We start from the raw sequence: 72,089 nt of genomic DNA, 5'->3' as shown, positions 1-72,089 counted from the left end.
GCCTGACGTTTGTTATTGAGTTGGGTTTGGACGTCTTCTGTGAAATGTGCGTTTGAGTGGAAGGACTTTTTTTCTTATTTTTCTTCTAAGGGTGCAATGGTGTTGATTACATTGGTGAGTGTGTCCTTGAGGATATCTGCTAGGATGTTAGGGTCTTGCGAGAATGGTGGAGCTAGACATGGGATGTCAAGGAGGGGCTGTATGTTATCTGAAGTTAGTTTTTTTGGAACTTCTTGCTGTAGTAGCAGATTTTTGCATGGTGGTTTTGGAGGTTGGCTTTGTGGGGATAGTGAATTGAATGCAGTTGTGATCTGTCCAGGGGTAGAAAGTGTTGGAAATGATGGACGAGTTGCAATTATGGTCAGCCAACCAGTCCAGAATTCTAGCTTTGGAGTGGGTGGGGGTCATGATTTTCTGTGAGAAATCTAAGTTGGTGAGATCCTTTAGGAGTGAGATAGCCGCTTTGTCATTAGGGTCATGAAAACCTAGGTTGAGGTCACCTAAGAGTAAAGTTTTAGTGGATTTGTTTATGTTTTCACTGAGTAGGTGGGTGACTTGTCCTTGGAAGTCTGCCGGGAGTCCAGGAGGCCAGTAGATGACATGAATGTTGATAGTGTTGTTTTGGGAGAGGCACAATTTGGCTGATAGTATGTCTAAGTTCCCTTCCGATGGGTGTGGAATATGCCTGAGATGAGAAGTGTTTTAAAAGATAAGGGCAACCCCCCACCTAATTTGTTGGGTCTATCTTGTCTTTGGATAGAGTAGCCTTCAGGAATGGCTAAAGTGATAGTGGGGCTGGAAGCCTCATCTAGCCAGGTCTCAGTAATAGCTAATATGTCTAAGTCCTGACTAGAGATGAGGTTGTTTATTTCCAAGGCATGGGCGATGAGAGAGCGGATGTTGAGTAGGGCACCTTTGAGGTTAGGTGCCATGTGGTATCTGATTGGATGTGGCTGTTTGGCTAATGAAGGCCTGGGAATTAAGGGTTTGGGATTATTGAAATGGCCGTTGTACTATTACGAAGGTGGGTGGAGAGCGTTCTTAAGTGTGGAGTGTTGAGTCTGCCAGATGTACGGGTTCCCAGCCTGCCATTTCTGAGACAGGTTGGTGTGGACCAGGAGCTAATGAACAAGGGTAGGGTACGCGATCTGAGTCTGCTAGATCTAGAACTGCTGTTGGGTACATAGGTGGTTGTATGCGTGATGTGTAGAGTAGGCTGACTGGGTGTTGTGATGTTGGTCACGGGGCGGCTCATGTTGCTAAGTGTGTCTAGGTCAGTGAGTGGTGACAACAAAACATAGAACACTAGAGAAATAAGAGAGAGTATGGTGTGCATAGTACTCCTTGGAAGGAGTGCATGCAACATGGTAGTGCAATGAGTTTGAGAAAGTGGTGTGAGGCTTGTTTAGAGCATGACTGAAACATTAATCATCATACTATCTAATTTGAAACATATACAGAAGGTTATTATAGTCACTGAAGCCAGTAATTACAGTAGTTACTGAAGGGGCTTCTGCATTACAGGAATTGACCATGAGAATAGGCAACATAGAAGTACAGAAGAGCTAAGAGGGGTCTTTCTAGGTGCGAGTTGACAAGGGGGTCAGAGATGACAGACCAAACCTTAGTAATGACCTTAACAGCAGGCAATAACACAATACAGTTGGCGGAGGTAGGCATACATGTATACAGTAATTGGTAATAGGCAGCAATGGTTAAGTGTACACCAAGAACTATATGCGTGGTGAGGTCTACTTACGGTGTGTCAGCCCGATGAGTATTTGCTCCCCCAGCTCCCGTGGTGAACAGGGGCAAACAGGAAGGTGCCTTACTCTCTGGGCCTTCCTCGAGTGGGCCGGACTCAGGGCAAATTCGTAGCACATTGCTAGGCAACGATGTAAACAGACTTGCCGGCTGTCATTTTAGGAGGCTCTGTGCGGCGTGCAGGCAAAATTGAATACGTAATCTGTGTATGAACATAAGCAAAACTTCAACTTCAAAACTGTGCACAGTTATAATACGCCAACATGTATCTAACTGCCCCAAGATTCTGCAACAAGCAAACAGATAAATAAATACCACTAAAATGTAACAAGAAATACACAGTTAGAATACATCAACAGGTATGTAACTGCCCCATGATCCTGCAACAAGCAAACAGATAAATAAATACCATTAAAATAAAACAAGAAATATACAGTTAGAATACGCCAACAGGTATCTAATTGCCCCAAAAATCTGCAACAACCCAACAGATAGATGAATAGCATAAAAGTAGAAATAAACAATTAGCAACTTAACCATAAATACACAGCCACGACCGTGGACTGTGTAATATATATTACATGGCCTGCGGTAGCAGCCATGTAGTTATGGTTAAGTTGCTAATCCCATAGGAAGAACACTTTTTGGGTGGCTTATAACTTCGCTCCACCTGGACGAATCCTCACCAAAAACAGTACATGGCCCACTCTGAATTTTCCTGCAAATATTGGTGAGCTTTGATCCAGGGGGGGCAACGTTATAGGAGCGGTCCCAAAATGTTTGTTTTCCCATAGACCGCTGGACGGATTTCCACCAAATTTGCGGCACGAGTGGCGGCTTAGTCCCGAAAGTGGCTTTTGTTAATTTGGTGTAAATCCATCGTGTAGTTTTTCTTTTAAATGACCAAAACATAAGGCATACAAATGGCAATAGTAAGTATGGCAATAAAAGGCATAGTTTTCTAGGGTATTTAGTGTTGTGGTTTGTTGACACATGGGTAGTGTCATATCATGTACGTCCAGTACGTCCAGTTTATCTGTGGGGCAAATTTCAATTATTGATTTTCTTTTTTCAACATTGTTTCATTGAATTTTGAACAGCTTGCAAGAGTTGGCATCAAGGACATGCAATTGACAGTTGTGTGTGCTATTTGTTCCATGGCATCAGTAGCACATGAGTTATGGCCATAGAGTGCATGGTTGTGCCTGGTTTGTAATATTACTTGTGCTTCTTGAGATAGTACACCAACTCTAATACTTTTTAAAATGTTGGCGTATGTGAGGTCTGCAGACTGGCGCATGTTTTCTGTTAATTTTCTGTATTGGAAATGTTGCCAAAGGTTGACATTTCCTAAGCTGCCAAGAGTTTTACGGCACAGTTTTCTGTCCTAAGGTTTTAAAAATAGGTTCAGCTTTCACTGGTGCCAATTGAAGAAGATCTCAGAAAGCAATGATGTGTTTTCCTACAAAGAGCTTTTCGTAGTCTGTTTTGAGGACCTATTGTAATCTAAGGTGAATCAAAGCCAACATTAGGTTGGAGACCATGCTCACCTCATCTATTAGCAACATTTTCATTTGTTTTAACACTCTGCGTAGTTTCATTGCAGCTTCTGTGGAAAGTTTGTAATAGTCTAATGTGTTTTGGTGTTCTACTGGAAGGATTAGTAATCGGTGTAAAGTGACACCACCTATGTTGTAGGCAGCTAAACCTGTGGGGGCAGTTACAACAGCTGACAGTTTGTTGTTTGTCAATTGTTGAAGGAAATTGCTGATGATTTTGATTAAGAATGTTTTGCCTGAACCAGCTTCACCACTCACGTTTAGCAGTATAGGTTTGTGTTCTTGACAGATACAGTTTTTATTTTCATATTCCACACCATGTTCAATTTGTTTTGTTATTTCTTGGAAAATGCTATGCTGCTCATTGTTCAGTTGTGATTTCAATACAGCAAATTCTGCCTCATTTGCTATTAGTGGCTGTCCAAGTGGTTCTTGGCTTCCTGTTACAGAAGGCTGACTACTGTCGGGAGTGTCCACTTGTAGTTGGGCCTGCAGTTCTTCTTCATGTTGCTGTTTATTGTGCAACATTGTTTGGTATTGTGTAAAGTTTACATCTATTATAGTGCTTTCATTTGCTTTGAAAGCGTCCTCATAGGAGTCATATGTATTCAGTACCTCTTCTTCTTTTGTCCATGGTTTAAAAAGTTGTAGCAGGGACATGTAATACAGTTCTTTATGTTGGGGAGTTTTTAATGACAATTTGATATGATTAATTAAGCTGTGTTTGGTAAATTTCAGTAAGCTGCCTTCACAATTTACCACTCTGTATCTACCTTTCTTTTCATCTGGATTAACATTATATTTGTATGTGAAGTTTTGGGCTACGTGGTAGAGACAAATGGTTACTAAAGTGGTACTCCTGTTTGGGTAGTATGTGTCTAGTAAATTGTTTTTCAAAATGGCTTGGCTATTGGCAATCATTTTTGGCTATTGTTTCTATATCTTCATATGATTTGAGAACTCTTTTTCTAGATTTAGCAGGACCAAGACTTAGCCATACTATACTTTCAGATTTTCCATACAAGGCAGTACCGGTTAAACGCTCTACAGCTTCATATCAGCCACATTCTCTATGAGAGAGCATTTTTATGCCTAAGCTGTACAATTTCTGTGATAGTGTTTTGTCAGATGATATGTCATACCAGAGGTCCTGAAGCTCTGTTTTTTCTGCTTTGGTTAAGTAGTCTGTGACATATCATGCAGCTGCAGTGGAATTGTCTGCAATGTACTGCACATCTATGTTTGCATTCCATAGGAGGGCAATGATTGCATTGTAATCATTGATTTATTTTGATTCTTCTGTTCTTTTTATGTAATATGTGTTCTTAGGTGATTTACCTTTGACACTATGTCTGACTGAAGACATGAAGTTGTTTACTTGACCTGTTGCTGAAACTGGTCTAGGGAAACTAAGGCGGCATTTGGTGTAGTATTTCCCTTTATTTTTATATTTGCGATGACAACATTTCCTACATTTGTGTCTTTAAAATTGTCAAATTTGTGCATGAAGGTCACTATGTGTTGTTTGTGAAGTGATTTCACATGTGACATATTTTTGAATGAACTGCAAAAAGTGGCATCACTGTCCTGACCAAATTTAGGAGCATATTTAATCAATAATAGCATGTGGATGTGTGGTGCTCCTCTGGCTTGGAATTCTTTTCGCCAAAAGAAGTGTTGAACTTCTCTGAGGGGAGGAACAGTCTTATTACAAATAAAGTGTAGCATAGCAATGAAGCGATGATGTAAATATCTTGATACATTTACAGGATCTAGAGAGCAGAGTACTCCTGGTGTTTTTATATCTATGTTTGTTTTATTTTTGTTAGCTATGCGTAGGAAATCATGTAAATCTTCCCATGCATATTCTGCACAACTTAATGTAACAAGCCAAGTAGGTGGGCCAAGGTTTCTTATCATACAGCGTACATCTCTGTGATGCCGGAACAATTATTCTTTTGTACCACGCATGTTTGCTAAAAGAATTGTAATACTTTACTGTAAAACGTCATCTTTTCTTGCACTTTTTGTAATAATTGTGTAGCTAAGATATTTTGAAAATGGATACCTGATTTTAATGTGTGTGCAACTTCGTAGCATAGAGTTGCTAGTTCACTTTCAAAGAGAAGGTGGAATACGTATTCCACATTTTGTCTGAATCTGGGGTCGTCAGAATACAATCGTAGAGAGAGATATTCTGATGCTGTTATCTGTGTGAGTTTATCATCGTACCTTACTCCTTTACTAGTAGGAAAGAGCAGAGGAAAAGCCTGTGCTTCTATACGTTTTTCCCATATGCTGATTGGAGATCCTTTGGCTTGTCGCATTTGATACATTTCGAGTGCATCATCTATAGTGTCTTTAGAGTGTAAAGGATGAATTGTATAATGGTCTAAAATATTGGATTCTGTAGCAGGATTTAGAAGTTCAAATTGACCAGTTTCTGGTGACTCTTGAATTATTTCAATGGTTTCTCTCAGGTTTGCTTCAATATTAATTAATTTGTAGTATTCATTGTTGTTTTTTAGATATTTCAGGGCTTGTCTAACTTTATGTAAATCCACGAGTTGTTGCCAAATTTTTTTGTCTTAGGTATGCCATTTACTAAAACAATTAAAGGTTGATCTATTGGCCGTTGTACTCCTAGAGTGTGTACATTTTCTTTGAGATCTAATGGTAAACAAACTACTTTGCCACAAATGCCTTTAACTAATTCAAAGGGAGGTAATTTTGCTGTTTTTGGTTGGAGGCGTATTATTGCTTGAAATTGGTGCACTGTTTGATTATGATGCTCTCATATAAATTTAGTTGTTGCAGTGGTTTTGGTAGTGGGAATAATTCCAAGTTATTTGTGATAGCACGTGAAGGTGTTTGGTTGTTGTCAAGTTTTGCAGTGCAGTAATTGCAAAGTATTAAGGGGTCAATAATGTCGTATTTGTTTTCTGCTATAAGGTAGAGGGCTAATTGAAACCATTTGAAATCTTCATTGTCTTCTATTTTGTACGTCATATCTATAGTTTTTGTGGTACTTTTATAAGAAGTCCTGTGGCAACACACACACACATGGTTTGGTACTTCAGCTGAGGTACTTTTAAACTTTAGTATTTCTTTTTTGTATGTCTTTAATTGAAGGTTGCTATTTGTATTGTAGTTGCTAGTTTGTTGTACATCTATTTCATTTTGTAAGTGGCTTTCAATTCCAAAATATTTTCTCTGGATATGCTCTATTTCTTCGAGTAGTTGCTTGGCTGTACCATGTAGAAGATTGTTATATAAATTGACTAGTGCTAAAGCAGGGCTTTAGCATAGTAGAGTTTTTTAACTAGATTTCTTATAGTTGAATGATGTTTGATATAATTTTGATATGATGGAAGGTGCTTTTGCAAATAGGTCCGGAAATGCAGGCTAATGAATGTCCTTGTGGTCCTGTGTATTTGCGCACTGCACAGGCATCCATATTTTGTAGTAGCTTCATTTTGATTTTGTCTTTGTTTTTTTACATACTGATTGAGGAACTGGCATAAAGATTTGAAAGATTTTTTTGCAATGTTACACATTGATGCGCACGGCCATTTGTAGACTGGACATTTTGGTTGAGTAGAATGGGGAGGTGATTCTGAGTTTTCTGGGGATATTTTTGTGAGCAGAGTTTCTTGTTCCATAATGGTGTTATTAAGCTTTCCATACCCTCATACACTGCTATGTATGGCAATTGGGTTTGTTTGCTTTTGTTAATATGCTTCTTCATTAAAATATGGTTCTATGGTCATGGTGTGACTCCATTCACCTTCACAGATGTTTAAAAAGCTATTTTTGTTGATATCCGTTAATTGAGAAGTCTTTTTTTAAATTTAGTAGTTAGTTTTGTTAGTGGTTTCAAAATTAAAATAAATAACTTCCTTTTGAGAAGGATTGCACTCTCTACAAGAGCTTCTAGGATTAATTTTCTATGGTAGGCTTTAAGGGTTGTGCATGATTTCTCTCCTGTTATTAAAAGGTTCTGAGGGACTCTGTGGAGGAACATTTTTTGTAAAACATTTTTTTTTGTATGCTTACTTGTCACTACATCAAGATTTATAGGTGCAATGTTAGCAGTAGTGGTAGCTGAAGTCTTGTTAATCACTTTCTGTTTGGTTTTACATTTTGATAGAGGAGGGAACGTTTCTGTACTGGAAGCTTGTTTTGTTTCGCTTAATGACTTTATTAGCTGTTTTGTTTGAACTTTTTGTACAAAATCTGCTGGAGATGGATGCTTATTTTGGACACTTGTATTTTGACTTGCTCTACTTCTGCGTTGCTTTCTATGGAGTTGCTTTTTGGTAGGTATTCTTTGGGGTCTGTTGTAGAAAAAAAGAAAGTGTGAGTTGGGCTGTTGTGCAGTGTATGCGTACTTTGTGCATGAGTGCCTGAGTATGATGGTAAGTATGATTGTGGAGGTGTGTGATTGTGCAATGGGTAGCTACATCAAGTTGGGAAGGCTATTCTTGTATTTGTGTTTTACTATGATGGGCTACAAAGGACAATATAAAGTATGGAACTGTAAGGGGAAGCACTAATACTGCATCTAATGGTAAATGGTCAATATATTTCTTTCTTCTGCAATACTAAAATGCAAGTGTGTTTGAGTAACAGAACATTATGTTAGTTTTGTATTTACTTTTTTGTATGGAAAGAGTAGGTTTCTTTTAAGTCATTGTTCGTACTTCAGACACTTCTGCTTTTCAGGAGAGAGGTCTTCACTGAAATTTTAAAAGAAAGAAGTTAGTGAATATGTGTGTTTACAGCACTTTTGTTAATGTAGACTTTATTTTGCACTTTCCTTTGCCTATGTGCAGCCTGTATATTTTATTTAGAATCTGTTAGTTGAATATGTTTTTAAAATGAGTATAATAGTAAACGTATAGAGCACAATTGTTTTTTTAATGTTATTTTAATGGATGTTAAGAGATAGAAGAAATGATCATATGCAGTTTTTGCTATTTTTACAGGGTAAATGGCAGAGATTGTACATAAAATCATTCAATATATGGCTTTGTAAAGGTGTGGGTAATAAAGCAGAAGGATTTCATATAGAGGCAGTGGTGTTGTTTGATCTGATAGCCTTTCTAATGATATTGGGCCTCATTACGACCCTGGTGCTAATGGGTTAACGGCGCCGTAAAAGGCTGTGGCGCCATTAACCCATTAGCGCCTGATTACGAGGTCCCTTTGCAGGACCCGACCTTAACGGCTGGTCTACACCAGCCGTTAAAGTAGGGACCTGCAAAGTGACCTTGGTGCTAAGTACGGTACCGCAATTTGCGGTACCGTACTTAGCGCCTTCCCCATTCCCATTGAGCCCTATGGGGCAAAAATGGGAATGGGGAAGGACCATGGAGGAAGGGGGAATTACCGCCCCGCCAACCTTGTAATGGGGTGGTAATACCCCTTTCTCCATGGCAGAGTCGGTAAGTTACCGGCATGGACCATGGTGCTATTAGCACCATGGTTTTCCGCCTGGGTCGTAATGAGGCCCGTTGTCTGCATGTGTGCTTGAATGAAGATGTATTTACTCATCCTGGCTACGTGTAATTTTACAATACACTGGACAGTCTTTTTCATAATTATACTGTTATTTGTCCCATCTTATATTTTTTTAGATAGGTGTTTGTGTAAACAAAAATTTGGAAAGCTTAAAGGTTTGCAATTGCTACTTCATCATAGCAGATGGGAGAAATGACAGTAAGTTCATTTTACTGTTTATACAGGGTAAGTGGCAGTTACTCTGTTCATATATTTATTTATTTCATTTTACATTTTTAAAGCACTTACACAGCCCGTGGGCATCGAGGCGCTGATTCAGGAATTGTTTGTTTTTTAGTCACGTAATTATTTTGTCTTAGTTGTGTATTTATAACGCTCTTAAACACCCAGAGGTTTCTAAGCGCAGACCCGGGGATCGAATATGTGTTGCTTTGTGTCGTTTTGCTTTCAAGGTGCGCACGGTGCCGCTGAGCTATGCTCCCGGGATGTATTGTATTACTAGAAGAGGTGTACATGTACTGTGTAGAAAATATTCATACCTGTAGTCTGTGTTCATGCATGTGGATGTGCATGAATCTGTAAGTAGAAATCTTGAGGAGTATTATAGTAGTTATTGCTGTAGGTCCTTTGCAGTCACAGCCGAATTGTACTGAGAGTGATCAATAGTACTGATCTGTGATGACAGAGTTAGATGTAGAGTTCTTGGATGTGATTGGTGGATGATTGTGTGACTGCCTAACAGTAGCCAATGAGTAAGTGGTACAGAGAGTGCAGTGGAAAGGGTAGAAGGGTTGCCCCAGTGTTACTTACGTGCTCCGCGCACAGCGCGGTTGTTCGCAGACAGGACATGCCTCCTCCGGGCTTGCCAAGCATGAAGTGGGAGTGTATTTTGATGATTAGCCTATCGGGTGCTGAGGTTCTGCTTCATATTGAGAGGGGCTGTGTGTAGTGAAGATGGTGGAGGTGCAGAAAGTCAGGGTGTTGGTGGTTGGAGATATGTTTGTGAATGGTTTGCACCAGTATACTAAATTTTGGAATGTGGCTAACCATTTTGGCACAAAAGGAGTGGATGTGGTCTGGAACACTGTGCCTGATTTGAATTTGCAGGCAACTCTAGTAGTTTGTCAGGATATGGCTAGGTGTTATAGTCCACATGTAGTTGTCCTACACTGTGGTGCTGTGCTTTGGGCTATGTCAGTGCCCCTACTTTGCTGCAAGATCTGCAAAACTTGGTTCAGGCAATCATGAAAGTCTTTCCCAATTTTTTCTGCTTTGTTACCTAGAGCAGTATGGGACAATAGTTGTGTTTTTTGTCATCAGCAAAATATTGCTAGGTGTGTAATCAACCATGACATGTTTGCTTTCATGCTTAGAGCTGGTATGTTCTTTTGTAACAATGAGAAGATTGATTCTGATAATGTTGTTTATTTCAAAGAAGATGGCATTTCTTTATATTTTATGGGAAATGTCATGCTGTTTTGGAACATAAGGGTTGCTTTCGAGAAGCTAATTTGAAGATTTTTGGAGGAAAATAAGAAAAGAAAAACAAGAAAATACAAAATAAAAGTTGTTTCTGAAGCATCTGCAAAAACCAAACTCAATGGGGCAATGGGGCACACTATTTACATTTTCATTTCCCACGCTCAGATTTTTCAATTTGTCCACGGAGAGAGCAGTTGTCTGCGGACAGCGCGTATTACATAGGTGGATTTTGGTGTTGAGAGGCATGCAAATGAGACTGAGCAGAGCAAGGGATTGGTCAATAAGGTTTACTTGGTGTGTTGTGTAAGGAGAGAGTTTGTCAGTAGGTATTTTTCCTGAGAGAAGAGCAGTTAGCTATGGCTGTGTGTTTCAGAAAGCAGATTCTTTGGATTTTGGGAGATTCGTGGATAAATTGGTTGGAGGTGCATGCACATCGTGGATTCTCTTATGTGGAAGTGCACTGGCATTGAGTGTGTGGAATGAAGTGGGTGGATTTGGTACTTCTGTCCTTCTTTGGTGACACAGCGTCATCCAGACATTATTATTATTCATTGTGGAGGGAACAGTTTAGGTCATGTGTCTGGAATCTCTTTGCAATTTGCAATGAAAGAAGGACTTGGGAAAGTCATGGACATGTATCCTAACTCCAGAGTAATTATTTCCTGTATTGCGCAGAGACAAATGTGGCTACGTTCTTTTTCATTTGGACCACAAATGGAGAAAGCAAGGCACAATGTTAACAAGGCTGCTTGTGCCTTTTTGAGAGATGTTGGTATGTCCTCTTTTCAGAATGAAAATATTATGTTTTGTAGCACACACATTTTTCGCAGAGATTGAGTACATCTTACTTATTCCGGCAATCAGATTTTTCTGCAAAATATACAAAATGCATTGCGACCTTTTTTGGAATAACAGCAATCCATTTTTAGTCGGTGTCGACCATTTGAAGTTTCTGAAACACAAAAAAACCACAAAAAGGCTCTTTTCAGAGCCACCACTTCCTCCTAGAGAAAAGTGCAATGGTTGTGACAGGGCAACACTGCACAGTTTTTAGATGTCCGCAGACTTTTAAAAAATGGACAGGACCCCGCACTATTTATTTGTCACTTCTGTTTTTTAACTGTGAAAGGCGGCTCTGAAAATAGCCTCTGTTTTTGTTTTGTTTTTGTTGTTTTATATTTTTTGGGGGTTTTTAAACATCACACACAAGGAAAGGAGGGGGAACGAGGTAAGGATGGGACACCAACTACGGGGATAAGAAAGGGCAGATGGAGAGAGGAAGATGTAGGGTGGGCCACATTCAGGTAGGGTGCAGATCTTCTGCTGCTCCTTGATCGCAGTCTCGAAAGCAGTTCGAAGGTTCTCCCCCCTGCAGAGTACTGTGTCGCAGTACATGCACAATATTGGGACCCTTGAAAGGTAAGGGTCAACAGCATCATGAACGGCCTGTGAGACAGCTGAAGGGATGCACTGTTCCACAGGAGTGTCTTTCATGGTGACAGGATTGGAAATGGAGGATACTGCAGAGGAACTCAACCTAGTATGTTTATCGCAAGGTACAACCTTACGAATAGCCCTACCGTTGAATGACTTTAGGTGTGACTTCATTGATGTAGTACCAAAGCTATACGAACCAGCCTTGCCACGACTCAGCACTGCGTACACCCTAACTGCCTTTTTAAAAAAAAAAATAAGACACAGGGATATACTAAGAACACACTTATAATGTTATTATTGTTTAACAGTAGAACAATTAGGAAAGAGGGGGGAAGCAGAAACTGAAACAAATACAGGGGAATTAGGGGTATGGATATGATGTATGAGAGGGGAGGAAGGGATGGAAGTCTCATTGTACCGTTTTTCTTGGTGGGGAGGGTTTGGGGATAGTTGTCTGGGACATGGAGTGGGGGAACAGGTACATGTGGGACAGTGGTATTTAATGTTATCTTTAATGTGGTCCACAAGACACTCTTTTAGTTGATTGAAGTGTTGCATTAACACATCCATTTTTAGTTCCAATCTTTTCAGAGGATCTTCTAATATCTCTTCTGGTATATTATTTTTATTGGTTGTCTGACCTGTTAATAATCATTTTTTGTTAAGTACACTTAAGTACACATAAAGTAATGGTTATTAATTGGCTTATATAGAGAAATGTTGTGTCTACCATTATTAGCACTGTCTTCACTTATTTCCTCTCTTGGGAAATTTTCTTCCAGTCATTCCAAAGTAATGGACGTTTCGTTTAAAAAAAAGATATATTAGTTTTAGTGTACATAATATAGAAAATGTATAAGGATATGAAACAAATGTAGTGCACTTACTACTTTTTTATAAACTGTTGCTGTTACTGCTGTGTAAGTATGTTCTTGCTTCTTGCTGTGCAGTTTCTGTGAGGTAATTCAGTTGGAGGAATAGTTATTCTGTTTTGATAGATTCCATTATATTGGAAATGCTACTTCAGCGGATGGTTGGTGTCTTACATATACAGTTTCCACTTCTTATTTATTATTAAATGTAATGTATTTATGTGGTGCTTTTTCAGTATGTTTGGTGTTTTATTGTATGATACAATAATGTAAGATACCCCCTGAGTTTTTGGATAGTGCTGATGGTGATGCGCAAGGTCAGCAGACATCACAATCAGTAGCGGGAGAGGGGGTTTGGTATATTCTATGTTATATAAATGTAAGGTAAGGGAGTCCTAGTAAACATTTATCACATTTGCATTATCTATATCTATATTCAGTGAAAATAACTTTTTTAAAGGGTTGTTATGATTAAGCTGTGCTACTAAAAACCTATGAAATTAAGTGAAAAAAACGTTGTTAAAGGAACGTTATGGTTCGAAATAAAACTGAAAAACCCCTGAAATTCACCAGTTATGATAAGCTAAGCAACCATAACTCGCACCACCACTGTGCACTGCTAAGACTAACACCCAGGACATCAAAGATGACATCACAAATGTCATTGATGACATCACGGATGACATCACATGTGCATTTACTTTTCATGAACAGTTTGTACAAGGGATTCTTATAGTAATGTTGATAAAAACTGTGAAGGATTATTGGACTAAATATCATGAGCTACGTAGTGCATTAAGTAATGCATTGATATGACTGCCATTCTATTATCAGGTTCTTTCCAGTATACTAAGCTACTCATGCAGAAACATAGGCACTGTGTGTGACATACATGATGGATGTGCAATATTATTAATCTTACCATGTTGAATAGTAAAATGATAAATGCTTTTTATTACAGCTTTGTGTACTGTGCAACATTTAATAACTACGTAATAAAACCCACTTAATACATAATTGTATTATTTGAAACAAAAAACAAATAGACAACAACACATACAAATATGAGCATATACAGGGAAAATGAAGTAAACAACAGTATTACCAGCCAATCTTCATACTCCAACTGATTAACTTTATACACAGAAAAGATCGCTCTGCTTCAAAGCTACTACTTTGCTATGTATAACTATAATATAAAGTGACTGGACCCTAAGGAGTGTAGTGTACATACAATGTATACAAATATGAGCATATCCAGGAGAGTAAAGTAATAATAGAAAGGCAGAACTATAAGAAAGTGTGATAACCTTACTGATTATCTTTATACACACAAAGCCTTGCTGTTTTCCAAATCTGTGTTTTCCCCTATGTATATGTTTCATATGCTGTGAGTGAACCCCAAGTGAATTACTGTAAGAACATATTTGAAGTATAAGTCTATAAATATAGTACTTGAATATGAATTATGAGTATATTCATTTTTAGTTCCTGACTGTTACTGGCCTAGATATGTCAGTAAAGGAAAAACGAGTGATCCAGACATGTGATGTCATCAGTGATGTCATCAATGATATGTGTGATGTCATTTTTGATGTCCTGGGTGTCAGTCTTAGCAGTGGTACGAGTTATGGTTGCTTAGCTTACCATAACTGGCAAATTTCAGGTTTTTTTTGGTTATATTTTGAACCATAACGTCCCTTTTAACAAATATGTTTTGGCTGAATTTCATAGTTTTTTAATAGCGCAACTTAACTATAATGTCCCTTTAACAAAGTTGTTTTCACTGAAAATATATATATAATCAGTAAAAAAAATTGTTAAAGGGACGTTATGGTTAAGTTGCGCTACAAAAAACCTATGAAATTCAGTAAAAAGACTTTGTTAAAGGGACGTTATGGTTCAAAGTAAAACCGAAAAACCCCTGACATTCACCAGTTATGGTAAGCTAAGCAACCATAACTAGCGCCACCACCGTGCACTGCTAAGATTAACACCCAGGACATCAAAGATGACATAACAGATGTTATTGATGACATCACAATATTTATAATGGTCTAAAATATTGGATACTATAGCAGAATCTAGAAGTTTAAATTGACCAGTTTCTGGTGACTCTTGAATTATTTCTGTTGTTTCCCTTAAGTTTTCTTCAATATTTCTTTCTTTGTAGTATTCATTATTGTCTTTTCGATATTGCAAGACTTGTCTAAATTTATGTAAGTCTACGAGTTGTTGCCAATTTTTTTTGTCTTTTGTAGGTACACCATTTACTAAGGCAATTAAAGATTGTTCTTTTGGATGTTGCACTCCCAGAGTGTGCACATTTTCTTTTAGATCTAATGGTAAATAAACTACTTTGCCACAAATGCCTTTCACCAATTCAGAGGGAGTTAATTTTGCTGTTTTTGGTTGAAGGCGTATTATTGCTTGAAATGGGTGCACTGTTTGAATTATGATGCTCTCATATCAATTCAGTTGTTGCAGGGGTTTTGGTAGTGGGAATAATTCCAAATTATTTGTGATAGCACATGAAGGAGTTTGATTGTTGTCAATTTCTGTAGTGCAGTAACTGCAAAATATTAAGGGGTCAGTTATTTCGTATTTGTTTTCTGCTATAAGGTAGAGAGCTAATTCAAACCATTTGAAATCTTCATTGTTTTCTATTTTGTATGTTACGTCTATAGAGTTTGTGTTACTTTTATAAAATGTTCCGTGGCAACACACACACATGGTTTGGTACTTCAGCGGCTACACTTTTAAATTTTAGTATTTCTTTTTTGTATGTGTGTAGTAGAAAGTTGCCATCTGTACAATTGTTGCTAGTCTGTTGTAAAGCTACTGCATTTTGTAAGTGGCTTTCACTTCCAAAATATTTTTTCTGGATATGCTCCATTTCTTCGCGTAGGTCTTTGGTTGTACCATGTAGAAGATTGTTATTTAAATTGGCTAGTGCTAAAGCAGGACTTTTAGCATAGTACAGTTTATAGACTAGATTTCTTATAGTTGAATGATGTGTTGATATCATTTTGATATGATGGAAGGTGCTTTTGCCAATAGGTCCTGAAATGCAGGCTAATGAATGTCCTTGTAGACCTGTGTATTTGCGAAATGGACAGGTATCCATATTTTGCAGCAGTTTAATTTTCATTTTGTCTTTGCCTTTCATATACTGATAGAGGAACTGGCATAAAGATTTGAACATTTTTTGGCAATAGCCAAAAGCATGTGCGAACAAGGTCACCTGCAATCAGTGCCACATTGGTGCTGAGTCGTGGGAGGCCTGGTTCGTACAGCTGTGGTACAACATCTATGAAGCGACACCTAAGGTCATTCCACGGTGGGGCCGTTTGCAAGGTTGTACCTTGTGATCAAAGTAGTAGGCTGAGTTCCTCTACCACATCCTCCGTTTCCGCTCCTGTCACCACAAGAGACACTCCTGTGGGACAGCGCATCCCTCCAGTTGCCTCACAGACTATTCACGATGCTGTTGACCCTTACCTTTCAAGGGTCACAATATTGTGTATGTACTGAAACGCAGTACTCTGCAAGGGGAGAGTCTTCAGAGTGCTTTCGAGACTACGGTCAAGGAGCATAAGAAAGTCTGCCCACCACCTAAATAAGGCCCACCCTACATCTTCCTCTCTCCACCTGCCCTTTCTTATCCCTGTGATTGGTATCCCTTCCTTACCCTCCTTACCCATCCTCTCCTAGTGTGTCTTGTGTAAAAAAACAAAAAAAAATAAAACAACAAAAATCCAAAAAAAAAGCTCTTTTCAGAGCCGCCTTTCACAGTCTAAAAATAGAAGTAGTAAATAAATAGTGCAGGACCCTGTGCATTTTTTAGAAGTCAGCGGACAGTTCGCGGAGAACTAAAATTTTGGGGTGCTGCCTTATCAAAACCATTGTACTTTTTTCTGGGAGGAAGTGGTGGCTCTGAAAAGAGCCTTTTGGTGGTGTTTTTTTGTGTTTGAAAAACTTGAAATATCAACACCTATTGCAAAATGGATGGCTGTTGCTCCAAAAAAGGTTGCAATGCATTCTGTACAATTCTCAGAAAAATGTGATTAGCAGCATAAGTAAGATGGACTCCCTCTCTGCGAAAAATGATTGTGCTACGAAACATAATATTTTCATTGTGAAAAGAGGACATGCCAACATCTCTTAGAAAGGCACAAACAGCCTTATTGACATTGCGCCTCGCTTTCTCCATTTGTGGATCAAATCAAGAAGAACGCTGCCACATTTGTCTTACGTGGAAAAATTACTTGGGAATTTGGAAACATGTCCATGACCTTCCCAAGTCCTTCTTTCATTGCAAATTGCAAAGAAATTCCAGACACATGTCCTAAACTGTTCCCTCTTCAATGAATTATAATTATGTCTGGATGATGCTGTGTCCAAACTGGCACAGAGAGGTACCAAGCCCAGCCACTTCATTCCACACACTCCATGCCAGTGCACTTCCACATGAGTGAATCCAAGATCTGCAGCTACCCCACAGCATTCTGCATGCACCTCCAACCAAAGTATCCATGAATCTCCCAAATCCAGATAATCTGTTTTCTGAAACACACAGCCATACCTAATTGTTCTTCTCTCAGGTAAAAGACTTTCTGACAAACTCTCTCCTTACACAACACACCCAGTAAACTTAACTGACCAATCCCTTGCTCTGCTCATTCTCATTTGCATGCCTCTCCACCCCAAAATCCCTGTCTGTAATACGCGATGTCCGCGGACTACCGCCATGTCCGCGGACATATAAAAAATCTGAGCCTGCTGAATGTAAAATTAAATAGTGTACCCCATTTCCCCTCTGAGGTTGGCTCTGAAAAGAGACGTTTTTTGTGGGGGGGTTTTGCAGATGCTTGACAAACACCTGTTATTTTGTATTATTTTGTTTCTTACTTTACTACTAAAATCTTCACATAACCTTCTCCAAAACAACCCTTACATTCCAAAACAGCATGGCATTTCCCTAAAAGATAAGAAATGCCATCTTTTTTTTAAAATAAACAGCATTACTGGAATCAATATTCTCATTATTACAGAAAAACATACCAACCCTAAGCATGAAAGCACACATGCGTCGGTTGATTGCACACCTAGCAATGTTTTGCTGAGGTCAAAAAACAGAACTATTGTCCCGTTTTGCCCTAGGTAGTAGTCCAGAAAAAATTACCTTGGCATTTGGAAGGATGTTCATTACTGCTTGAACCAAGTGTTCCAAATCTGCCAACAAAGTAGGGGCACTGACATAGCCCAAATGGAAAGCACCATAATGCAAAACTACCACATGGGGACTGTTCATCCTGCCCATATCTTCACAAGCATCTACAATTCCCTGTATATTGCAATCAGGCACAGTGCTCCACACCACCTCTACTCCTTTAACATCAAAATTGTTTGCCACATGCCTGCATTGAGCATACTGCTGTAAACCATGCACAGACATATCTCCAAGCACCAACTCCCTGACTTTCTCCACCTCTGCCATCTTCACTACACACAGCCTATTTCAAGACAAATCCACAACCTCAACACCTGATTGGCTAATCCCTACAGTCCCCTTTCCATGCTGCATTTTCTGGAAACCCTGGATTTGTCACGCCCTGTCCGTGGACAGCCGCAGTGTCCGTGGACCGCATAACACTTGCACAGACCTTCTACCCATTCCACTTCACTCTCTCTGCCATTCCGTCATTGGATACAGCTAGGCAGTCACACAACCATCCACCAATCACATCCAAGACCTCTACATCTAACTCCATCATCAGAGTTCAGCATTCACTCTGAGTACAAGTCTCATATCATTGGAAAGCACCTGCTACAAAAACTACTGTATAAGTCTTCAAGATTCCTACTTACAGCTGCATGAATACAAACTACAGGTATATATATTTTATTCAGAGTACATGTACGAATGCATATAAACAGTAATGCCACTAAACCTGTATAATCTATAAAACAAACTTATTGCAATTTTTCCCATCTGCTATAATCAACTATTACTTCCAAACCTGTCTGCTATCTACAATTTTTTTTTACAGACACACCTATCTAAAAAATTCGAATATTAGAAGATAACAGAAATAACAGTATAATTGTGGAAAAACACTTAGTAGTGTATTGTAAAATTACACACAGCCAGGAAAAGGTCATGCATCTTCATACACTCACACACATAGACACTATCATTGAAAAGCTCCCATCTGCAATAACACCACTGCCTATAAATCACATTCTTCTGCTTTATAACCCACACCTTCACAAATGTATACATTGCATAATTTTCTATACAGATTCTGCCATTCACCTTAAACAAATTTCAAAATAAATATATCATTATTTCTTCTTTCTCCTAACATTCTATAACACAGCTTTAAAAAACCAAGTGAGTTCCATATACTTAGTATTCAACTCATTTGCAAAATATGTTGAACTAACATATTGTAAGTAAAATATAAAGGTTACACATAGTCAAAGCAAACTGCATGCACACACTATGTTCAGTTATCAAACAAGAATACTACTACACAAACTTAAAAATCAATGTCTAAATTAACATCAGTACTATAAACACACACAATTACTAACTTCTTTCTTTTACAATTGCAGTGAAGACCACTCTCCTGAAAAGCAGTAGCATCAGAACTACAAAAAACATCTCCGAAGAAACCTGCTCATTCCACAAAAAAAAGAGTAAGTACAATACTACCTTAATATTCTCATTGTTACTCAAACACACTGTGTGGTTCTTTCATGTATTTTCTTCACCAAAAACCATTCTGCCCACAAACCCCCATTTATCAAACATTAACAGGCAGAATGGCACACAAATCCCCGTTTTTGGAACACAAATAAAATAACTCAAACCCTACAATGTTAGTATTACAAAACAAAGAACTGTTTTAATTTCAAACCATTAGATTTACTATTAGTGCTTCTCCTCACCACTAGCTCACTTTCTACTGTCATCTGAACCGCAGTATAGTAACACACAAATAGAAGAATAGCCTTCCCAACTAATTGTAGTTGCCCAATGCACAATCACACACCACCACATATATCTTTGCCACCATACTCAGACACTTAAGCACACAGCACACATACATTGTAGAACAGCCCAACCCATACCTTTTCCTTTTCAACAGACCCCAAAGAATTCCTACCAAAAAGCAAGTCCATAGAAAGCAATGCAGAAATAGAACAAATGAAAATAAAAGTGTCCAAAATAATCATCCATCTCTAGCAGAGTGTGTACAAAAAGTTCAAACAAAACAGCTAATACAATCATTTAGCGAAACAAAACAAGTTTCCAGTACAGAAACTTTGCCTCCTCTATCAAAATGTAAAACAATATAGAAAACAAGAATTCAGCTACCACTACTGCTAAAACTGCTTCTATAAATATTGATATAGTCGCAAGTCACCATACAAAAAAAAATATTTTAGCAAAAATGCTCCGCCACAGAGTCCTTCAGGATCTTATTTATAAAAACAGGAGACAAATCATGTACAACGCTTAAAACCTACCGTAGAAAATTAATCTTAGAAGCTTTGATCAACAGTGCTTCTTAAATATCTTTGGAGGTGAATGGAGTTACAACACCACGAGCACTAAACCATATTTTAATGAAGAAGCATACAAAAAAAAGCAAACAAGAAATACTGCTTACAAAAATATCCCCAGAAAACTCAGTATCACCTCTCCATTCTACTGAACCAGAACGTCTAGTGTACAAATGGCAATGCACGTCAATGTGTAATATTGCCAAAAAATGTTCAATTCTTTACGCCAGTTCCTCAATCAGTATGTGAAAGGCAAAGACAACATTAAAATTAAACTGCTGCAAAACATGAATACCTGTCCATTGCGCAAATACACAGGACTACAAGGACATTCATTAGCCTGCATTTCAGGACCTATTGGCAAAAGCACCTTCCATCATACCAAAATGATATCAACACATCATTCTACTATAAGAAATCTAGTCTATAAACTGTACTATACTAAAAGTCCTGCTTTAGCTCTAGCCAATTTAAATAACAATCTTCTACATGGTACAACCAAAGACCTACGTGAAGAAATGGAGCATATCCAGAAAAAATATTTTGGAATTGAAAGCCACTTACAAAATGCAGTAGCTTTACAACAGACTAGCAACAATTGTACAGATGGTAACTTTCTACTACACACATACAAAAAAGAAATACTAAAATGTAAAAGTGTATCCGCTGAAGTACCAAACCATGTGTGTGTGTTGCCACGGAACATTTTATAAAAGTAACACAAAATCTATAGACGTAACATACAAAATAGAAAACAATGAAGATTCCAAATGGTTTGAATGAGCTCTCTACCTTATAGCAGAAAACAAATACGAAATAACTGACCCCTTAATATTTTGCAGTTACTGCACTACAAAAATTGACAACAATCAAACTCCTTCATGTGCTATCACAAATCATTTGGAATTATTCCCACTACCAAAACCCCTGCAACAACTGAATTGATATGAGAGCATCATAATTCAAACAGTGCACCCATTTCAAGCAATAATACGCCTTCAACCAAAAACAGCAAAATTACCTCCCTCTGAATTGGTGAAAGGCATTTGTGGCAAAGTAGTTTATTTACCATTAGATCTAAAAGAAAATGTGCACACTCTGGGAGTGCAATGTCCAATAGAACAATCTTTAATTGCCTTAGTAAATGGTGTACCTACAAAAGACAAAAAAAATTGGCAACAACTCGTAGACTTACATAAAGTTAGACAAGTCTTGCAATATCGAAAAAACAATAATGAATACTACAAAGAAAGAAATATTGAAGAAAACTTAAGGGAAACAACAGAAATAATTCAAGAGTCACCAGAAACTGGTCAATTTGAACTTCTAGATCCTGCTACAGTATCCAATATTTTAGACCATTATACAATTCATCCATTACACTCTAATGACACTATAGATATAACGTACCAAATGCGACAAACCAAAGGATCACCAATCAGCATAGGGGAAAAAAAGTATAGTAGCATGTGCTTTTCCTCTACTCTTTCCTACTGGCAAAGGAGGAAGGTACGATGATAGACCTATTCAGAAAACAGCATCGGAATACCGCTCATTACGAATGTATTCTGAAGATCCCAGATTTAGACAAAATGTGGAATACATATTCCACCTACTCTTTGAAAGTGAACTAGCAACTCAATGTTACGGAGTTGCACACACATTGAAATCAGGAACCCACTCTAAAAATATGTCAGCTACACAATTACTACAAAAAGTGCAAGAAAAAGATGAAGTTTTCCAATCAAGCATTACAAATCTATTAGCAAACATGTGTAGTACTAAAGAGTACTGGTTCTGACGTCATGGAGATGTACGTTGTATGATAAGAAACCTTGGCCCACCCACTTGGTTTGTTACATTAAGTTGTGCAGAAGAGGAATGGGAAGATTTACATGATTTCCTTTGCTTATCAAACAAAAACAAAACCAACATAGATATACTAACACCTGGAGAACTTTGCTCTCTATATCCTGTAAATGTTTCAAGATATTTCCATCATCGTTTCATTGCTATGCTACCCTTTATTTGTAATAAAACTCTTCCTCTCCTCGGAGAAGTGCAACACTTCTTTTGGAGAAAAGAATACCAAGCCATAGGAGCACCACATATCCACATGCTTTTATGGATTAAAGATGCTCCCATATAGTGATCTTCTTTCACAAATTCTACAATTTCAAAGACACAAATGCGGCAAATATTGTCGTCGCAAATACAAAATCAAAGTGAAATACTACACCAAATGCTGCTTTGGTTTCCCTAGACCAGTTACAGAAACAGGTGAAGTGAACAACTTCATGTCTTCAGATAGACATAGTGTTAAAGGTAAATCACCTAATAACAAATATTACATAAAAAGAACAGAAGAAGCAAAATATATCAATGATTACAATGCAATCATTGCCCTCTTATGAATGCAAACATAGATGTGCAGTACATTGCAGACAATTCTACTGCAGCTGACTATATGTTACAGCCTACTTAACAAAAGCAGAAAAAACAGAGCTTCAAGACCTCTGGAATGACCTATCATCAGACAAAACACTGTCTCAGAAATTGTACAGTTTAGGCATAAAAATGCTCTCTCATAGAGAATGTGGCTGCCATGAAGCTGACAAACATTTAACTGGTACTGCTCTGTATGGAAAATCTGATAATATGGTATGGCTAAGTCTTGGTCCTGCTAAATCTAGAAAAAGAGTTCTCAAATCATAGGACGACATAGAAACAATAGCCAAAAATGATCCCAACAGCCAAGACATTTTGAAAAACAAGTTACTAGACACATACTGCCCAAACAGGCGTACCACTTTGGAAACCATGTGTCCATACCACATAGCCCAAAACTTCACATACAAAAAAAATATAAAACCTGATGAAAAAAAAGGTAGATACAGAGTGACAAATTGTGAAGGCAGCTTAGTGAAACTTACCAAACCAAGCTTAATTAATCATATCCAATTGTCATTAAAAACTCCTCAACATAAAGAACTATATTGCATGTCCCTCCTACAACTTTTTAAACCATGGAGAAAAGAAGAATGACTAGATATCTATGACTCCTATGAAGACACTTTCAAAGCAAATGAAAGCACTATAACCAATGTAAACTTTACACAGTACAAAACAATGTTGCACAATGAACAGCAACACGAAGAAGAACTCCAGGCTCAACTGGAGCTAATATCAACCAACTTGGCCAAAACGACTCATCATTTGTTATCGACAATTACACTATTGCTGTGGCCAAGGAGGTAAAAACCCTTGGCTTTTACCTAGATTCCAAATTATCTTTCAAAAAACAGGTAAATGCAATGGTCTCCGCCACTGCCTATACCTGTAAACTTATCAGAGCAGCCAAACCATCCCTATCCTCTAACAACTGCATTACCCTGGCTAGAGCTCTGATCCTATCCAAGTTGGATTACTGCAATGCCCTTTATGTAGGTAGCAATAAATACATCATAAACAAGATTCAAATCCTGCAAAATAACGCTCTAAGAGCAGCCCTAAGTCTCCCAAAGAAAGCCCATATCTCAGACACCAGAAGATCTGTCAACTGGCTCTCCACGAAAGATAAGATATTCCTTAAATCTGTCTCTTTGATTCACAAATGCCTTCACGAGTTGGTCCCTAAATACCTCATATCGAGATTCACCAGACAGTCATCCTACCGCCCTCCTAGAAAGGCCAATGCCAACCTACTATTAGTACCAAGATACAAACGGACTATGACTGGAGGGAGCAGCTTCCAGGTCAAAGCAGCATTACATTGGAACTCACTACCACCACCCCTAAGCGAAAACCTCCCTTATCCACAATTCAGGACGAATCTCATCCAATGGATTAAGGATCATGATAACTAATACACTGGCATCCCTCTTGCCCTGCTACTCTGACTTAATTTAAACTTGTAAATTGTAATTGTGAATTTCTTATTTCATCATATGTATAGTGAACTACTGTAATTACTCTATCTATATATGTAAACTGTCATGGATAACCTGTCGATTGGTACTTGTTACCTATGTTGTCAATGCGTCCTTCACTGTAACCATATGGGACGTTATCTAATTTGCTCTATGTAACCAAGATATACAATCCTCTTGCTACTCTTGCGCCTTGTTACCCCTGGGTTATGTGCGCATTACAAATAATAAAAACAAACAAACAAACTAGATAAGGACACTCCCGACAGTAGTTAACCTTCTGTAACAGAAGCCAAGAACCACTGGGTGAGCCACTAATAGCAAATGAGGCAGAATTAGCTATGACAGAAGTAGAAAACTCCATGTGTCACTATGAAGTAGCTACAGAAGACTTAACTGTACTACAATCAAAATTGAACAAAGAGCAGCATACCATTTTTCAAGAAGAAACAAAAGAAAATGTACATGGTGTACAACATGAAAATAAAGAATGTACCTGCCAAAATTACAAACCTATACTACTATATGTCAGTGGTGAAGCTGGTTCAGGCAAAACATTCTTAATCAAAATCATCAGCGAGTTCCTTCAACAATTGACAACAAACTGCCACCTGTTGTAACTGCCCCCACAGGTTCAGCTGCCTACATGATAGGTGGTGTCACTTTACATTGATTACTACTCCTTCCAGTAGAACACCAAAACAAATTAGAATATTACAAACTTTCTACAGAAGCTGCAATGGAACTGCGCAGAGTGTTTAAACAAATGAAAATGCTACTAATAGATGAAGTGAGCATGGTTTCCAACCTAATGTTGGCTTTGATTCACCTCAGATTGATTACAAACTACGAAGAGCTCTTTGGAGGAAAACACATTATTGTTTTCGGAGATCTTCTTCAATTGACACCAGTGAAAGGTGACCCTATTTTTAAAACCTTAGGACACAAACTCTGCCGTAAACCTTTTGGCAGCATAGGAAATGTCAACCTTTGGCAACATTTCCGATACAGAGAATTAACAGAAAACATGCGCCAATCTACAGACCTCACTTACGCCAACATTTTAAAAAGTATTAGAGTTGGTGCACTATCTCAAGAAGCACAAGCAATATTAAAAACCCGGCACATCCATGCACTTCATGGCCATAACTCATGTGCAACTGATGTCATGGAACAATTAGCACACAAAATCATCAATTGTATATCCTTAATGCCAACTCATGCAAGCTGTTCCAAATTCAATGATACAATGTTGAAAAAAGAAATGCAACCAATAATTGAAATTTACTCCACAGACAAACTAGACATATATGGTATGACACTACCCATATTTCAACACGCCACAACAAGACTAAATACCTTAGAAAATTATATCTCCAACACAGCTGGTTTGGAGAAAATATTCAAAATATCTTTAAACTGTAGAGTAATGCTTAAACGTAACCTTGATGTGGAGCAAGGACTAGTTAATGGAGCACTGGGTACAGTTGTTGGCTTTCAAACATACCCATGTGACAACAACATTCAGTTTGTCAATATTCTCTTTGACAAACTTTCAGAAGTAAAAAGGATAGGGCGCTCAACAGCTCGATTCCTTCTTTTCAAAGACATGTATGTACGCGGAGAGCAATTGTCTCTAACTCTAGCATACGCAGTCACCATTCACAAATCACAAGATCTTACCCTAGATAAAGCATTGATAGATATTGGGAACACAGTCTTTAAAGAAGGCATGAGCTACGTAGCACTATCACGCTTACGTACACTTGACGGTCTATTTCTAATCAACTTTGATGCAAGTAAAGGAAACACTGATATTCCTTGCATTTTAAAATACAATAGACTATGTTCACTATACACCGCCATCTAAAAACACATCCTGTGCCACAAAAAGGAAAACGGTGTAAAAGAAAACTACTTCAAACAGAAATGCAACAGGATCTCACTGCAAATCATCCAAAGAGCTAATACTTCATCAATAACTGCAACCAAAGAAGAATCTATTACTCAAAGTAACTCAGGTACTTCTTCAAAGAAGCAACACACACTCCGAAAAAATGACTTGGACACAGAACTACCTGGTCCATTCAAATTTTCAAATTTTCAAATGTAACTGGTGTAAATTGCTAAGCAAATGTAGCAATCAATATTCTATTTCAATTGCCACCAATTGTTGACAACATTTACTTACACAGTACAGACCAATTGTGTTTGCAAATGTTAGTCCTTCATATAAATGCAACCAACAATCCTGACAACACATATCCAGGGTAATTCATAGAATTCAGCGCACAAGTAGCGCACGCGGCTGGCGCACAGCGTGCGCGTGCGATAGTCTGCGCCAGCCGCGTGCGCCAAAACCGAATCCGGCGCACAGCGTATTCATGGATTTTAGCTTCCCCAGGCAGCCGTGGCGCACAGTGGCGCAGCGACTCGCTGCAGCGCCAGTTACGCCCCCAGGAACGCCCCTTGCGCTGGGAAATCTCATAAAAATCACAAACCAGCGCAAGGGGCTGCGCTAACCCTGGACCATCACGGCAAGCGGCCCATGCGATTTTCAAGGGTGCGCGGGAAGTTTCACACATCAAATCCCAGGCTACGTCCATTTCAGGGGTGCGCGGGAAGTTTCACACGCGAAAAGCTAGGCTACGGGAGTTGCAGGGGTGCGCGGGAAGTCCCACACGCGAAAAGCCAGGGTACGTCCATTACAGGGGTGTGCGGGAAGTTTCACACGCGAAAAGCTAGGCTACGGGAATTCCAGGGGTGCGCGGGAAGTCCCACACGCGAAAAGCCAGGCTACGTCCATTTCAGGGGTGCGCGTGAAGTTTCACACGCGAAAAGCTAGGCTACGGGAATTGCAGGGGTGCGCGGGAAGTCCCACACGCGAAAAGCCAGGGTACGTCCATTACAGGGGTGCGCGGGAAGTTTCACACGCGAAAAGCTAGGCTACGGGAATTCCAGGGGTGCGCGGGAAGTCCCACACGCGAAAAGCCAGGGTACGTCCATTACAGGGGTTCGCGGGAAGTTTCACACGCGAAAAGCTAGGCTACGGGAATTGCAGGGGTGCCCGGGAAGTCCCACACGCGAAAAGCCAGGGTACGTCCATTACAGGGGTGCGCGTGAAGTTTCACACGCGAAAAGCTAGGCTACGGGAATTGCAGGGGTGCGCGGGAAGTCCCACACGCGAAAAGCCAGGGTACGTCCATTACAGGGGTGCGCGGGAAGTTTCACACGCGAAAAGCTAGGCTACGGGAATACCAGGGGTGCGCGGGAAGTCCCACACGCGAAAAGCCAGGGTACGTCCATTACAGGGGTGCGCGGGAAGTTTCACACGCGAAAAGCTAGGCTACGGGAATTGCAGGGGTGCGCGGGAAGTCCCACACGCGAAAAGCCAGGGTACGTCCATTACAGGGGTGCGCGGGAAGTTTCACACGCGAAAAGCTAGGCTACGGGAATACCAGGGGTGCGCGGGAAGTCCCACACGCGAAAAGCCAGGGTACGTCCATTACAGGGGTTCGCGGGAAGTTTCACACGCGAAAAGCCAGGGTACGTCCATTACAGGGGTGCGCGGGGAAGTTTCACACACGAAATCCCAGGCTACTTCCATTTCAGGGGTGCGCGGGAACGTTTCACACGCGAAATCCCAGGCTACGTCCATTTCAGGGGGGCGTGGATAGTTGAACACGCTACTCCGATCGTTGGGTCTTCACAGGTCTTCCCTGTACAGCCTCCACGTCCCCTGATTGCAGTCCACACCACAGGGGATTACCCTGCACACCTGCTCATGACTCCCACCCCCCAGCAGTCATGGGGCACCCTCCACCAGGCCCCCACCCATGTCTCCCACCACCCCCACCCCCCAGCAGTCATGGGGCACCCTCCACCAGGCCCCCACCCATGTCCCACTCATGCCTCCCACCACCCCCACCCCCCAGCACTGTGGGGCACCTGCCAGCAGGCCCCCACTTATGTCCCACTCATGCCTCCCACCACACCCACCCCCCAGCACTGTGGGGCACCTGCCAGCAGGCCCCCACTTATGTCCCACTCATGTCTCCCACCAACCCCACCCCCCAGCAGTCATGGGGCACCCTCCACCAGGCCCCCACCCATGTCCCACTCATGCCTCCCACCACCCCCACCCCCCAGCACTGTGGGGCACCTGCCAGCAGGCCCCCACTTATGTCCCACTCATGTCTCCCACCACACCCACCCCCCAGCACTGTGGGGCACCTGCCAGCAGGCCCCCACTTATGTCCCACTCATGCCTCCCACCACCCCTACCCCCCAGCACTGTGGGGCACCTGCCAGCAGGCCCCCACTTATGTCCCACTCATGCCTCCCACCACACCCACCCCCCAGCACTGTGGGGCACCTGCCAGCAGGCCCCCACGTATGTCCCACTCATGCCTCCCACCACCCCCACCCCCCAGCACTGTGGGGCACCTGCCACCAGGCCCCCACTTATGTCCCACTCATGCCTCCCACCACACCCACCCCCCAGCACTGTGGGGCACCTGCCAGCAGGCCCCCACTTATGTCCCACTCATGCCTCCCACCACACCCACCCCCCAGCACTGTGGGGCACCTGCCAGCAGGCCCCCACTTATGTCCCACTCATGCCTCCCACCACACCCACCCCCCAGCACTGTGGGGCACCTGCCAGCAGGCCCCCACTTATGTCCCACTCATGTCTCCCACCAAACCCACCCCCCAGCAGTCATGGGGCACCCTCCACCAGGCCCCCACCCATGTCCCACTCATGCCTCCCACCACCCCCACCCCCCAGCACTGTGGGGCACCTGCCAGCAGGCCCCCACTTATGTCCCAGTCATGTCTCCCACCAACCCCACCCCCCAGCAGTCATGGGGCACCCTCCACCAGGCCCACACAGATGTTCCCCTGCCAATAGGAAATCACAATACAGATCCCAGGATCCCATGGGCAACCACATCCCACCCCATGTCACCCCAGTCCATACACACATCCAAGGTACACATCCATTCAAAAATCAAATACCCATTACATGATACATAACCAATGAGCAGTATGCGCATGAGTCCAAGTCCGTCAGACTCACACAATGGCAACACATGACTGTGAAAACCCAGATTGTGACAGTCAACAAACCAATGAGAGAAGTCCACACAATAGAATCAAAAGAACAATGTATTAAAATGTAAGAAGGAAAAAAAAAGAAACACCTAAATGAATACACAAAGTAACAGGTAAAAAACAAAAAAAATCTAATGAAAGGTGAAATCCAAAAGAACGGGTGCAAAGTCAATCAAAATGGAAATCAAAAACAAACACATTGCCCCATGGTCCAAATAATAAAATCGAAAATATCCACAAACTATGTACAAAGATGATTGTCCGGGTCCAATATCCCTAAAAACCATAAAATGAAACCTACCCAAAACCTAACTAATGCTAACTATATACAAAAAACGTGGGCCATTGTCCAATCAACCCAAATAATAAATAAAAATAAAGGAAACCTACTATCTACATAACTATATACAAAGGCGGCGGGCCAGTCCTGCGGCTCACTGAGAGATGTTATGGCCCAGGGCATCATCGAACTCCCTTTCTATCTCCCCGAGGCGTTCCTCCTCAATGGCCCCGAGGGCCTGCAGGGCTGACGCAGTGTCCACCTCCAAGCCCCTGCGGATCTCCTCGAGGCACTCGGCACGCCTCAGGGCCCTCTGCATGGAGTCCACCGCCCTGACCATAGCGAGCCGCCCCTCTTCTGCCCGCCGCCTCTCCGCATCTATTGCGTGGCCTAACCGCTGCCACACGGAAGACACATTCTGTCCAGGGTCCTCCTGCCCTCCAGCCGATGGCTGCCCCTCCGATGTTGATGGCCCCGAGCCATGACGCCTCCCACGTCGCTGCCGCTGCCTCTGCAGCCACTGCCTCTGCCAGCACGACGGCATCCAGGCTGATGGTATCCACCGACGCCGTCGTGCACGTGCCCTGCCTGATGATGCCGGCACATCCTCCACCTGCAGGGGTCCAGTTGCCATGGTGTCCACACCAGCTGGACCACCGACTCCCGACTGTGGCAGGGATGGGATCCCCACTGAGCCGGCTGCATTGGTCGGGGCAGGTCCACAGGGGGCCCTGGTGTCAACTGGGCCGGAAGACGGCAAGGAGAACGACCGGCGCATACTTTCCACAGAGGAGGAGATGCCCGACACATTGGCCATCACCTGCAGAAAACCCGCGCCAATGGCAGATCCCAACTGGGCCACGTCGGCACGGTGCTCTTCGTGATGATGTGCCTGCTCCTCCCGGGAAGCATGCACGTCATCACGAATGACCCCCGTGCGCAACGCGACCCCAATAAGGACCTTTTCCATGCGCCCACGGGTCCCCTCGTCCGCAGGTGGAGGGGAGTCAGATGACATAGACACCCCCTCCACCTGCGGACGGGCCTGGGACGGGGCATCCATGCTGGTGCATGGTGGTGCACTCACAGGGTCAGGGACAGCGACATGCACAGGCACCTCCACGGCGACCTGTGCTGCCTCCTGCCCCTGGCCCTGGACTGCACCACTTCCACCAGCAGGGATGCCCCCACCAGGCCTCAGGTGTGCCTCAGTCTCGGCCGCCTCCTCCTCTGTAGAAACCACCAACCTGGATGGCTCCTTGCCCTCTTCCGCTGTAGCTGGCCCCTGTGGGGGCTCACCCACCCCTTCCGCCGCAGCCGTGGGGGCATCCCCGCCGTCTACCTCCACAGCGCCGTCTCCGCCCTCTCCATCACTAGCCGCTGCATAGAGGGAGACATAGAACACAAGCATCAGGGCACTGTACAATGGTCCCCTACACAGGAAGCAATATCAGATGACTGGCAATGGTAAAGTACACTTCTATCATGTCCCTCCACAACACATGGGTCAGGCAATACACACACGCAACACCCATGGTCCATGGCATGCACATCAACATACATGTCCACTGCACTCTTCTAAAGTACGATGTCATGGAACTCACATGCATCATTGGTCATGCAAATCACACGCACACACTTCACCTCTGTCACATCCATGTGGCCTCGTACATCACAAACACAGTGGATACAAGGATGATTAGGCAGCATCAGTGAATCTGTACAGTGTCACAGACATGTGTCATGCATCCATGCCATTCAAAAGTCACAGACATGCAGGTCAAGCACACCGACCTCGACACCATACATGTACCTGGCATCAGCATCCATCCCTCACCCACACCCATGTCCACGAACATACACTTGCATGCTCACATGTGTCCAATCTGCATAGGCCTCCTCAGGTTGCATAGCAACACAATCAACAACCATGTGATCCACAAATTACTGGTCGCACATGCATCGCCATGACAACACTGCACACATACATGCCTACAAGGCCCATTCCACACATACAGCATCACACAACCAGCACACTGCAACATGCACTGTCTCACACAGCAATGCCTGCACACTTACCGCTCAACTCCAGACGGGTCTCCCTCTCAAGGACCTGGGAGTGGAGCGCTGGGTGTATGCGTGCCAGGACCCTCATTTGGATCGAACTCATGTGGCCCCGGCCCCCCTCCACGAGGCGCCGGGCCTTTGAGAGGGTCCTGGACCTGCAGTCCTCCCAACGCTTCCTGACATGTGGGTTGTCGCGGACTGCCACCCCCTCCGCGTTGATGGCAGTCACGATGTCGTCCCAGATCCGAGTCCGTCCTTCATAGTTGGCGCGGCTACTTCCGAAGAGGGCATCATACTGCCCCAGGACTCGCTCCACCAGGACCCCAACCTCGGTGACACTGAAGCTGGGGCCCCTCTGCCTCTCTGGCTGGGGGTTGCCAGTGGTGCCAGATGTTTCAGTGCCCGACATGGCAACCCCAGAGGCAGGAGTGGGTGGGCAACTTGGTCCTGGGGCTGGGCTGTGGAGTGGTGTTCTTCCAGTCGGGAGTCTTCAGTTCCAGCAGGGGTGGACACAGCAACTGTACGCCTGCAGATGGCTGATGTGCAGGCACCAAATGGCAGGGCACGGTGGCAGCAGGCAGGCAGGCAGGCAGCAGCAGATGGCACGTGGGAGGCTGCTCGGGGCACTGGGGGGCAGTAACTCGGCCTTCTGGGCAGGAGCGTGGTCTTCCGTGTGTGAACGCGTGGCCAGCTTGATACGGAGTGAATTGGCACGTGAAAATCATGCACGTCTGCGTGGAATCCGAGGAAAGGCCCTCAGCGCGTAAGCACGTCAGCACGCGTACGCGATTTCATTGGTCCAAAGGGCCAGGCGCGTAAGCGCGCCTATGACGCACGGGTGTTTCCCAACCCACGTGAAAAAAATACACGTGCCGCGCGAGCGCGTCAGCACGCGTACCCGATTTCATTGGTCCAAAGGGCCAGGCGCGTAAGCGCGCCTATGACGCACGGGTGTTTCCCAACCCGCGTGATTGGTCCAAAGGGCCAGGCGCGTAAGCGCGTCTATAACGCACGGCCGTTTCCCAACCCGCGTGAAAGAAACACAAGCCAGTGTCAATGCGTGTGATTGGAGGCTGGCCCTTCAGCGCCTACACGCGGAAGTGACGCAGGACCTGTGGGCCTGCATAAAAGGTACATGTAGAACGCCATTTCCTTGTACGTGCTTTTCGTGGAGAGCGAGTTGGTGTATTCTGTACTTCTTGTCAGTTGACACGCGATTTACTTCACGGCGTTCAAAGGTTGTACTCCCTGTTACCTCTGACAGCTTTTTCTCTTTTGCTCTTTTTCCTGGGCCTGTTTCCTCACACAGCGTTCCCTTCTACTGTTGTCCTGTCTCCTCAGACAGCGTCCCATTCTTCTTTTGGCGGGGGTGTTGCCAACGCGCACACGCGCGTCTTTTTGACGCATTTCTCCCTGGCAGACGGTGAGTTGCGCACGCATCTATCATCTGTGCTTGCCCCGTGTGTCACGTACCTCTTCAGAGGTCAATCTAGGCTGCGTGTGACACGCATACGTTCATTCTTGTGTTACTGGATGCCACAGCGTAGTGCAGGGTTTTTTATACGCACACGTGGTCTAGGAGGGGTATCGTGCACGTTCCTTAACTTTTTTGGGGTGCCTGTGCGTTGCGTGACCCGTCATCTTTCCCCAGGGGTGTCATATAGCCTTGCCACTGCACTAGGGTACGAATACCATCTGGTACCCAACCCCTTTGACACCCAATTGCCCAGGACAATTGTGCACACCCACTCCCATACGCACAATAACATCAGTGCCATGGTTGGGAGGCGTGCAAGCCGTAAGGGTGGCAAAGGTGGCCGAGCCACACGTGGTGGCCGTGGAGGATCCACTAGGGGACGTGGTTGTGACTTGCAGGGTGCCCCTGTCCCCCCCAGTCTGGAGGACCAGTCAGGGACACCCATGCCCCCCCCTCCCCCCCCCCAGGTTGAGGGTCATGTGGCTGATACCAACCCTGATCAGCCCTTGTTGGACCAGCCCATTGTGGCACCAGACCTGTCCGAGGGTGACTCCATCGCTGACATCCAGGTCAGCAGGTCCACTGCACGTGCACCGGTGCACATTGGTGTCATCAGGACACGCGCATCTATGCCAGATAGGTCATCTGCTGCCCCCCGTGGGCAGGGTGTGGCTCCATCCACCCCACCTCTCATACACCCTGCCAAGACTGTGTCGGTCCTAGTTCATGCACCTCAGATCAGGCCTGACCCTATCCCTCTACCCCCAATGCCTGCACCTACTCCCATACTGAGTGTGCAATCCCACACACCCAGTACTGAGTCCACCACGGCTCCTGCCCTTAGTGTCCACAGCGGCGTAGGACACTCTGGATCCCCACCCCCTTCCAAGCGGAAGAGGAAGAGTGCACGTCCGGCACAGGCTGATGCCCCAGGCATGGCTGCACAGTCCGGCCCATCAAGGAAGCCCAGCTTCACAGACGCCGAACTGAATGCACTTGTTCAGTATGTGTCAGACCATGATAGGGAAATGGTCATCGTTGCAGGGTCCAAGACCACACATGCCAGACGCCAGGCACACTGGCAGACCATTGCTGACAAAATAAGTGCCCTTGGAGTAGTGAGGCGCACAGCTAGTGATTGCCAGAAGCGCTGGAATGACCTTAAGCGCAGGGCAAAGAATAAGCTGGCCTCAAGTCATGCCGCAACCTTGGTGACTGGAGGTGGGTCCCCAGCACAGGAAATAGAACTCACACCACACGAGTCCGTAGCTGGATCCTACGTCACCGAGGGACAACTCCAAGGTGTGGGAGATCTCCCTGATTACGAGGCATCATCCGGTGAGTGCACATGCATGTGTGTTATATCCATGTGCATGGTGTGTGTGCGAAGCCTTCATGTTGGGTGCCTGTCAAGGGGGTGTGTGGCAGAGTTGATAGTGTCACCCATGTGCCTCATCCAGTATGTTCAGTGCAACACCATGTGCCCACACCACTATCCCTACTGCCAACAGTGCACATATGGCCCTACACCATGGAAGTTCCCCTTGAATTGTCATTTTGTCACGACATTGTTGCTCATTCTCCCCTGTCTATTCATCTTATGTCTTACATACCATTCCTACACTTTCCCCCAGCCATTCAAGTTCCATCGTCACATGCCTGACATGCAATGATACCACATGCTAATGCGTCCTCTGTATATACATGGCACTCAACATGCTGTCATACTCTGGAATTTGCCTTGACACCCACCTCCTACCTGTGTGCTCTTGTTCCGTCTGGTTTCAAGCCCCATTCCCTCACACTCCATGCTGCTCTTCATGGTCTATCTTCCCTGACTTCTACTGTTCAGACCATCGTGCCCTACTCACGACACCTGCTTGCAAACAGTCAAATGAGGGCACCCTGCCCTCCAATGCGACCCACCCTATTGCTGACAAGTACATCTGAGCCTACTCAAGGTTAACTCTCACTGACATCTGCTCATACATGCCTTTGCCTGTCCCATGGACCCTTCACATGGTCCCAGTCCTCTCTCCTTGCTCCTCTTCCACCATCAATGGTGTGACCCGTTGGGGTGTACTCTTGGCCTCCTTCCAATCCTCAGAGGCCACAATTGATGTGTATGGTAATGGGAGCATCTCAGTCCAAGGCCCTCAGGCCAACCTTATTCTCCTTGACAAATGCTACCCACATCTCATCAACTTCCTTTCCTCTCCTGCTGTCCCCCCTCCTCGCTCCTCATCTATCCTGCACTGCCTCCCTGCACCCTCCCATGATCCTTCTCCGCCTCCCACTCCAACTCCTACACATGCTGCACCTCTGATCTGTAGCACTCCCCGTAAGTCCTACAAGGCTGTCAACCTCCTCCACATTTACACTCCTTACTCTGCCGCTGCATCAGGCATTCCTCCAACATATGTCACTTACATGAGGTAATGCACCTTGACATCCTTGGTCTCATGGAAACATGTCTGACGGCCAGCTCTGTCTGCATCTTTGACACACTCCTACCTGACGTTCAGGAGATCCTCTCCTTGGCCCGGCACTACTGTGCAGGGGGGGGTGTGCCCTTGCCTTCCCTGAGGGTATTCCTGCCACTGTCACTCCTACGTAGACCTACTCCCCTCTGGAATGGCTTGTGTGACGTCTCTCTCCATCTCACCTCGACATTCACAAACTGTGCGTACTGTGTATCGGAAAACTGGTCAAATGTACTACTTCCTTTCTGAGTGGCCTCACCTCTCCTCCTCACTCATGTCCCCAGACACTGAAATCCTCTTCCTTGGTGATGTACGCATCCACCTGCATGCTTGTTGTCCCCCCCACGTGACTTTTCCGTGACCTCAGCAACTCCCTATCACCCTCTAAACTCCCGTCTGTCCCTACTCATTCTGCAGGGCACACTCTTGATGCTCTGATCTCATCTGACCTTCCCCTCTCCATCCCTCTCTGCACTCCTCTCTCCTGGAGTGATCACTTTCTCCTCTCCTCCCACCTCACCCTCACCACCCCACAGGCAAAGCCACCCTCACCACTGTCACACACCTTCTTGGTATTCCAACCCATGAAGTGTGTGTGTCAGTCGAGGCTTATGCTGCCAAAATCTCCCCCCCCATCCAGCTCCCCCTTAGGCTCACTCCCATCCTGACAGGGCCCACTCCATGCTCCACTCTATGTCAGGTACACTGGATGTCTTTGCCACGGTCATGACAATCCGCCTGAAGCCCCATGCCAATGCTGACTCCTGGCATGACTCGGATCTTGTGAACCCAAAACACAGGTGCCGGGTGGCAGAGAGGAAATGGCCTGCATCATGCTCATCCTCTGGCAAACTGGCCTGCCGCCTGCTCCAAAGGCAATAGCGTCTCACCCTTCTCACCAAGATGAGAGCCCCAATCCAAGGGCACATATCTGCGGCATCTGACAACTCTGCAGGACACATTGAAATCTGCAAGGACCTTGCCGAGCCAGATGCAGTGTGTACCTCCCCTGTCCCCCCCGAGCCCACAGCACTGCATGACTGTCTCTGTACCCCTATAGGCCACCCCCCCAGCACTTGTCTGCGCCTACCACCATCTGCCCTCGACGTTAAGTCCTACTTACCTTGTACAGAACTTCCAGCCGCAACTTCCCCTTGCACTTCATTGTGCCACCCACCTCTGCACTTGCGTTACATGAATGACACCAGCACCAGTAGGATTGTTGAATGGCATCCCCTTCTGCCCCACCACCCCTCAGTGCTCCGCTGTACCTTCATACATTTCTGTACAGGTGCTTCACGATGCTATATGAATCCATTACAGGTGATGGGGAGGTGGAATCTCATTGTTTACTGCATTTTGTTAATGTTGACAAGGCACTGTGCATCGTGGCCAATTGGGACTAGCAGATCCATGTCCAACATGTTAACTTCTTGATGTGATGAAGCAATGTCAGGATCAGAGTGGCCAAAATCCAAATTAGTTGCCCTCCTCTCCCTCTTCACTTGGTGGCTATGTCACATGCCATGTGTGTGATGGCATGTGCATTTGACATGGCAATCACCGGCCAATGTGTGATGCCAGTGCTAGGCAGCATGGGGAGCAGGCGTTGCTCTCCATTCTCTGTGTCATCATTGTATGCCCTGAGCCTCCCCTCCAGACCCAGTGATGGTGAATGCATAGGAGGTTTCCCAGTCATGTGGGACATGTGTCATTGAACTACTGGCTCTGTTGTTCATCAGCCCTTGTTGTATGCCATGGTGCTAATGCCTGTTTCCATTTCTCTCTTTCATGTCTTTGCAGGGGACGACGCACTTGTTGATGCTGGGGATGTGGTGGTGGAGCCGTCCCAGGAGGGCAACCCGGGCCGACCTTCCACAAGTGAGGGACGTGGTGTGTTTGTGGGTGAAAACCCACAAGTGCTGCAGGTCGTGCTGTCGAGGGGTGTCTCTGGGGGTTCCTCCCCCGAGCAGTATTCAGGTGTAGACTCGGAGGATGACACCTATGTGCAGTCGCAGGTGAGTGTTCTTGGGAGAGAATCTCCTCTGTCCGACCCACCTGTAGCCGGGTTATTGCCCTCAATGGGGATGTCAGTGTCGGCAGCTCAGCCTCCGGTGGTTACGGATGCAGGGCCACACCACACAATCTCTGATCCTGTTCCTGGGGCTGCAGATCAGAGAGGGAATGCAGTCCTGCAGCCTGAGGCTTTGCCGGCACAGCAAGGCGCAGTCCGCCTTGCCCCAGGCAGGTGTGGTGCCCGCCAACGTGGTGGCCGTATGCCACCTGGCAATACCGCTTGGGAGCAATCCATCTACGGTATGGCCACCCAACAGGCAGCATCATCCGAGATGATTGCACAGGCCATGGATAGGGTGGCCACTTCCATTGTCCCCCCAGAAAGGCTGATGGAGCGACTGGAGCAGGCTACAGAGTCCATCTGCCAGGCACACAGGGAGGACATGTTGGCGTCCAACATGGACAGGCGGGCAGGACTGGCGACTCTGCGGGAATCACTTTCCATGGAGTCCCAGCGCCACAGGGAAGGCCTGAGGGAAGAATTCCATCACCTCAGGTCGACCCTGTCAGAGCTTGAGGCTTCATCCCATAGAAGGACAGAGGAGCAGCTGGAGCGTCTGACACGGACGCTCTCGGCCGAGATGCAGGCAACTCGTGCGGAGGTCAGGTCATCCCGGAAGTTACTGCATGGGGACCTCCGCATGATTATAATCCAGAACCAGACCTTCCAGACCCGCCTGCTTGCAGCCATGGAGGAGCAAACTCGGGCTTTGCGTGGGCTGCCTCCCATTGTCACACCATCTTCTGAGGCAGCTCCCCCACCTCCTGAGTCAGCTGCAGGGTCTGGCCAGAGCGATAGCGACTCATCTCCCACAACAGAGTAGCCGTGTGGGCCACGAGCCTATGGGGTGTTTTTACTTCCCATGATCCACACAGGTGGATTGTGGCGTGCATCCTGTCCTCGGACCTCATAGGTGGCCCCCCCTCCCCGCCGGCCCTTTCATGGCCATTTTTTCTTATCATATTTTTCTTTTTCAAGTGTGTTGCCTTGTGTGGGTACCTGGGCATACACTGTATTGTGGCTGGGCACATGCAGCCTTGTCCTGAGTTTGGTTTCGATGCTTGGGTACCTGGCATCCACACCCCTCCTGCTTCCGTTTCCATGGGCTTGCAAAGGGTGTGCCCAAGTGACAGCAAATTACACGGTGACATTGGACTCCCATGAGCTGTTGGGCAGTCCATAGTCAATACTGTGTAGACATTCATAGTGTACATTGTTGTTGCACCTAACTATGCATGATGGTTTGATATGTGCCTCAACTTACATATGTTACTCATGTTTTGCAGGTATTTCACACAGTTCTTCACACGGGCATACTCTCTGGAGTCAGACTACATGTCGGTAGATGTGCAGTGACACTTTTGCGTGGCGCCATCACTGTACATCTGGACGGTGAGGACATACCAGCACAATCAGGTATTGAGACTACCATTGATTACATGCATTGTGTCTTGTTTTGGTGGGCTTCAGGGTGGGTTGGTGTGTAATTTGATTGAAATGACTCTTACACAGGTGTGTAGTAGTGCCTCCATCACGGTTAGCTGTTCAAGTGCGGCTATGTTCCATTTGGGGCACTGCAATTTGTGACACCGGTGTCATGTTGTGAGGGTCAGTTTGTTTGCTCTCACATACCATGACATGGTGTCCTCTGTGGCGGGACTGTGAAGGGATTGGGTGACATGGCAATGTTGTCATGTAGCAATTCGCCTGTGCCAATGCATATTTGATGAATGGAGTTGTGTCTTTTCATAGTTATGCATTGCTGGTGTATGTGTAGGTAGGGGTGCACACATAGTGACACTTCCATGTTAACAATCTCAGGCTGATGTGTTTCTGACAGTTTATTGTCAAGAAATTTTGTGACATTGTCAGGTAGTGTCATCATTGATCGTCAGATGGTATGTGCCAGAGCAGTGTGCACTAGCCAGCACTGTGATTCCTAGGTGAAGAAGTTGGCCACCAGTTGCGTACGGGCTGCCTCCCCCCGTGCCCTTTCCCCTCCCATGCGCAGCAGGCGTGCATGTGGTTGTGGATGTGGGGGCACCACCATGTCCACGGGCAGGCCACGGCGTGTTGCAACGTTGTGCAGGACACATGCTGCCACTATGATCCTGCACACTAGTGGGGGAGCATATAACAGCTGCCCGCCAGAACGGTCAAGGGAGCGAAAGCGTGACTTCAGCACTCCGAATGTGCGCTCCACTATGCCCCGTGTTGCAATGTGGGCTGTGTTGTACCTTACCTCGGGTGGCGTGGTGGGGTTCCGGATTGGGGTCATCATGTGGGGGCTGATAGGGTAGGCACTGTCCCCTGCGGAGGTGGTGATGGGTATCATTAGTGGTGTTGTGACATGACCCTGTATCTGACATGCATGCATGTGCAGTGGCATTCATGCTCACCAAGCAGCCATGTATCTCCATGCCGGCCAGCCTCTAGGTCCCGGCTTAGGGTAGACATTCTGTAGATGAAGCTGTCGTGGGTGGACCCGGGATAGTTGGCATATACTGATGTGATGATTCCCTTGGAATTGCATACAACTTGCACGTTGATGGAATGCCAGTGCTTGCGGTTTCTATAGATGTGCTCTGTTGCCCTGGGGGGACGTAGAGCCACATGGGTGCAGTCAATTGCACCAAGCACTTTGGGGAATTGAGCCACACCATAGAATTCCTGGATGCACGCCCGCCTTTCTGCAGGAGTCCTGGGGAGATATATGTGCCTGCGGACTGATGGCCGTGCAGTGATGATGTTCAAGACCTGGTGTAGACAGTGTGACTGCGTGGCCTGTGACACACCACCCACTATGGCACTTGTCCGCTGAAAAGATCCAGTGCCCAAGAAGTGCAGTACATTCAGGACCTTCTGCAGGGGGCTGAGTGCTTGGGAGCACAGGGTGGGTGATGTGAGGTCATCCTCCCACTCACTGACCAGGTCCAGTATGATGTGTGCTGGAAACCTGTACCTCCCATACACCTGGTCATCAGGCATCCCGAATAGGCTGGTTCTGGGTGAGAAAATTCTGGCCCTGACTCTCCTCCTCCTCCTCCTCCTTTGGTAACCCACAGCCACTGCTGCTAGGAACGGTATGTTCATCTTTGCACTGAGCTTGTAGGATGTTTTCACGTGAATATTTAGACGTGCCGGGTCACGTACGCCTGCTTCCTGCAGGCGTACGTCTTTCCGTATTGCCTGTTGTAATTTTGCACATGTCGTGGCCGAGCGTGTGTGACTACATGCTCGAGGTTTACCAGGTTAAATGTACGTTATTAATATTGTAATTGTATTCAGATGTAAATGGTAACCGGGCGTTTTTCACGCGCGCTGTTGAATATGCGATTACTCGCTGTGTGCCTTTGGACCAATGAAATCGGGTACGCGTGCTGACGCGCTCGCGCGGCACGTGTATTTTTTTCACGTGGGTTGGGAAACACCCGTGCGTCATAGGCGCGCTTACGCGCCTGGCCCTTTGGACCAATGAGATCGCGTACGCGTGCTGACGCGCTCGCGCGGGAGGTTTATTTTTTCACGCGGGTTGGGAAACGGCCGTGCGTTATAGACGCGCTTACGCGCCTGGCCCTTTGGACCAATCACGCGGGTTGGGAAACGGCCGTGCGTTATAGATGCGCTTACGCGCCTGGCCCTTTGGACCAATCACGCGGGTTGGGAAACGGCCGTGCGTTATAGACGCGCTTACGCGCCTGGCCCTTTGGACCAATGAAATCGCGTACGCGTGCTGACGTGCTTACGTGGCCTTTCCTCGGATTCCACGCAGACGTGCATGATTTTCACGTGCCAATTCACTCCGTATCAAGCTGGCCACGCGTTCACACACGGAAGACCACGCTCCTGCCCCGAAGGCCGGAATCCTGCCCCCCAGAGCCCCGAGCACGCTCCCACCTGCCATCTGCTGCTGCCTGACTGCCTGCTGCCCACGTGCCCTGCTGTTTGCTGCCTGCACATCAGCCAGGGGTGCAGTTGCTGTGACCACCCCTGCTGGAACCAAAGACTCCCGACAGCCGTACCATCGCTCCACAGCCCAGCCCCAGGACCCAGTTGCCCACCCACTCCTGCCTCTGGGGTTGCCATGTCAGGGAGCACAACATCTGGCACGACTGGCAACCCCCGGCCAGGGAGGCAGAGGGGCACCAGCTTCAGTGCCACCGAAGTTGGTGTCCTGGTGGAGCAAGTCGTGGGGCAGTATGATGCCCTCTACGGACGGATGCGCCTCGACAAGGAAGGACGGACCAGGATCTGGACGGACATTGTGACTGCCATCAACGCAGAGGGGGTGGCAGTCCGAGAATTCCATCAAGTTAAGAAGCGCTGGGAGGACTACAGGTCCAGGACCCTGAACAAGGCCCGGCGCCTCGTGAAGGCAGTGGATGCCAAGGGGCGGCGGGGCCACTTGTCGCAAGATGAACTTCGGGTCCTGGAACGCATATCCCCAGCGCTCCATGTCCAGGTCCTTGGGAGGCAGACCCGTCTGGAGTCGAGCGGTGAGTGTACATGCATCCTGATTGTAAGCTGTGTGTGTGGTGGTGTGCCAGGAGTGTGCATGTTGCACATGTCTTTGTGTGGCCATGTATAAATGTGTGTGTGCAGGGCTGTGAGACAAGCACATGTGTGCCTGTGATGTGTGAGACAAGGATGGTGCATGTGTGTGTGTGTGTGCTTGCAGTGCAAATGCTTGTGTGTGGGCACATGTGTTTGACTGTGCATGTGAGTTGGCATGCTTGTGGTGTGACACATGGATGTTGATTCCAGGTGCATTAGTCTGCAGCGTGTGCGTGTGTGTAGTTGTGAAGGGTGCAACAGTGTTGCTACATGGATGCAGGTGACACTGTCATGTTGGAGAGTGAATTGCAAATGTGACATGGATGTTCATCTCATGACTGACAGTTTGCGGAGTGGTACACATGCTTGGATGTGTGCTTTGCATGTGTGCATGTGTATTTGAGTCCGTGTGTATCATGTGATGTGTGGCTCACCTTTGTCTGCTCATGCTGCTGTATGTGAATGTATGTAGCGGGCTGTAGCAATATGGCTGTTGAATGACTCATGTGTGTGCGTTGAGGAGACAAGTGTGTTGGGGATTGTGATGCCAGGTCTGGAGTATGACAATGCCACTCTTGTACAACTGTTATGTGTGTGAGTCAATTGTACAGTGTCCTGATGCCTGTCTCCTGTCTCTCCCTGCCTGCAGCGTCATCTGATGTGGAGGGCGGAGAAGGTGCTGTGGAGCACAGCGGCAGGGATGCCACCGCCAGCCGGAGACGCAAGGCCCGGCTCCCCTCCCCTGTTGTCATCTCGTCGGGGAGTGAGGAGTCCGGTGCTGTGTCCCAGGTCGCAGCTGCCAAGGGGAGGTCCAGGAGGCGCAGGAGGAAGTTGGACTCCTCGGCAGCAGAAGGGGCAGCTGAGACCCCACAGGGTTCCGCGGCGGAAGATGGCAGGGAGTCATCCAGGTTGGTGGTGGGTTTGGTGGAGGAGGAGGCCGTGCAAGGGACTGAGATGGGGTCTGGAGGTGGGCATTCCACTGGTGCTAGTGGTGCAGCACAGGGGCAATGACAGGAGGCAGCACAGGCCGCCGCGGAGGTGCCTGTGTGTAATCCTGTCCCCGGTCCTGTGTCTGCATCATCTTGCACCAGCAGGGTTGCCCACGTCCGGACCCATTCTCAGGGAGACCAGGCTGTGTTCCTCCATACACTGGGCCTTGTTCCGACCCCCTCCTCACCTGAACCCCCTATGCGCCAGTCGTCCTCCGTGCCATCTTCCTACCCACCTGTCACCTGGGTGCCCTGTGGAGCTGCCTCTGACGATGGGGCCAGGCTGGTGGAGGACACATCCCTGCCCCAGTCGGGAGTCGTGAGTCCAGCAGGGGTGGCCACCGCAACAACAGCACCCCAAACAATGGAGGATGTGCAGGCAGCAGGTGTCAGGGCACCGTCACCAGCACGTCAGCAGCAGGAGGAAGAAGGTGGGAGCCTTGATGGCTCGGGGCCATCACCATCAGAGGGGCAGGCATCAGCCGGAGGGCAGGAGGACCCTGGACGTCAAGTGGCTTCCGTGTGGCAGCGGTTGGGCCATGCCATAGATGCGGAGCGGCGGCGGGCGGAAGAGGCGCGGCTCGCTATGGTCAGGGCGGAGAACTCCATGCGGAGGGCCCTGAGGCGGGCCGAGTGCCTCGAGGCCATCCGCAGGGAGTTGGAGGTGGGTACATCGGCGTCCCTGCGGACCCTCGGGGCTGTGGAACGGGGCCGCCTCCGGGACATCGAGCGGGAGTTCGATGATGCCCTGGCCCGGAACAACAATCAGTGAGCCGCAGGACTTGCCCGCCGCCTTTGTATATAGTTCTGTAGTTTAGTTGTAGTTAGGTTTCCTTTGTTTTAATGTTATTATTTGGTTGCCAAAGGACAATGCACCACTTTTTTGTATATAGACATTTTCTTACTTAGTGTAAATAGTTAGGTTTCATTTATTAGGGCTCATGGACCCGGATCATCATGTTGATAGTTTGAGGGATGTTAATATTTGTTTTAATTTTTCACATGAGGCAATGTGTTTCTTCTTTCATTTGTACTTGGATTTAATTTTGGACTTTGACTTTGGACCCCTATTTTACTTTATTTTTGTTAATTAGTGTTCCTGATTTTTTTGGTTGTACTTTTTTATTATTTAGTTTGCATTGCATGTTTATTGTTATTTTTTATTTTTACCATCCTTGTTTATTTTTAATACATTTTCATTTGATCCTTCAATGTGTTGTATCATCTCATTGCTTTCATGCATGACATGTGGGGTGTTTGGACATTCACTTGCAACATCTGTGTGTGACAGACATGTGTTCATTCATATGATTTACATTGGGTGTGTCACATGTCATTGTGTTTGATATGTGGGTGGATGGGATAGTTGTTTGGGAATTCTTGCAGGGCAGACTGTCCATTACGGTCATGATTGTGTGGGGTTGTGACCCAGGTGAAGGTGGACATGGATGGTACATGGGTGGGGGCCTTCTGGTAGGTGCCCCTGACTGCGGGGGGGGGGTGGTAGACATGGGTGGGGGCCTTCTGGCAGGTGCCCCTGACTGCGGGGGGGGGTGGGGGTGGTGGTAGACATATGGGTGGGGGCCTGCTGGAAGGTGCCCCTGACTGCTGGGGGGGTGGGGGTGGTGGTAGACATGGGTGGGGGCCTGCTGGAAGGTGCCCCTGACTGCTGGGGGGGTGGGGGTGGTGGTAGACATGGGTGGGGGCCTGCTGGAAGGTGCCCCTGACTGCTGGGGGGGTGGGGGTGGTGGTAGACATGGGTGGGGGCCTTCTGGCAGGTGCCCCTGACTGCGGGGGGGGTGGGGGTGGTGGTAGACATGGGTGTGGGCCTTCTGGCAGGTGCCCCTGACTGCTGGGGGGTGGGGGTGGTGGTAGACATGGGTGGGGGCCTGCTGGAAGGTGCCCCTGACTGCTGGGGGGGTGGGGGTGGTGGTAGACATGGGTGGGGGCCTGCTGGAAGGTGCCCCTGACTGCTGGGGGGGTGGGGGTGGTGGTAGACATGGGTGGGGGCCTGCTGGAAGGTGCCCCTGACTGCGGGGGGGTGGGGGTGGTGGGAGGCATGAGCAGGTGTGCAGGGTAGTCCCCTGTGGTGTGGGTTGCATGCAGGGGACGTGGAGGGTGTGAATGGAACACCTGTGAGGACCCACCCAGCAGAGCCGCGTGTGAAACTTCCCGCGCACCCCTGTAAATGACGTACCCTAGTTTTTCGCGTGTAGGATTTCACGCGCACCCCTGGAATTCCCGTAGCCTAGCTTTTCGCATGTGAAACTTCCCGCGCACCCCTGTAATTGACGTACCCTGGCTTTTCGCTGTGGAACTTCACACGCACCCCTGATATCGACGTGGCCAGGGCAATCGCGTGTGGGACTTCCCCGCACCCCGGGATACACGTACCCAGGGCAATCGCGCGAGTGACTTCTCGCGCAACCCGTTGTACACACACGCGCGAATTTTTGAACAGTGGGTGTCCGTGTTAATGGCGTACACCTTTGCACCTCATTTGTCCTTTGGGGTCACGGTATGGCCCATTGCTGTATGTGGGTGGTATTTGTTGGCGCAGGTTTTGGCGCACTTTCGTTAAGTGCGTCGGGACGCTACCGCCTGCTTACTTGTGGCGTACGTTTTTGGGCCTGTGCGCTGGTTTGATCGAGCGCTGTTTTGCCCTGTTCGAATCCATGAATACGTGTTGCCGGAGAGCGTGTGGGCGTTCCGCGCACTTGCCTCCTGTACTTCCCCGTGCCGCCCACATTCTTCCCCATTCCGAGTGTTGTGCCCCATTTTATTCCCCATTCCGAGTGTCCCGCCCTGTGTTCCGCCTACTTTAGAGCTGTGCGCTGCGCTCGGAGTGATAGCGCAGTGGCCGTGGCGCACGCCGTTGGTTGACCTGTGCGCCGGCGTGCGCCGCGCACTTTTTCAGCGCACGTCCTATGCTTTTCTTACGCACGGACTTCCACGAATCGACGTGCGCTGGTTTCCCTGCGCTTTTCGCTATTTTTCGGCGCAGCGCACGTATAGGCCCCTCTGCGCCGGAATTTTCGGCGCACATTTATTCCATGAATCGGCCTGTATGTGTTAATGGAATAAGACAAGAATTGGACTACTGTGCTGGAATGGTGAAATTCACTATAAACTCACAAGAAGATCCACAAGAATTTATAATGTACTTACTACAAGTACTGTAAAACAAAAACATACCTATAAATGAAATCTTCCAGATTTAATACATGTGGAAACATACATGCATTCTCTGCAACAATGTGGCACAGGAACAAATCCCTAATGAACGCTCTGTGTATGTATCCATACCTAACTGTGAATCTGTTCCATTTCAGCAACTTGTACAAAAAGCAAACCATTGCAGATTATGTACTACCTGCAGTTCAGATAATCGCTCCACCTTACTAATACAAACACATAGTAAACACATAATACTAATGCTTCTACGTTACAATGCAGATGGTACTAAAAACAACTGCAAGCTGACTGTATTCACACATTGTCAAATATCACTTGGTAAGAAAACCTTCACAACCGTGCTATAATCTACCATGCAGGAACCACAACCAATGCAGGTCACTACACTGCATATATAAAAAAGAATTGTGGATCGTTCGAATCTAATGATAGTACCATTACTGTAAAGCAAAGATTACCAGCAAGTCTTATAAACGCTTATTTAACATTCTTGAAACTAAATTTAATAACTAATCTGTGCATAAACATTAATAAAACTTCAATTAAGAAACTATAAACAGTTAAATACGCCATCAGGTATCTAACTGCCCCAAGATTCTGCAACAACCAAACAGATAAATCAATACCACTAAATTATAAGAAGAAATAAAGAGTTAGAATACGCCAACATGTATCTAACTGCCCAAGATTTTGCAACAACCAAACAGATAAATCAATACCACTGAAAAATAACAAGAAATAAACAGTTAGAATATGCCAACAGGTATCAAACTGCCCCAAGATTTTGCAACAACCAAACAGATAAATCAATACCACTGAAAAATAACAAGAAATAAACAGTTAGAATATGCCAACAGGTATCTAACTGCCCCAAGATTTTGCAACAACCAAACAGATAAATCAATACCACTGTAAAATAACAAGAAATAAACAAAATACGCCAACAGGTATCTAACTGCCCCAAGATTTTGCAACAACCAAACAGATAAATCAATACCACTGACAAATAACAAGATATAAACAGTTAGAATATGCCAACAGGTATCTAATTGCCCCAAGAATCTGCAACAACTCAACAGATAGATTAGCAACTTCAGAATATAAATAAAAAACTATAACCAGTTACAATTTAACAAGTATCTAACAATCTGCAACAAACTAATAGACAGAACATTAGGTAGAAATAACAAGTAAGCACTGAAAACACAGAAATAATTTTACTGTACCAAAACAAAAAAATGTTTTTTTTTAAACCAACATGGATTTTGTTTTACCACAGACCCAATGATTTAAGCAACAAACACAGAAACTGAGCAAATTGCACAGTACACTGGTTTGTAATCTACTAAATATGAGGGCCGAAATGAATCAGAAATGTATATTATTCAATATTATAAGTCTTTATAAATGACCAACACTAACATGATCTTTTCTTTTATCACAGAAATTGACAAAGAATATATGACCAAATGACCAACACTAACATGATCTTTTCTTTTATCACAGAATTGACAAAGAATATATGTACTCCAGTTACCAAACCAAAGAGTAAATCTATTATAATAAATACTGCCCCATAACACAACCATTGAAGCAAATATGTAACCGTACACCACAATACAAAATGTTTACTTCCTTGGATATGTTATACTGCAACTTCACATACAAACTATACAAATCAAACAGTACATAAACTGTAGATTTGCAAAAATTTCATAGATATTCCATTCTATATCACCCCCATAGAATCAAACATTTTAACTATTCCATATGGGCATTTTTTATGTCCACGGACACCGCACATGTTCTAAGAACAGTTTTATTTTGCTTACATACAGCACAGACAGGTATAGTGTCCTTAGGACATCTCAATTTTCTTTAATTAGGGACATCCCGGACACTGTGCGTGTTCTTAGAACAGTTTTATTTTGCTTACGTACAGCACAGATGGGTATAGTGTCCTTAGGACACCTCCACTTTCGTTAATTACAGACATCCCGGACACTGTGCATGTGTGGACAGTACGACAGGAATAGTGTCCTTAGGACACCTCAATTTTGGTTAATTACAGTCATCCAGGACACAGAATGTGTTCTAAGAACAGCACAGACAGGTATAGTGTCCTTAGAACACCCCCATTTTGACTAATTACAGACATCACGGACAGCGCGAATGTCCACGGACAAAATAAACACAACGGGATTTGCCCCATCTCTTACTCCCCCACACTCCCCAAACACTCTTACACACCAACACACTTGCCAAAGTTGTATTTCTCCCCATCTGTCACTGCGCTGTCTGCGGATGTCCGTGGATCCAAGATGGCAGACGCATCAAAACAATACGACGCACCGCACGCATCATTCCAGCCAATCAGCGAACACATTGCGTGTCCACGGACATGACGCAAGCCGATTAGCCAATCGGTGTCCTGTCCGCGGAGCAAACAGGGAAATGTGTCCGCAGAGCGGACATAGATATCACTATTTTTTTGTGACCTACTTTTTGATCATTTAAAAAAAAAAATACTGGATGGATTTTCACCAGATTTACAAAAGCACGCTTTCGGACCAAGCCACTGCTCCTGCCACAAATTTGGTGAAAATCCATCCAGCAGGTTTGCGCTGTAGACGTGAGCAAAGTTTTTTCCCCATTGAGTCCATGGGAAAAAAATACGTTTTGGGACCCCCACTATAACTTTGCCCCCCCCCCCCGGACCAAAACTCACCAAAAAATTCAGAGTGGGCCATATACTTTTTTTGCAAAGTTTGGTGAGGATTTGTTATATTATGTGATGCAGAAATTCTTGCTGTTCTCTTGACATGCACCCACACATGTCTCTGGGATCCTAGCATTTGCCATGTGCCTCAGGCTCCTCTACATTAGGTTGTGGCAATGAAGTTGGTGTCTCACTGCAAATGGTAGTGGCATAGGCAGGGACTCTATCAGGTAGACAGTGGAGGAGGTGTCAATGCTTTTCGCAGTGTTATTAACAACATAGTAAACACCTCTTTGGTATTCTTATGGTGTGTCATGATGTCCAGAGAATATGTTTTTTCTGGCTCACCTGAAGGGCCACGTGGAAGTTGTGTAGTCACTCCTGGTAGTTGTATACGTCCACCTCTCTGGCTCCGTCCACACATCTACTCAGCTGTATGCCCTGACATCTGTGTGGCCCAGAGGTGTACGCCAAAGTGTTTATTGTCTACTGCAGTGCCAGAGGTGGACATTGAAGTGTGTTATGGTGTGGTGGTGCCAGGTAAGACTAGCACCACCATTGAAGACACTGAAATATTCAGTACGATTTCCTAATGTGAGGTCATACCTGGCTTTGGGAAGTGAAATTTGCAAAAGCTTCTGGGGTTTTTTGGATTGTGAGACTGCCAACAGTGTTACTTAGTTACTACGTTTAGTAATATGTTATCACTTGTGGTAATGTTCATCATTCTACAGTGCATTTTGCAATGCAGTGCAGTGGGGTACACTTTTGTTTTTGCCCTAGACTAACACTCAGAGTAATTTTGGTTACTCCAGTGGTGCTAAATGGACATGATGGTGGCAGCAGTGACATTTTACAGGTTTTGGGATTTTTTGGGGCTTTTCATGTTAGCCTTATCACATTTTCTGCATTTGGCTACTAACTGTGGCTAGTGACCAAACAGGGCCGTACCACAAGGTTTTTCGCTTATACTTTGGCCCTCTTGTCTTTTAGCCTTCTGCCTCGCCTGTGAGGCCAGGAAAATCCTTATATGGACTTCCAGTGCCCAGCAAAGCATAGGTTTTTGGAGGGCTATGTGTGTTTTCTGGCACGATGTGGGCTGGGACTGTCTGGTCCCACTCCACAAATGGGTTTCAGTGTGTCTGAGTGATGTGCATGAGTGTTCCCGCCAGTGGTCCTGATTGAACCACTGTCTGGGTGTGTGTGGGGCTAGTTCATCTATTGGCTAGTGGGGAGTTTCTGCTCTTAGCTGGCTGCGGGGATAAGAAGAGGACCCCTGCACCCACTCAAGAGAGACACTGGAGAAACCTGAAGGAGCTAAGACTCCTGTCCAGCTTTGAGACCTGTGAGGACACCGGAGACCCGTCTGAAAGGAGGCATGGCGAGCAACTTCTGTTGCTGTCCTGGAAGAGCCCTACCTTGCTGTTGATCTTCAGCAGTCCTGCGATGGAGCTGTGACCCATGGAGTGGAGGGAACATCCATTCCTGATATCTGCTCTGTACCTGTGAAGAAGAGCCTCCGGAAGTGCCCCGGGACTGCCATGTGGCTCACCAGCTCTTAGATTGGGCTACGGTGCTGCCAACGTCACCATTGCACATTAAGGCCTGGAATTTGGGTGATCCTCAGCTTGTCCTACAAGACTTATCTCCATGAAATTCCTAGCATCAAGGGTACCTGAGGAAGGGAAAGTCTGACTGTGACAAAAGAGTCCCTTTGCTTCCGATATCCTGTCTCAAAGTCTAGGGACTTTGATAATGGTAAACCATCTGGTGTAGAGTCCACTGGTGTGACAGTGACATTGATTACCAGAAAGCCCATGAACACCACAAAAGGAAGATGCACGTGGCCCGTCCCTTGCACAGATGAACATCAGCAGCACTGCAGAACCTGCCTTAACCAGTGCATCAACAATGCCAACTCGAAATGCACCATCTACATCGGCAGTGGTATTCGCGGCATTGAGTCCTATTTTACTGACACCCAATGTAAGCATGATGAAAGTCATGTGTAAAAGATGCTGCGAATGGGTAGTCCATGGAAATGCCACAATTGAGCAATGGCTGCAGATAATAGCCCAACAAAAAAAACCTCTGTTCTGCTGTTTTACATATTTAAGTTATTACGAAATAGTTTTTGCATCAGAAATTCAAAAAAGAATTGCCTACAACATTCATAGCTCGTACAATAATAAATGCATTTAATTACAATGCAAAAATGTTACAAAAATATACAAACATTACTTTATGCTACATTTTGCAAATTAGTTATGCAACCTTCACCAGGAAACCAAGACATATAGCATAACCATGTCGTCAGTTTTACAAAGAAATAAAGGAAGACATGCCAATACTGTAACATTATTTTGAGTATTCATCTTTTAAGCTATGGTCATACCTATATCATAAATAATAGGTAAACAATAAAAACTGTTGTGAATAAAGATATTAATACTTAGCATAAACTACACTAACAACTTAACAAATGTCATTCCCATACTTCTTATACAATCTGTTTGTGTCCTTTGTTTAGCCATGCACACACATAAGAGGTTCATACTGACATTTCATATTATACAATCCATATTTTCACAAATATTAAAACTCAAAATTATTATTCAAACTTTCATTAGCAATAATACTGCTACACAATGTTAAAACCCTTTTTTACTACTCCATAATGTATTCTAACTGAATAGATTATCTGACTTTTCTAAAAACTCCACACTGCACATAGAATATATTTTTACATTTAACAAACTAACCTGTTCAGTAAGTTATTTTGATTTTGTATTTTAATAACACTTTACATTGTTGTATCTACAACCTACTGTTTACTTGCTTCATATGTAAACAGTCATCAGCTTCTCCACTCCCTCACACTCAAAATAATGTACATGGAACCATTTATATAACCTAGCACATATAGGAAAGACTTGTGCATATTAAAATACACAGTGTTTTATACAATAAACCATAACTAGAAGATAGCACAATGCTATTTTCTCTTCTAAGTTATATAATCTTCACAATATTTCCTCTACATTTATTTAGAACTGTAAAACATCCTATTAACAATCCATATCCTACTTTACATAAAACAATGATTAGTCTATTTTTCTATTTCAAATTTGTATTTTGCATGTTTATATTCACAAAGAATATTACACATATATTTTAAAACTTTGCTTCAAACAACATTAAGTAAGCATTATTTAAACCCTTTGGTAATCTAGCTTGATGTGTGACTATAGAGTCATTACAAACAAGCCAATCCACTTCTGTACGCACCCATGTCGTGGAATATCCAGATTCAGTGGATGCCCCTTATGAAAAATAATTGCACACATTATAAAAGTGTTCTTACTAACAGAAACTTGACTATTTGCATAATTCATTATTGATGTGTTAATTTTCCTACCATCTACATTGTATCTTTGAAACATAATCAATACATACTTATTAAAAACTAGATTTTGCAGTGTTGATTGTAACATACAACCACAGTCACTGCATTGCATGCCATGGAATGCTTTAGTTACAAGATCAGAAAATGTTACACTTTTCTAATCAGGCACACTTTTCTAATCAGGCACATGCAGATACACACAGATACACACATCTTTCAAAGAGATCTGGAGTCTAATGACCTTTTGGACACATATGATTCCACTCATAACTAATTCCTACATACCTATCTACACTGACAGTTTCCTTCACTAATAACTCAGACTTTCAAAATTCTTGGCTATCTGCCAGTGTATTGTTGATTTCCACTTGCAAAAACTACTACCTTTCGTACTGACATTGTCTAATGTAAACTGTGTGGATTTTCATGTACAGGTGTTTTAAGAGTTGAAAGTTCCACACATAGCTACTTCTCTGCTGTGGAAGCTATTTTTTTTGCATCAACGGAGTCATTTGAAACAACATACACAAAGCTGCATTACAATAGCATTCAACTCCTGTTTGATTACTAAACCTGCAATGAGAGTATGATAGAGTTGAACAACTCTGCAACACCACTAAATTCAGTTGCTTTACATTTCTACATGAACTGATTTCATTTGAATGTGCTTTCACTGACTCCTTACATTTCCTGGATGAGTGTTTCACAGATACAGGTATAAGGTTCAGTTGAGGAGCATACTTTACACGCAACCTATTATATTCTTCATTGCAAGAAATGCCAGCTGTCACTTTCCTTTCATCAAAGTTTATTAAAAACAAACCTTCTATATTTCTCCCATGTGACAAAGCTACTTATGACATTCCTTCTTTATACACTGTCTGACCAATGTCAATAAGTGTTGCTTTGAAAGTCAAACCTTGTGATTTACGAATAGTTATTGCATAGGCAGAACACAATGGAAACTGTGCTCTTTTCACAAAGGTATACTTAAAAAGCATGAAATGTGCCGAGCTCCGACAAATCAAGTGAGTCCCTTCTACACGATCAAACTTAACTTCAATATGTTCAATATTTATACTGTGAGGAAAACTATGAATGCAATCAGTCTTCCCATTGCTCTATTCACTAGACCAATTTCTACATTCAAGTTCCTCTTTAACATAACTCGTGCATTGATGCATAGTTTTAAAACTCCTTCCAGACCTGCGGTTTTAGAAATTGAATTCTCTAATTGAACTGATTGAGCTTTTGCTCTCTCATCCATAACTTGACGATCTAAAACATCACATGATTTTATGTCCAGAATATCTTGATTCTCTGACAATAGCATTGTAGATCTAAACTTGTTACACCTGCAAGTATGCACATCAAAGAATGTGTTTTTCCTTAAGAATTAACATGACCTCAGAGAGACTGCAATCTGCATGAAAAATGTTAGAAATCAGTCTTTCTTTCAAAACTACTTTTACATTTTCCTCAAAAACTCCTATGCAGATCTTATTAAGCATTTCTGCATACTCTAAATCTCCAAATTGCCGCATATTTATGGTAAATTCTTGGAATTCAAAACAATTCCAAAGGTTAAAATTACCAATACTTCCTATGCTTTTTTGAGCATCCTTAGATTGCAGCATTCTGAAAATGGTTACCTTTCACAGGAGTTAATTGTAACAAGTCTCCAAAAACAAGTACATGTTCACCTCCAAACAAAACCTTGTAATCCATCTTCAAAATCTTTTGCATGCGCAAGTGAATGAAAGCTACCGTCAAGTTAGATACCATACTTACTTCATCTACAATCTACATATTTAATTTTCTAAGAACTGTTCCTACTTCTTGTGCAGCATTTGATACAAGTTTCCTATACTAGTTTGTTGTCTTCCTCCACTGGTAACATCAACAGTCAATGTAAAGTAACACCTCCTACATTGAATGCTGGTAAACCTGTTAGAGCAGTTACAATACATGACAAGGAGCAATCCATTTAATTTTGGATCATAACTCTTAATGTATTAATTAGCATTCACGCTTGTCATGCAGTAAACCATGTAAGAACCTAGCTTTCATTTTATTATAAACTTATTTTTGCTCTATATTAAGTTCACTAACCATTTCATCACAATTCACATCTGCAACTTTACTTTGTTGCATTGCAATTTCTACTTCCTCCATAGCAAGCTCAACATCAGTTTGAATAATTTGCTCACCAAGTACATTTTTACTTCCTGCTGCAGATTCTTGACTGCATTCAGACGTCTCTTTTGACAATTCAGCTGCCAAAATTTCTTCTTGACATCGTTCTTTTTCCATTAACTCTGAGTACTTTTCAAATTTTGGATATGTAATTAAATGTAACGCTCACCTGATTCCCACGGAGGCGCAGATCTTGACTGGGTTGTTACCGTGTCTTCAATTGTAAAGCGCAGGACTCGGCTGGTTCCCTGGGCTGGACCTCTTCTCACAGTATGCCTGACTTGAAGAGTGAGGTGTCTGCAGGCAGAAGAACAAGGGGTTAATGAACGGTGGTTGGACGGACTTCTCTTCCTCACTCTCTCTTTCCTTGAGGCCCAAAGGATAGGTGTGCTCACCTTAAGTAGGTGAATGCTGGGCTCTCCATCCTGCGACTGGTGCAGGGGCGCGGGTACCAGTTACTCCACTGGTGATATTGTAAACCTCTTACTTGCAGAGGACAACTTTGAGCGCGAGGCCGTCGTTAACTGCACGATCGGTTCCTTATATGTATCTGAACACCTTTAATGAAGTCCTTTTCTCTTACAGGCTTTGGATGCGGTAGGCGTTGTTTAATGGACGCCAAAGTACGTGCAAACGCGTAAGTAGGTGGATGGTGCGCGTGAAGGCACGTAAGTTGAATGGCTGCTGATGGTTTTAAATGCACTCTTTAATGTCTCTTTTTCTCTTGCAGGTTTTGGATGCGGTAGGCGTTGGTTCATGGACGCCAAAGTTCGTGCAAGCGCGTAAGTAGGAAGATGGCACGCATGAAGGCACGTAAGTAGAATGGCGGCTGATGGTTTTAAAAGCGCTCCTTACTGTCTTTCTTTATTTGCAGGTGCGGGTATGCAGCGCTTGTTGGAATCCGGAGCGTGCGTCGCACAGGTAAGCAGATCAAAATATGCAAAATGACTGATCAATGTTCTTTGCCTTTACAGGGATCGATGGACAGCCAAGGAATGCAGCGTGAGGATTGGAAGATGCCGATGGATTGGGTTAGTAAAAATGCTGGTTTTTGGCTTTAAGTTGGCTTTTGCTAACCTGTTGTTTTTTGTGCTGGCAGGTGCGGCTGAAGACAGGATCCCAGGAAGGTAAGAGTTTGTTCCCACAGGAGCTGGAGCTGGAGTTTTCACTGGAAGACTGGAACTGACTCGGTGAGCGTCCTGCTGCTGATGCAGAATAACGCGAAGCACGTTGCATCAATCGGGCGTGGTTTAAATAGTGTGCAGGAGTGCTTAGGCGTCTTCTTCCACTGCGTCGCCTAGGTAAGAAAAGAGTTCCAGTTTCCAGAAGAGTCCCAGTGTTCCTGATCCAAGGAGTGGAGCCTGCCCCACCCAGGTAGGAAAGTAGTCCCTGTCAGAAGAGGATGTGGACGTCATGTTGTTGATGAGTATGCAGCATGGTCTGCTGTAGGTAGGTCCACCCAAGCACTTTTACACATCTTATGAGCCCGACGCTTCCAGTGCCGGGACCGATGATCTTTATGAGCCTGGCGCCACCGGCGCCAGGACAAGGTCCAAAAGGTCCCAATAGGGGCCGGCTGGTGCCCGGAATGAAGGTTATGAGCTGCTTCCAAGGATGTTGGGCAGGTCCTGCATTCTTGGAAGTAGTGATCATGACATTAAAACATTTTTAGCAAAAAATGATTCTTTCAAAAATTCAAAGTAAATCACTCTCTGCACCCCAAGTGAAAAACAACTGCAACAGACAAAAGTCAAATAATTCTGTTTTCTCTGCAGTTTGGCAAGAAAATGTCATGTGGTTAATGAGACTTGGCATTTCATGTCTCTCTAGACAACCACCAAATCCATATACTTTAAACCATCCTCTGTCAATGTTTGGTTTAATATTGCGATAAGAGTAGCACTGTGCTACTTCATATAAACAGAGGTCCTCCAACATTTCATATCAATTTGGATAATTTGTATCAATCAAGTTGGTTTCAAAATCTCTGTACTGTCAGGTGCTGCTTCAGCTAACTGATCAATTTCAGTCAAAGGCTTCAATGCCTGATTTCTACTACTAGCAAGACCAAGACTTAACCAAACTACGTTAATGCTATGGCCATACAGAGGTAAACTAGTAAGCTGATCTGCAGCTTCATAGCTGCCACACTCTCTATGTGAACGCATCTTCAAACCAAAGCTTAAAGGGAACTGACTGAGAGATTTATCTGATGATAAATCTGCCCATAATTCAGCTGAATTGCTCTTTTCTGCTTTTGTAATGTAGGCTGTAACATAACGAGTATCAACTGTTGAATCATTAGCAATAAACTGTACATCAGAATTTGCATTCCACAGCTGTGCAATGACAGGAGTGCAATCATTAATACATTTGCATTCCGTATTTCTTTTTAAATGATAAATATTTCTCGGTGACATACCAGTAACATGGTGGTGTCCAGATGACATTAGAATATTCACTCGACCAACTGGAGTCACAGGCCTTGGAAAGCCAAATCTGCACTCAGTGTAATACTTGTTTTTACTTTTGTATTTTCTTTGACAGTACTTCACACATGAATGATTTTGAAAACTTTGTACCTTGTTCCGTAGATCAGCATTGAAATGCTGAGCAGGAATGGAGCAAGTAAGATATTGTTCAATGAACTCCATCACACAGGCATCACTCCCCTTATCAAACTGAGGAGCATCTTTAATCCACAACAGCATATGTATATGTGGAGCTCCACATGCCTGATACTCTTTTCTCCAAAATAAATATTCCACAATGCCTAGTGGACCATTTTCTGCATTACATATAAAATGTAATAACATGGCAAAACATCTGTGATTAAAACAATGTGATACACTTAGAGGGACCATAGAACACAATTCTCCTGGTGTCATGTGTTCTATGTTGTCTTTCTCTGCATTACTTTCACAAATCCACTCTGCAAGATCATCCCAACCATACTCGGCACAACTTAAAGTCAAAAACCAGATTGGAGATCCATGTTTCTGATCATACATCTAACTTCAGAGTGACTTCTATACCAATAGTCTTTAGTTCCTCTCATTGTAGCAAGAATATTTGTAAGTTTTGCTCCCACCTGTTGCATCATCTCACATGCAGAAACATTTTGAAATATAGCTCCAATCCGAAGTGTATGAGCAATAGCATAAAATAATGTTGAAAATTCACTTGCATATAATAAGTGAAAAATATATTCAACATTGGTGGAAAATCGTGAATCTTCTGAATACATTCTTGTACAAGGATATTCTGAAGCAGAGATTCGCCCCTTCTGATCAACCATTCTCAATCCAGCACCAGTTGTAAAAAATAGGGAAACAACAGGCTTCTAATGTCTTTTCCCAGATACTAATTGGTGCACCTTTCGTTGATTTCATTTGATACAATTCTAAACTGTCACAATAACTTCACGTGAGTGTAGAGGATGAATAGTGTAATGTCCATACAAACTATTCCCTTCTGCAACAGATAGACACTCAAACTGACCTGTACTGTTTTTCTTTGGAAAGTGAACAACAAGCATAGATAGGTCTGGTACAGTCAGACTGCCTGTGTATGAATCATTGTGCTCCATTCGAAATGACAATGAGTTTTTCATTTTTCCAATATCAATATGCTGTTGCCAAATGCTCTCATCTTTACTGGCTACACCATTTACTAAAACACACAAATAATATCACGCTTTAACCCTAGAGTATTAACATGTTCTTCCATATTCAGGGGTAAATACACAACTTTCCCTCTGAACTTGCACTAATGACTTCTGAGGCACATTTGACATCTTTGTTTGCAGTCTAACAATAACTTGGAAAGGAGGAACAGTTTGCAATGCAATCACTTCAAACATGTTCAATTTTTGAAGCATAACAGGAATTTCAGGCACTACCATATCATTTAAAACACTTCTTGGGGGAATTTGTGTTTGAATTTAAATTCCAATACAGTGTCTACAAACATACAGTGCCTCACCTGTGTCAAATTGCTCTTCTACAAATACAGATACAGTTCTTTCCAAACATCTTCAACAGTGTGTTTAATTTTGTTCTCAACATAGACTATTTGCATTTGAGACTTATAAAAGTGTGTCAACAAGATACACAAACCATGTTAGGTATTTCCATAGAAGAGAACTCAAACATTACAATACTTCTTTTGTACTGTTGAAAAATCTCATCCTTTGAAAGCATAGCATCATCATTTCTACTTTCTATAAGTGTGTCATCTACGTACACATACTCATTTAAATGCATCATATTTATCATATGCATTGTACAAACTAAACGTTCTATAGTTCCAGTAAAAGTATTTCATTTAAAACTGCAAGAGACATACTTGTTGTATTGCATGCATGCAGTTTAACTAGAAGGTATCTAATTTTAGCATGAATTGCAGCCAGCATCCATATATGATGAAAATGACTCTTACATCTACTTTTATTAAGACATGCTTGGGAGTGACCCAAAGGTCCTGTTTTTTCACAAAGTTCACACTCATCTATTCTTTGTAGCATCTTGATCTGTCTTTGAACATTATCATTTTTGTGCAAAACTTGTAAAAATCTCTTTAAAAACTTAACAAAAAAACGTATCAATATTGAAGGAAAAATTGCAAGTCCATACCTCACAATCCTTCTTTAATTTCCTTTTTCACTGACCTACAGTTTCCATTTCCATATTGTTACAATGCATAATTTCTTCTTTTTTTAGAAACTACACCATTTCGGATTTCATAGCTATGTCCACTTTCATCAACAGCTAGAGGAACATTCTTTCCTTGAATGTAACTCTCCTCATTAAAAAGTCTTTCAGTATGATGAGAAGTTTGTTTCCACCCTCCACAAAAGATGTCACAGAAATGCTCACTTGAGCACATTAACTGTTTTTTTATTTGTATAGAATAGTGTAGTCAACATAAGCAATTTCTTAATTTTATTTAATATGAAAATGAACAATTTTCTTTTCATATCAAAAGTTTCTTAATGACTAATTCTACTTTTTTCTTTTACAAAATACATTGTACCACATATTTAGATTTTGGTTTGACACTTCTCCAAAGATTTGTAATAACTCGGGACTGATACATTTTCCTATAAATATCTTTATTTACCTGTTTCACACTGACAGCATATTTGCTACCTTTTTTGTAAAAACCTTTCTTTTTTTACTAGCTGGTAACACATTTGATTTTTTCTTCTTTTTTTAAATAAAAAGCACTATTGGTTCCAATAACAGTATGTATTGGCATATCTGTTACTTATACGTCCATATCTTCAAAAGTTTCCCCAACTCTAGAAATGTGTTACATTATGTACACAATTATTATCTACAGATTTAAAAGCATAACATTTCCCTGCTAACAACCCTACATTGTTCGTGTTTTCTTGATGGCATCTTACAAAAAAAATCTGTATAAAAAATAAATGATTAACTTCACACATTTTGTTTCTTTCTATTATGAAAATAAAATATAACTTCTACTGCTAATAAATAAAAGGTCTGATTAAGAGGGGGAGAGTCAACATATGACCTACAATTGCCAAATATACCCACAAGAACATCCTAAATGATATATCATATTTCATTTATAATGTACCTGTACACAAGTGTTTCTACACACAGCAAGAAAAGGAAGGAAAGACAGGCAGAAGAAAACACAAACAATCTTACTAGGCCTTGTGTCCTTCAGATTGTACAAGCACAAAAACAAAGAGTGCAAAGGGAAATGCAGGAATGAAGTGCGAGAGAAAGGGAAGAGGAAAACACAACACAAATGCTCTACGTAAATGCAGCCAGGGCAGCATGACTCTTGGTACTGTTACCAAGGTGCTGCAACTTCAGCACTCCACTTCAAGCCCACTCTAATTCATGAATACCTCAGTCCTTCCCTTGTCACTCTGCATGTTTAAGTTACCAAGGAGACACAGTTTCATGCCAGTGTGGATCATAGAACCATGAAAAGTGCCAGCAAACCTGTTGTATATGTTATGAATGTAACAGTTTGCACAGCAACTAACCAACCATGTAAGTCATGTGTATCTTTCTTCTCTGCTACAGCATGTTAATGCTATGTCATCTGTGCCCCTCTCAAACTAGAGCTGGACCACTTGACATTTTGGAAGCAGATCAAACATTAATTTTCTCTTGTGCTTTGTCTTTGTCCTTCCTCTGCTGACCTAACTGACTTACCTTTCTGCTGTACCAACTGGTTGTTTGGCTATTCCCATACTCTTACTGAGTACCAGGTGGCCTTTTATTGATCAGTCACCCTTGGACTGTTTCTGGGTCTAGCATCGATTTATGGGCTGTAACTATAATTCTAAAGTCACTGAAGTCTCTGTGAACTACCAAGAGTTGCGCTGCCCTGGCTGCATTTACTTAGAACATTTGTGTTCTGTTTTCCTTTTCCCTCTCCCTTGCCCTTCCTCCCTGCCATTCTCTTTACACTGTTTATTTTTGGGCTTGCACAATCTGAATGACACAAGGCCTAGTAAGATTGTTTGTGCTGTCTTCCGTCTTTCTTTCCTTCCTTGTCTTACTAGCCTTTGTGGTATTCAAATTGTGTAACTACAAAAACAAAGAGTGCAAAGGGAAAGCAAGGGAGTGAGTGCAAGGGAGTGGGAAGAGGAAAACAGAACACAAATGCAGTAAATGCAGTCAGTGCAGCACGACTCTTGGTAGTGCACAGAGAACAAGTGAGAACAAGCGACTTTAGAATCACAGTTACAGCCCATAAGTGGGTAGTAAGCCCATATACACTGAAAGGTTGACGGATCAAGAAAAGGCCTTGTGCCCAGTGTGAGTCTAAGAATAGCTAAACAACTAGTTGCTAAAGCATAAAGATAAGTCAGTTATGTCAACAGGGGAAGGACAAAGAGAAAGAACAAGATAAAATGAATGTTTTGAGCTGCTTCCAAAATTTCAAGTGGTCCAGCTCAAGTTTGAGAGAGGCACAAAGGCCATTGCAGAGAGAGACCCCATCTACAAACTCAACTGTAGAGGCTTAACTAATGCGTAATACAATTAAATAGCTCATATACCATAGATAATTTACAAAAAGTAGAATATCATTAACTGCCCATTATGTTTGCCAGGTTGTAATATATCTAACCTTGGGCCCATACATTTTTCAGTAAGAAACCTAAATAGAAACTGAGCTAATCTTTCACAGCACACCACCCATGTCTTACATAACATAACAATTATTAATGTTTTATCAAACCATACACAATTACACAATTGTAACACAGTACAAAATCGCCAATATAAAGTCACAAAAATACAGCTTAATATCCAACTAGAAAGCGCACCCACAGAGCCACAATATTTGTCAAGAGTACAGTTATGCTGCTTGGTTCACACTATGATTTCCTGTACACCCTAATTCATATCACATCTTCCAAAGTCACAGAGAAACAACCTTTATTTACAAATGTATTTTCTGTCAAATATAAACATAGCATAACATATGATACTGCTTCATCACTCTCCTAAAAACACTGAAGTAAAATATAGAAAACCCTATTTTCCAATCAATACTTATAAACTTGACCAAACGAGACAGCTGAACATACATCACTTATCTTACAAATACAATAATTCAAACTGTATATAAAATATATAAAAACAGACTATCAAAACACACCTTCAGCTGCTCCAAATAATGAATAGAATTTCACTATAAACAAACACAGAACATGTGCACACTCTGAGCTCTGGAATCACACTGTCAAAACTTCAGAAAAATGTCACTTGCATAACTTTCACAATTCACAATTCAATACCATAAAAAGAGGACTGTAGAAAGCAAACAATTAAAATGGAAAACACATTTTTATTACAAGCCATATCAATAAATAATCCCCAACACAATTCTCCAAAGAATACTTTATACAATATATACACACTACATTAAAACATCCTTTAGTTTTTCTTCATTTTTCCAAATTACAGAACCGCGGCTATAACCCCAGCTACACAGGGAAAACCTGCCTATAGACGTGGCTATATGTAAATTGTATCAGATGTACTGAAAAACACATATTACAAAAAATTGAAAATAAACTCACACTGTCCTTCAGGTAAGAACATCCAAACAGAAACACATGTACGGATCTGTGCAAAAACATCCATAATATAATATGATCACTGCACCAAAATACAGACAGGTGTAGCTGCGGGTACAACAAATGGGTTCATGCCCGCGGCTAACAAGGCCTGCCACAAAGTACGAGGGAGGGTTGGCGAATTACCTTCATTAGTTGCAGCTACCTATAACATTATAACACGTTCAACAAGACGTATTACCAAAGTGTATAAATTGAAACAGCACTAAGGTACACATAAGGACATAGAATCATAAACACATCTGAAATTGTGTACTGTAAAATCAATGCAACAACATGATCAATGCACAGTAATTATAATTGCTAAACCCGCGGCTACAGCAATAGTCATAGATGCAGCTTCACCTGCCAAAAATGCACAACTCCATACTTATGGAAGTTAGCCAAAGGCAAGGCCACTAACCCAGACACATCTGCAACCATACACCTTTCCCAATGACATATTGCACAATACCTCTGTCATTAGAATGCAACTATCTCCCACAACAAGATTGTTGTTTTGGGTGAAGATATGGAATAGTGATAGATTGGCAAGTTATTGTGAAGGTTTGAAAGATGGGTTATCATCAGGGGGCAACCAAATAACATGGTATAGGATTGTAAAGCACTTGTTTACCAAACTGCTGGTTTAATCCCTGTACTTATGGAACCCAGGCAAAGAGTCATGTTAAGAGTGCATACAATGATTGAAATTTAAAGAAAATCCTAGACGAAGGCTATAAACAAATATTTACTCCTGAGTACTTAATGAATAGAACTACCGTGGGATTTGAAGACTATCTGGATGTCCTTGAAACTAGACCTACAAATACTTTCCACTTACATTTGGTAATTCTAACACTAACAGCTTTTACTTCAGCTTGGAAGGAGGATTCCCAATATAAATGTCCACAATGTTCAATACATGATGAGACTGTTAGCTACTTTGTGTATATATTGAGCCAAGTGTATTGTGTATATATTGTGTGCCTGTTATATATTAAGCCAAGAGCACAGTGGTTAAAACCTATATTGAGAAAATTAAATTAAAGACTATATGTGATGTACCAAAGGCTTCTAAATCAGTCTACAAGTACCTTTGTGTATTAGCTGTAGTGAAATCTCTTACTTGTGTGAGGAAACTAAGAGAAGGGCATTCTCTACATGGTATCTAAATGTTCTAAGTAACGTACACACACTCTTACATAAAATACGGACATTTTGACTAAGTAAAGCTTTTCTGACTTCAATTTAAATTAGGCTGCATAGTTAACTAAAGATGTATACTGGTATTCATGAATTCATGTTTCATAATTATGCGTATCAACACATGTATTTTGGAATAATATGATGAACTACACAAATATTAATGATGTGCTTTCATGGCTGCTCTCTGCAATACAGCTTAAATGATGATGGCTTGATGAAACCCATGGTCTGGGAGAGGCCTAGACCTGCTGTGAATTCTGGTGAATCCATGGGTCAAGGAGAGTCCTAATGTATGCAAGGTGTGCTGCAAGAAGATGAGTACCAATTGAAGCAACCCAAGGCTGAGGAATGCCTCAGAGCAGTAAACTGATACAAGGAATATAGGAACTAGAAGAGGTGTTTAGTGAGCTGGTGGAGGCAGGATGACTTGAAGAGACAAGACTGTGAGTCGACCTTGGAAGAGACTTCCCAGGGAAGTTTTAGTTTTGCTTTATTAACTTAGGGATGAACATTTAAGATTAGGTTTTCAGAATTCCTCTGTTGGCCTATATTTGGGCTATTTGGCATTTGTGTCGATAGCTTACATTAGCCATGAGGTTAAAAGACAAACTAAGATTTTAATTGGGTCCTTCTGTTGGCCACATTGTTTGAACATTGCAATATGATGTCCCAACCCAAAACCAGATGCTTCCCCACACCTGTAAAATGCTTGTTTCCTAATTATGGACATAGTGACTCCAGCGTGGGATATTCTAGGGAGAAGTGTAATTTATACTATAACACCAATCATCATCAGTTTCTCAACCTTCCCAGCAGCTACATTAGGACTCCAGCTAAGCTCCAGGCAGACAGTGTTGAGGAGGCTGCTGGTCATGTGGCCAGTCCCTGTCTCTCAGCTGCCCGAACCACCACAAGTTTACTGCCTTCTCTGTAGTTACATTAGGACTCCATCCAAACTGTAGGTAGAGAGTGTTGAATAGGCTGCTGGTCACGTGTCCAGGCCCTTCCACTCAGCTACCACACCCCCCACCTATTTCACCAGTCCTCCTTAGGCATCCGCCTCGCAGTCATCCTCAGCAAATAAATGGATGAAGACAGGACCTCAATTGCACATGTTTTGTTCTGCTTGTGCCAAGGGCCAGCTATTCTGTCCTTCACACATCACATGTGTCTCTTACCACCACAGCCTATCGCTTTCTTCTCCAAAGTGTGCACAGTCAAGTGCCCAACACAGCCCCAGACAGCTACCTTGGCAAACCTCATCAACAGCCCCTGTGCACCCATACAACATGCTCCAACTATGTGAACCCACCCCCTTATGCTGATGAACACCCAGATTGCCGTTGCTCACACCACAAACACTGTCAACTCCATATCCTACAATGATCTCAACCCCTTTTTCATCACAGAAAGCTGGTTTTCACCTACCTTCTCCCACATCTCTGATGTCCTCCTACCTCACAGTATCTGTATTGAACATACATACTGCACAGGGAAATCACACACTTAAACCTATATTTGACTCCACCCTGCTAATTCCCTGTACAGAGACCTAGACCAACCATGCCACAATCCTCCTACTTTTATCACACACATCATTGCCATATAAAGGCCAGGCTAAATGCCAGATGATTGAACACTGCTCTTTGTAGAACTTTTGCACTAGATACCCATAAAGGCAACTTTTGCAATGTTCCACATCAGAAGGGATGATACAGCCCTGCTGGAATCATTCAATCACTCCACCAAGAAGGGAGTCAATATACATGATCCCTTAAAGCCTACCCCGACCAAAGCCAAAACATCCACTGCGTGGTACACCAGAGCTCGCTTTCAATAAATGCTCAATCAGATCCTTAGAAAATTGGTGGAACAAAAAACTGCAACTCAGACGATCTCACATCCCTCAAATCCCTATACACCCTATGCAGACACAGGAGCAAAGCCTTGTCCTAAGTAGTCAAGCACTGCGCCAAGCCCACACCCAATCTCGACGTGAAGGCTTCACACATAAAATGTGAGGGACGCAATACCTTATTCATAAACAAAATTAACAAAATCAGAACTCTAATTGACACCTCCAAGTTAGATAAAGGTACACTTTCGGTCCCCATCTGCACACTTCCCCCTTGAATCAACTTCACAATCCTCTCCCCCAAAATTTCTTTCACATACACTTGCCTCGCTTAAACGCAACTCTTACATTATTGAACAGTTCACCGGCCCAGTGCTCAGTGGATTTATTGGCATCATAGCTGCATCCATCAATGATTTCATTCGACACCTCTTAAAGAAGCCCACAATTGACCCGGGGGCCCTAGCTTGCTACAGGCCCATCACAAGCCTCTTATCTATTGGGAAACTCATAGAAGAAGTTGATGCATCCCAACCATTGGCTAAAACCGAACAACTCAACTTCATCTGTGAAGGCAGGTCTGACTTCCTCCCCATCCAAGTGGTGGATCGTGCAATGCAATTCAGAAACAAGAATGACTCATGCCTACTAGACTTCTTAGACCTCTTCCCTGCATTAAACAACATGTACCATCAGAGTCTCTTAGGTGACAGGATGGACTTCCTCAGTAAAATCCTAAAATGTTTCAAGTCCCACCTACATTGCAGACAGTTGGGTCGGGTCAGATCCAGAGGGCTCCCACCACATGTTGGGTCTTCCAAAGTTCCATCCTCTCCCCAATAATTGTTAGCTTCTATATGGAAACTCTGGGAATTTTCCTAAAAGAGCCCAACATAGACATTCATAATTATTCTGAGAACACCAAGCTTTACCTCACGGTCAAAGGCACCCAGGACATAATTCACCCCTGAGAATGCCTGTCAACCATCCAAACCTGGAATTCTAAGCCTGGAATTCTAAGCCTGCCTTAAACTTAACCCCCAAGACTGAATTAATCAACATCAGTACCACTGCCAAACAGGACACTGGTTGGTATGGAGTTTTTCTATAAACTAGATTTTAATGTTTGTTCAACCAGCAATAGTTGTTTTCTACAAATATGTTGTTTAAGATTATAAAAACAAGAAAATGAATTAAATATATTTAAAATGTCTTTGTCTATAAATGTTTGTCTGTAAGCAGTTGTTCATAGGGAAGGGATTGTTTGGTTTTCATTTGTTTTTCATTGTTCGTTATATATTACAAATGCTTAGAGGGTCGGTACTTGTACTTGTGTACCTTTTGTATGGCCACTGCCAAACAGCAACATGTCCAAAAGTGTATTCATGATATGTAACTGGAAGGATATACCCTGCAGTTGTCAGACTTTGTCAACTCCCTCGGCTTCATTGTTGACAGCAGCCACTCCTTCCTAAAGCACTGTGGAAGGAGTCACTGAAGCTGATGAAGCCAACAGTCAACAGACACCAACAAGAACTGTAAGTGTGGCATGGGTGGGGTGTAGAGCAATTACTCTACTCCAGAAAGCCCTGCCACTCTACTTTACCTTTCCATAACCTAGACTGCCATAGACTTACACCATGCATACTTAGAGAGATTTGTGACCACCAGTCTAAATCTATTCATGGCTGAACTGTAAATGTTGCATTGCATTACACACTAACTTACTTGCCAATGTTAGCTAGTGCCACACCTAGAGAGAACTGTGGAGATTGGCCTGTGTCACACCTAGATACGATTGTGAATGTTAGCATGTGCCACACTTAGATGGAATGTTTTACTTTAGCCTGTGTCGCATCTAGATAGAAATGGCAATGTTAGCATGTGCCGCACTTAGATCGAAACGTGATCACTAGCCTGCCTCACATCTAGATAGGATATTGACGATTAGCAAATGCCATACTCAGTTGGAATTGTGAATGATAGCAAGCATCACACCTAAAAATACTTGCAAGGACAGCAATGCTTATTAACCGATCCACTAACAATTTCACCCCTCTGCATACACCTCGCAAACTCTAACCAAACACAACCACAAGCCGACAACACAACAATCTGCACAAACTTCACTACACTGCAACAACAAAACAAACCACACATAGGCTTGCACAACAGCACACAACGACTATCGAGCGTAAAACACCCTAAGCTCAGCCAACGGACCCACTGGGCTGAAGCTGACAACAGCACATCACTGCTCTCTTGCACTTTTCCAGCTTATTCCCACTAACATGCCCTCCCTTCCCTTTTTCAGAGCCGCCAGAGTGCCAGGGGACCACTCCAGTGGTGATAGTGCACGGTACAAATATCCTTTAACATTAACATTAACATAGCCAAGAATGCCCATAGGGCCTGGCTACAGGTCAACACACCCAGCAAAATAAAACCCCTCATCCCACATACGACTTCTGCACAGTGGTTCAGGCTCTTCTGTTCTCCCACATTGTTTGGGCAAATGCCTACCTAATTGGGCTGCCAGACATGAATTTGGCCCCGCTCAGATTTGTTCACCACGCTGCAGCCAGCTTTATTACAGGTGCCTGCAAATTCAACTACAGTTCTCCCTCCATATGTGAGCTTCGCTTGCTCCAACACCCCTACAGGATACTGTTCAAACTGCTTGCATCATGTACAAAGTAATCTTGAACAGCACACCAAAACACCTGGTGGCTAAACACCAAACCTGTGTGGTCTTTTGCACCGCCTGTAGCAAATCTATTAAAAGGTTGGAGTCAAAGCTAGCCCGCAAACAATCCTTCTTCTCCCATGCTGCAACCCTCTGGAACTCTATTCCACTGCACGTTTGGAATGCTCCCACGATCTTCAAGGTCTGCTAAACATAAAAAATGTGTCTCTTCCTTAAAGACCTTTTGCATGACTTTATCCACATTTCTCTTCCCTTATACATCAGCACTGAGCTACTATCCAAAAAAAAGCAAGCCTAGCTCTGGCTTCTACACCTTGACACCTTGTAAAGTGCTCTGCCACTCTTGAGCTAGGCATTTGCTACAAACAATTAAAGTGAATAAAATATTTGGATGTTATAGGAAAACCCTGGCTGGCGGGAATGTGCAAACAGAAATGTCAGCTTGTATATTTGTACTCTGATAGGATTTACTGTATTGTGGTTTTATGTAAAAGTGCTCAAGCATCTAAGGACCTATGTAGTAATAAGCAATACTATTTATAGGTTTTAAAGAATGTGTTGGTTAGGATGCTAAGTAGTTAAATAAAGTTTAACAAAAATAAACTCTAACATTGCCACCATCTAAATGGAGACTGGGATTATGAGGAGAGCCCCTCATCCATTTCCATGCTGGACTGTGGTCGATGAGGGCACTATTCAGGGAGCCAGAGCTGGAAGAACCGGTGAGGCAGCATCAGCAACAGTTAAGCAGAAGATCTGATGATATAAGGATGGGCTCAATACAGAGGAGAGAGGGAAGGCAGAAGAAGAATGGCAGTGCGGCCGATGGCAGTCAAAGAGCTGGTGCAAGCAGTTCTCAGTTTGTTTGAAAGCAAAAGTGTCAAGCTCACATTCTGAGCAACCTGATTGGCTGGCATGGCAAATTCACACAGGAGACTCCTAATAAATATAACATATTTAAGTTGAAATGTGACTTTGTCCTATGGCAGAAAGTAACTGCAATGTGGTTTAAAATTGTTCTCGGTTTTTGATCGTATTTATGTTTATTTACTCATATAGTGAACACTGCAAACCCAATTAATACCTACATTTCCAAAGAAATATCAATATGTAGTGCTCACAGTGATGAAAGTGTACTGATGCATAATCATCAAAAATCAAGTATCATTATTATTGTTATCATTATTATAATTTTCGGGCATTCATTGAGTGCAGACCTAGCTTTGGGAAACAATCAAGCAATTAACGAGTTGTAGGCGGAAGCACGGAATGAGGGAAGCATATCACAAGGGATCCATACAAGGAACCAGGGAGCCATAATAGGGGAGGGAGGGTATTTTGGCAGCAAAGAGTCTTCAAGAAACTAGGGGAGGAAACGTGGGGGGGGCAGGTGCAGATCGTCAATCTTCAGGTTGTGTGAAGATTGGAGGGCGTGTGAACATAGGGTGTGAAGGAGAGACATTACTTGCAAAGGTGGGTAATGAGCTCTTTCCTAAAATGTAGCAACCAGGAGGCAAGTCTGGTGCTGACAAGGAGAAGGTTATTCCTGGCAAAAAACTTACATATATTTTTTATTATCAGAATCATGTTGCAAACTATAACAATTACTCTGGGGGAATTTATTATTATTTCTTATTATTTAGTTATTCATTTATTTTGACATTTGTGTAGTGCAGCAAGCCCATAGACATCTAGGCACATTTTTAGCTTAAGCAAGTTGGTTACAGTAATGCTTATCTCAGTATTGTTTCCAGACATTGCCTAAATAGGTTGAGGGCATTGTTATTAGGATGTAATGATTATTATTATTATTATTAATTATTATTATTATTATTATTATTATTATTATTATTATTATTATTATTATTATTATTATTATTATTTCCTGAGTATTTGATGGTAAACTTGATCTGATCTGAGCTCTGCCAATTTAGCTTTAGGAGTTAAGAGTGTATCCCTAGGTCTTTGTTCAGCTTTTGCTTTACTGTGTTGATCACAGGGGTATGTTACCCTCATGCCTTGAAACAGTCTTTAACTCACTCAGTTCATTGGAATATTTGTCTATGCTGCTGCAGATTCTCCTAGCTCCAAGGAGTTCTCCGAGGAGTTCTCCAAGTGTTTAACTATGTTTATTATCACTTTTGGCATGTTAGTGGTTCTAAAAAAAAACAGTAACTCACAACCTGTGGTGAGCCAAGCCATGCTAGAGCTTCCCGGAAGGGTTCCGAATATTCCCACTCCTCCAATGCCTCATAAATTTGGAGGAGACCCTAAAGAATTCAAAGCATTTGTTTCACAGTGCAAGATACATTTCCTTAATAAGCCTGGGTTATATGCTTCAGATCAAGCAAAGGTGACCTTCATATCCTTAATCTAGACAAGACTGCCCTGTCTTGGGCAACTCCCCATGTAGATTCTGAAAACACTATTCTGGGAAGGTATGGAGATTTTCTTGAGACATTCCAAGCTATGTTCATCAGGCAATTAGCAATCCAATCACTTTGTAATGAGTTTATGGATATATGTCAAGGATACAGGGACCTCCTTTCCTACATTGCTAATTTTAGAAACCTGGATTCTCAGACCACATGGCCAGAGGACGTAGTGTAGAGGTGCAGCTGAATGCCTTTGCAGGGAGTCCCGCCCCCAACTTGCCTATATGTTGCAAGCCGAAAATTGTGACATGCACAATGCCAGTGATGGTGCCCATTCCACAGAGAGTCTTGGAGAAAAGGTAAAGACTCTATATAATGTACCCTCATAGAGATGACAATCTCTTGGAGGAGATCCCCAAAATAATATGAGGATGAGAGAAAGAGAGGCTGGTGACATCACAAAAAATGAGCGTGACGCACTGGGAAGGATGGTCGAAGAAGAAGATGCTTATACTTTAGAGAATCTCGTAACGAAGTAAAGAATCAAGTGAACTTTCATATGCAGAATGAAGATTGCACAAGTGAAGAGCACTGCAGAAAATTCAAGCCATTTTGTACAGACTGTACAGATGCAGCAACTCAAGGAGACTAAGTAATCTTAAAGGCTGGCTATACCTAGTGAATAGACTGCAGGCAGTGCCGCCATTATATAGAATCTGGACATCTATGTCACACATTTAGTAAGCTCAGACCCACGTAGCAAGAAGGATCAGGAGGGCTGTGTTGCAACAAGAAAACAGCTGAAGACCGAGGAAAGGGCTGGAATAGCTGTCTGGCCTGGTCTCAAAGGATGGAGCGGCCAAGAACCGGTTATCTATCCTTGAAGAACAGTGAACATGAGAAGCTGAATCAGCCCTTGTTAAGGTGCAGGAAAAAACACCATGAATGCAAAGTTTATTAACTCAAGACAATTAAATGCTACAAAACAGGCCGAAATACGGTCTCCTGTCACGTGAGTTAAGTATGGAAATAGGTGTTTGGCGTACAAACCTGGACTGCGATACGCTTATTATACTAAATTATACTTTGCAAGGCCAAGTTTAAAAACAATCTGAATGCCAGACAGTA

Source organism: Ambystoma mexicanum, chromosome 11, assembly GCF_040938575.1.
Source record: "Ambystoma mexicanum isolate Mex_15411 chromosome 11, UKY_AmexF1_1, whole genome shotgun sequence".
NCBI lineage: Eukaryota > Metazoa > Chordata > Amphibia > Caudata > Ambystomatidae > Ambystoma > Ambystoma mexicanum.
This window is presented reverse-complemented; position numbering follows the sequence as displayed.